This window comes from Phyllostomus discolor, chromosome 5 (assembly GCF_004126475.2).
Source record: "Phyllostomus discolor isolate MPI-MPIP mPhyDis1 chromosome 5, mPhyDis1.pri.v3, whole genome shotgun sequence".
In the NCBI taxonomy this organism is placed as follows: Eukaryota; Metazoa; Chordata; class Mammalia; order Chiroptera; family Phyllostomidae; genus Phyllostomus; species Phyllostomus discolor.
Genome location: NC_040907.2, coordinates 175,071,903 through 175,141,281, shown reverse-complemented (window position 1 = coordinate 175,141,281; position 69,379 = coordinate 175,071,903). Strand labels below are relative to the sequence as shown.

Below are 69,379 nucleotides of genomic sequence, written 5' to 3'. Positions count from 1 at the left end.
ACACAACAGAGCTCTATATGGAAAAGTACATAAAATAATAATCATAACAGGTGATTTAACAAACCTCCATCATTCAGGTTCTGTTTCAGAACCAATAAAGCCCACAAAAAATAGTAAAAATATTTAAATAATAACATGAGAAGCAAATTGCATTCATGTGCATAAGTACTTCCCTACACCCCAAACTGCAAATTACAGATGCTTCCCAAGCACCCTGGAAACTTTTTTAAATGCTGACCACATAGTGATATAAAGCTAGTTCCAACAAATTGCCAAGGACTAAAATGTGTGTGTGTGTGTGTGTGCGTGTGCGTGTGTGTGTTTCTTGCTCTCACTGCCATTAATCCAGAAATCGGTAACAACACATAGCTAGAAAATACTTATATTTACACATTATGAAATATACTTTTAAATAACCACCCCAAAATAAATCACAATTAGAGTTAGAAAATAATTTGCATGGAATGATAGTAAAAATACTGCATATCAAGCACAGATCACTTAGGTTCCAAAGATGATCACAGCTTCCAGATCAATGGCTTCCACCCTGGTTGGTGTACCTCAGTGGATTGAGCGCAGGCTGGGGAACGAAAGGGTTGCCAGTTGATTTCCAGTCAGGGCACATGCCTGGGTTGCAGGCCATGTCCCCAGTGGAGTCCACGTGAGAGGCAACCACACATTGATGCTTCTTTCCCTCTCACCCTCCCTCCCTTCCTCTGTCTCTAAAAATAAATAAATAAAATTTTCAAAACCAGATCAGTGGTTTTCAACCTAAGGTTGACTTTCCCCCAAGACAACATTTGGCACACTGTATGGAGGCCTTTCAGGTTGGTGTTGGGGGGGGGGGGGTTAAGGTGGAAGTTACTGTCATGCACAGAAGAGATAACAATTACTAATAAGCACCTACAATGTGGAGAAAAATCTCCCAATCTCATAGCAATGAGAAACCCTACTGTATATGGAGCAGGATGAAGAGTCAATTAGAATACAAACAGTATGTGCCTTTGCACCCTAGATCTGAAATCACACCTCTCTCTGGACAGGCAGCCTGGAGACTGAGAGCTAAAGAACAACAACAAAAAATAAATAAAAATGCCAGCCATCTTACAAAGACTGGGGAGGAATGGCCTTGGCTAAGAAGACACCCATAAAAGCTCAGAAGCCAAGGAAGATGTGACACCTTAAGAGACTGAACAACACTGTGATAAACCACAGCGCTGAGGGTCACTGTCTCCGTGCATTGCCCGTAAATCACCCTTCAATAATTGTTTCTTAAAATTACTTAGAATCTATAATCTTACTTTTTTACAATCCAGAATTGACCATCTAACATTCTCCGCTTTGAAAATATGGACCTTTGCCATATTGTCACTTCCTCAGGCACCCTACAAGGGGCACAATTTTACTTACAAAATACTTCTGATTTGTAAACCACCATTGCTACAGGTCCTGAACATATCTGCAATGCTAAGAATCATGTGACTATTTTATTTAATTATGAATCAACTTATAACTAACACATTTTAACTCTTCTTGTCTTCATGTTTTATTCCAAGCTTTATTTTTTCATGCTTTATACAGCTAAACTAATGTAATTTTATTATTGCATGATATCTTATTTACCTTGACAACTCATGAATATCAACTTAAAATTATCATAAATAACACAACTTAGTAAATTGTGTGGTAAATGACATGCTGAAATAAATATCTTGAATACACAAAGAGTAATTTAAAGATATAATCAAAGAAAAGAACCCATGGTACACTCCTAAATCCAGTGTCTGCTCTAGATGATGTGCTCATAAAAAGTGATCCCAAGGAACTGATCACTGACATTTGAACCTGAGACTTGTACCTTAAGAAAAAAATCAGCAGTCAAGTCAACCACTTTTCCTGCTGACCCGTCCTAAAATGTCAGTCCCCAAAATCCCCACGAGATGGCAGCAGAGATGCACACTTGGGACACATTAGTGGCTTGGCCAAAGAGTTCATTCAATTTTTACTTTTAAAATGATAGTGGCTTTATTTTTTTAACCTCTTGGGTTAAAATTTATTTCAAATAGGTTTTACTTTCTTCATTGTTTAAGGAAGCAGCAACAAACAAAGCAAATTACAAATGATTGTCAAGCACACTTGGAACTTCTAAAAACCTGACTCTATTACATTGTAAAGCAAGTTCCAACAAATGGCACGTACAATGTTTACTGCTTCCTTTGCCCTAATCTGGAAACTAGTCACAGGGTAATTAGACAGTCCATACCTTGAGACATTTTAAAATACGATTCTAAATACCATTGCCATCAACAGCCATTGAGATTCCACCGGAATACACAACTTTTCTTGTTGACCAGCACTAAGGTATTATTCCCAAAATGAACAAGGGATGGCAGCACAGAATCACACTTGGAGCTTTTTTTGTTTTTTTTTTTTACATTGACCATATTGTACATGGAGCAAGTTTCAAAAAAATATATCAAAGGCTTGAAATTACATAAAGTATGTTCCTTGCTCTCATTGCAGCTAATCTAGCAATCAGTAATAAAAGATAACTAGAAAGTGCTGATATTTAAAAATTATAAAATACTCTTCTAAATAACCCACAAATTAAATTACAATTGCAGTTAAAAAATAATTTGAAATGAATGGTAATAAAAATAGTACATAAAAAACACTCTGGGAAAAATGTATTGATAAATCCACACATTAGGGACAGAGCCTGAAAATTCACAAATTTTGCATCATCTTACAGACCTGGAATAATAAATTAAATCCAGAGAAAGTGGAAGAATGGAAATATGCAAGTAGTGATGTCTGGAAGGGTATACACTTTGTTTCATGAAATGATTTTTGATTGTTATTCTATTACACTTTCCCAACTCTTCCCTTTTGCCCTCCTCCACCCATCCCAGCCCACACACCCCAACCTTCTTTAGAAGCATATATACTTAATATAACAGCAGCTATTACCTGTTTGGGTAGGATTTTCAATTATTTTTATTTTTATATATAATTTAAGTAAGCAGCAACAACAAAAAGGCGGTCTCAGTTTGGGCTTAAAAAGCACTACAGGAAAACAAAAGCATAATTTAAAAATAATAATAATCTAGTCTGTTGTGGGGACAACACCAGAGGCCTTTTCTTTGCTCGCCCAGCCTGATCTCCTTGTTCAGAGGGGCTCCTCTTCCAGTTTTCACTTCTTCATGTGCAAATGCAGCCGGTGGAGCAAAGAGGGAATGAAGGTCTAGACCAGCAGTCCTGCAGATGAGCAGAGAAGCCCTAAACTGCACAGCAGGGGAAGGAGTTTCCCCCAGGGCTGCCTCACCTCAGGGCCTCCTCACAGCCCCGATGCTAAGAAACAGCACTACTGAGCTGATACACAGTGTTGTTGATGGGAGAGTCCTGGTTCTTCTTGCTGACGCATGTAAAGAATTATATATCAGCAAATCTAGTAGTATGTAATCAGTTTATTATTGACCTGTTCCCATGGGAGAGAACAGGACTGGATAGAGTAGGGGGTGAAAGGCAAAGTTCAGGGCAAAGCAAGAGAACAAAAGCAAGAGCAGCTGAAGACCAGGGTGGCAAGCCCCTGGGCAGCCTGATGCCAGGTGGCCAGAAGCCTTGTGGCCTGAGAGCCAAGAGCACCCGGAGCCCCGGGGTGGGGGGGCGGTGGATATCGCTTTGTTCAGAGGACTTATATAGTTGGTGGGATGGGAGGAAAAAAAGTTACAAATTGATTAACGGGTAAATGCGGTGCCAGCTTTCCCGGGGGAATGTGACTACCCACACGTAGGTATGTGTGGGGGTCTGTTAGCCCCAATCCTTATCTTGCTCCAGACCCCATTTTTTCACCTTGTTGTAAAACAAATATGTGACAGGAGGCAGTTAATTAAAATTGGGGCACTTTCCAAGGTTATTTATGGCCTCTTTCTGTAAGCATCAGGGACTCCCTCATAAAACAGATAGTGACCAGAGGTAGGCAATTAACCAAAGTTGTTTTATGGGCTCTCTCTGTGGGCACCAGGGACCCTCTCCCACATTCAGGCCTTGGGATGAAAGCACAGTTTCAAGGCTTTCTTTCCCAGACACTGGAAATGTTACATAGAATTTCAAGGACTTTCTTTCTTGCTAAAATAGTGTTTCTTGTGATATTGAAATGTTGGGAACAAGAAAATTAGGAACTAAATGTGACCTTAGTAAACAGGAACCACATTGTAGCTAAAAGGAAATAATAAGGGAGACAGAGTGCAGGATGTAGTTAAGCAAACATCCTATGTCGGGCAGATGCTCTCCCCTGGGTAGGCTAGATAAGCAATGCTTTGTTTAGTTTTAAAATATGAATTTTACCCTGTTCCCACGCGTGGTTTCTGGAAGCAAATAGCTAACTGCCACATCAGCTTCTGTGATAACGCTTGCTTGCTTGCTCGTGCCAAAAACCCTATATAAGTGTTGGGAATAAGGAAATTAAGAACTAAATTTCCTCTAATAGACAAGAACCACATTGTAGCTAAAAGGAAATGATAAGGGAGACACAGTGCAGTTAAGCAAACATCCCATGTCTAGCAGACGCTCTCCCCTGGGTAGGCTAGATAAGCAGTGCTTTGTAGTTTTTAATGAGAAACTAGAAAACTAGCTAGCTAGAGCCAGGAGATTACTAGGTTAATGAACAAACAGCCTGCCTTCCCGCCTTATGCAAGAATGCTTGGTTTGAAATTCCCACGCGCAGTCTCTGTAAGCAAATTGCTAACTGCCATGTCTGCTTCTGTATAACGCTTGCTTGCCCACCCCTATATAAGAACGTAGTTGTAAGCGCTCGGGGCGTCTCTCGTTTGCAGCTCCTTGTGGGCACTGTGCCTCTGGACACTCTGAGAGTTCGCCCCTGCGCAGGTTAAAACTTGGCCAATGAAGTAACATCTTTGATACCCTGAAAGTCTCCGAAATTGTTCTGGCGTTCGCTGGATGCTACAGAAACACCTGGCAATATTATCAGAACAGGCTCAGGACTGCTGAATTAGCATGTGAGACTTGTCTCCTTCCTCCTCCCTGCCTCGGTTTACTATTTATTCTACCTAATTGGTAAAAGGTGTTTCCTGGCAACCAGGCTAATAAATGCTGGCCAGTGACAGTACTGCAGTCTCAGAGTTCTTCCCATGCTGTCTCCTGCTTCAACAGAGTGAGCAAACCATAAGTTAACAATTTCTCTTCTACTGAAAACTTTATATCTGTTATTATATGTGTTGGATAAAATACATTGAACATACTTCATTTCATGCACAGGGAAGCAAAACTAGGGGGAAATTTTTAATGCTTTTCTTTTCATTTCATTTATTAACTTGAAAGACAGAGAGAGACTTAGTTGGTCCTCTTATGTATTCATTCATTGGTTGCTTGTTGCATGTGCCCTGACTGGAGAATGAACTGACCACCTTGGTATATAGGCAGGACACTGTAACCAACTGAGCTACCAAGCCAGGGCTAGTAGGAGAAAATTTTGAAAAGTGGAATTTCTGGGTCAGAGGGTATGAGGATGTTATTTCTGGATGGCTATTCTCAAAATGATCACCGAGGAGTCTGCACCAAAGGACCCTTCCCAGAGTCTTTCAGAGCAAGGACACTGCACCTGCTTGCTCATCAGCCTCAGAGATGTCAGGAGTCCTCTGGATCCCCATACAGGCAACCAAATTATGTGGACCTTAAAAATATAGCAGTCAGTTATTTTACCAGCAGATAAGGGGTTTACTCAGAAACAGTAAAAAAAAAATGCAATTTAGGACAAGCAAGCTGTAGCAAAAATCACAGGCCAGCTCCACAAGTAAAGGAGCGGAACGTATTTTACAGACAGAAAGGAGGAAGTTGGGAGGGGTGACTTCAAATGAGAGTGCACTGCAGGAAAGTGTCAGTTCAGGGTGACGATGGTTTCTCTCTGGCTGAGGTGCTAGGGAGTCGGTTTCTCCTGGGAGCACACAGTACATCTTCATGTTGGGGCCTGTGACAGACAATTTTTCCTGTCATTGACCCTGGGTAATGCTATACGACAGCACCCCCACTGACCCCCATCTCCACTTTAGTGTGGTTTCCCTTTATGCACTTTCACAGTAATAATTACAGTTAATTGGCTCATTTCAGGTCCATGGAAATCAAGTTATATTTACGTGCTCAAAACGAGGTAAGGACCAGAAACACTCTTCCCACTTTATCCCGTGAAAGCCAGTAGCAGAGAAACTGACCTTGCTCTGTGGACCTCTGTACTCACATTTTATGTTATTTTTATGCAAAATACTTGTAGGTTTTTCCAGCATTTCTACATTCATTTAGTTTTGTTTGGTTTTATCTCATCTTCCTGATAGGGGCTTAAGACTTGGGAAAATTTAGCTTAAGGTAAATAGTCATAAATCTAGCAAGTCATGTGTATGTTAAGTTTTTGTTTCAGTAACTGCAGATAAGGCCCATCCTGGCGCCTGAGATTAAGCAGGTGACCTCCTGGGGCGTTGGCTGGAGATCACCCAGTCTGGAGACATCTGTACCAGGAAGAAGCAAGTGACTACCCTTCCCCCTTGGAGGCAACTGTTGATTTTGAAAGGCTTTTGCTGACACCTTGTTTGCCCTCCCCCAACCCCCTTATAAAAGATCTGGCTGGGAAAGAAAGAGGAAGATGGTCTGTTAGGGTATAAACCTGCCATCTTCTCAGATCGCAGGCCACCTGAATAAAATGCCTATAAAAGATTCAATCTTGTTGGATTTGGTAGTGACAGGCAGCCCGAACGCCGGTGTCTTTTCCGGTTACATTCCTGTTTCTGAAATGTTTTTACACCTGAGTTACTTAAATACACCTATCAATTGTAACACCACTTCCTTGAGACATGACATTCTCCCAGTGTGTTTTCCAGTACACTTATTATTCTATTTGTTGTGTTTATATATTTGAGCCCTCTTGGACTTGTTTTGTGTCTATGAATTGCGTGCTCAAAATTCACTGACTTAAGTTTCCACGGAATGCAATGCAGTCTTGACCGCGTCCTCACTGCTTCGGCAGCTCTGGCTGAAAGTGGGTTTGAAAAGATCGGGGTGGGGGGGCACGGACGGGCCTAGATGTAAGTTGGGGATCCCGACCACAGTCTGAAGGAACAAAGACACTTTGTCAGGCGGCAGGAGGGCCACGTCCACCCTAAGGTCCAACCCGGCTCGGGACTCTCAGCTCCTGCGGGGCGGACCCCTCACCAGCTGCGGGAAAACAAGCCACGGAGCTGCAGGCTGCGTGACTGGTGCTCGGGAGACCCAGGATAGCCAATCCCCGCGGGGCGGGGCGGGTCTGCTGCTGGCCAGTGCCGAACCCAGGGGGCTCTGCCCCTCTGCCCCGCCCTTTCAGCTTCTTCTGACCGCCCATTGGCGGGCAGGGCCCTGGGATCGCAGCTCTGATTGGCGGATTGTGCCCACGCGGCTATCCAGGGTGGAACCTCCTCCCCAGGGCCGGAAGCCCGGGAACTCCGAGAGGGCGCTTGGCCGAGGTGGGCGGCGCTGCAGGGGCTCCGGGAGACGGACCAGTAAGCGGGGAGCCCGGCCCTGGGGAACCCTCAGCCCGAGACCTTCCAAGTCCAGCCAGAGAGACCCCAGATGCGCTCATCCCGAGGGGCCGCGCCCGCTAACCCGGAGGACCCCACGTCTCCTGACCCCCAACGATCAGACCCCCAAACAGCCTGGGACCCCAGTTCCCCTCGGCTCGGGGCGCCCTTCCTGCAGCTTCCCCGCCCAGAAAGACCAAATCTCCCCAAACGCAGAGACCCCGAATGCCGTCGTCCTGGAAACCGACTCAGTGGAGGGGACCCCGAAGCCCCTCGTGAGACGCCCCAACCCCCCTCAGCCGCGGCGGTCTGACCCTCTCCCCCCGGGACGCGGAGTGTCCTCCGCCCGGAAGACGCAGGTCGAGTCCTGAGGGACCCCGGGCCTCTCAGCCCGAGAGACGGCGGTCTGCCTGCCGGACACTGCGCCTGCGCCTCGCGCGGGCTTCTCCGGACCCCGGGGGCGCCTGCGGGCCCTTCCCCGGGAGAAGCGCGTTTCCTGCGCCGCCCGGGCCCACCCGGCTGACCGGACCCCTCAGACGCACGGGCTGCGGCCCCGGGGCCCGCCCTGAGGAGGCTCGCGGGGGGGAGGGGCGGGAACAAGGGCGCCCCCCCAGGCGGCCCCTCCAGCCCCTCGGTCCCCCTTCTCTGGACGCCCTGCCCACGGGGAGAAAGGCCGGTACCGGGACGTGAAGAGGAACTCGGAAGCGCTCAGCAGCCCAGGTAGCGCAGGCGCTGGGCCCAGGGGCCTGGAGACCCGGCAGGCGCTGGGCTGGCCCCGGCTCCGGCGGCTCCATCCGCCCGCAGCTTCCTCCCGCCCGGACAGGGGTCGCAGGGAGTTTGCTCCTTCGCGTCAGAGCGGGGCTGGCGCTGACAACGGTGCAGCGCTCACTGCAACTCACTGCAGACTCTCCCGTCCCACCGGAGCCAGTCGCACGGGCTTCCTGGCGCCTGTCCCTCCCCCACGCTCTCTGCTCCAGGACAGAGGTCTTGTCTCTTTCCGGGTCTCAGGGCCCACGACCAGCTTTCCTGTGTCACCGCTGCAGACCCGCCACCGAGCTCCAGGAGAGGGACCGTGAGGACTCGGATGAAGAACGGGCTCCGAGGCAGCAAGGTGAGCGGCGGGAGGAGCCAGCGCTGCCCTCCCGACTCGGACCTGGTTTGGGTCAGGCGGCATCTCAGGACGTAACCAGGGAACAGGTTTGCTGGTGCAGCGAACAAGCAAGATGCACAACAGTGTATCGTGCAGTGAGGGGCTGTTCCCGTCAGCTTTCACGTGGGCAACGTAATCATGTATATTTATAGACACATTAGTCAGCAGTAAATGTGTAAGAACATAAAGTGAGCGAGAAATAACTAATTCAGAAGAGTCGTCATCGCAAGAGAGGGAGGCGGGTCTGGCCGGTAAGGAGGGTCCCCACACCTGGCTGCATGATGGCCCGCATGGAGACAGACAGGAAACAGTATTGGTATGGTGGTGATGGGAGCTGGGGGAGGGCCAGGGTCGGGCCAGGGTCCGGAGGGATTGATCACGTCTGTTTTCCTGATGTCGGCCCCATGTTCTGTCCAGTATCATGAGTGTTTGGAGTGTGGGGTCCATCCACTTTCATGGATCTGGGGTTGACACACAGCTGAAGTCAAGATGTGATCTTCAACTTGACCAGAATTCTGTTTCTGGGGTCAGCACACTGTGGGTGCTGACCAGAGTCTAATGACTAAGGAAGGGCGTGGGTGGCCGGTATACCAGAGAAATACCCCAACCAGAGAGGATACCAGAGAAAGGAGGCCGGGTGGTCGAGGTGCCCTCAGCCCGTACAAGGCCAGTGTGAATGAAGAAAACAGGACGGAGAAAGGGTTATGTTGAAGACGTGGAGTTTCTGTGCAGTTACTTCCATTACATTTTTGTCAGGAGAGGCAATTTATTCTTTAATAAATGCAACAGATGCTTTATGAACATAAGGTGAAGCGTAGATGACACTTTGTCTGTTTTTTTATCATTCTAATGAAATTAGTGGATGGCCCAAATAGAAGCCTAGGCCTTAATGAACATCAGAAAACATTTTCCAATCATCCTGGGATTGTTGTTGGACTACTCTCATTCAGAATTGTGTCCCTAATAAGAATCTCCAGGTTTTGGAAACATTTACCAACCAAAACACTGATTTCTCATCATCTTTCAGTCACACCTTCTTGGGTGGCCTTCAGAAGGAAGCAGAGTAAACACCAGAAGGTGAGTATTTTCCAAATTCTGTTGACAACAAAATTTTCCTCATGCATAGGAACGCAGGTAAGAACAGGGAAATGCAGAAAGTATCCTAGGAACTGCCTCCTTCCTTTCCTGGTCTCTTCTACACACTGTCCAACATTATCATCTTTTTTTAAGATTTTATCTATCGATTTTTTCGAGACAGAGGAATAGAGGGAGAAAGAAAGGGAGAGAAACATGAATAGGTTGCCCCTCACACAACCCAGGCATGTGTCCTGACCGTGAATGGAACTGGTGACCTTTCCGTCTGCAGGCCAGCGCTCAATCCACTGAGCCACAGCAGCCAGGGCTCATCATCATCTTAATGGTTAACAACTACAGCAACAATAGTAACTACCATTTGTTTCATTCTCACAATGTTTCAGACTTTAAGAATTCTATGTGAATTAACTCACTCATACATACAACCACCTGATGAGGAAGGTACTGTAACTGTCACCATTTACAATGAGGAAAGTGAGCTTTCAGAGATATAGAAATGTTTGACTATATGTCTAAGATCACAGTATCAGTGGTTGTGCAGTCTAATCCATAATTTCTTCTCTAAACCACTTACAAACTCATTAAAACTTTCAGTTTTTCCCTGGCCAGTGTGAATTGGTTGGGTGTCATCCTGCAAAGCAGAAGATCACCCGTTTGGTTCCTGGTCAGAGCGCATGCCTCGGTTGTGGGCCAGGTTCCCAGTGCGGGTATTTGTGAGAAGTGACTGATCACTGAAACATTTCTCACATCGATGTTTCTCTCCCTCTTTCTCCCTGCCTTCCCCTCTCTCAAAAAAATAAAATCTTTAAATTAAAAAATAAAACTTTCATAGTTTTCTAAAGTTTACATTGTCTTACACATGTCATTATATCATTCATCTGACTGACGGTTTCAACCGAAGTTCTCTGCTGTGCTGAAGTGAGAGATGCACTAGACCCTCTGACTAAGGAAAGCGTACAGTGTGCAGGCAGTTGGTACAGCGGATGGCCCCAGGTGAAGAAGAATGTAAAATGTCCAGGATCAGAGCCTCCCACTCTAATCAAAGAGCATCTCCCACCCATGAGGAGCCTCAGGTTTGATGATTGAGAAACAACAAATAATAAATGACTTAAGGGCTTCATATAGATTACACACTCCTCAACAGAAGCTCATCTGTCTGGAACTCATTCCAAATGCCCTTTCTTATAGGGTGAAGTAACAGCTTCTTTGTCTGAGCTCTAATGAGGCCACTCTCATCCTGTTTAGAATCACTTGTTCAGCCTGCCTCCCTCTGTGTTGTGAGCTCTTTGAGAGCCTGGTCCATACCTGAGTCTTCTCAGAGGTCACAGGCCCAGATCAGAGCCCATGAGGGGCCCTGAATATTTGCTGAATGAATGATTTCATAGTTACAAGTTAAACTAGAAGATGATCGACAAATGCTGAAGGCAATTTCTGTGAGACTGAAATATGGAGAGAGCTGAGGGGTACATTGATAGCAGAACATTCATGCTGTATTACATAATTCACAGGACACTTTGTTGAACATTATTTAATTGCATGTTCACTATAACATTAAAAATTGACATGTTATATATCGGGACACTAAAGACAACTACCTACTGGTACAGCCTTATTCAAACAATTGGTGGGAACCAGCTAATCTAAGTACAAAAATTCTTTCCAAGGTATTGCAAACTTTATCACCATTTTATTTGTCTAGATATGTTTCTACCATCTATTTCTTTATTCTCTTCCCCATATCCCTCACTCTCAATATTATAGAGACAGTTGAAAGAAAAGGGCCATAGGCATGATTTCTAATCTTGGATTCATTACCCACATTGGCCCTATCCCCTCTAATATTCATACTTCCTAGGTATTTGCAAGGATTGAAGTATTAAAGACATGCATGTAAGATAATATAATAAGCCTTAAAAAATTAAATACATGTTATCTTGTAATATGTGACTCTTACATTGAAGGCAACATCCAAGGTGCCATTAAGCAATGAATATAGTTTGAAGGAATTGTCAGGAACAGCACATTTGATGACTGCAAGTGACTCAGAGCATGCCCAGAAACCAGTGTCCCCTTCTGGAGAAACATTTGCCTTTGAAAAGCACACTAGACAAAAATTGGGTAAGAGAAAATAATTTGGAAACTTTAGTTCCTCTAAGTCCTATAGAAGGGCTGATAAGTATGACCTAGGTATGTTGGGCAGACTTTGGATGGGTCTGGACTTAAGCTGAGCTAAGCTGAGGCTGAAGTTAGCATTGGACCTTTGGGCAAATCCTATAAATTCTCTGAGCTCCTGAATGCTAATATGTAAAGAGAAGATAGGGAAACATTGCTCATATATTGTTTGAAAACATTACATTAAATTTAAAACAATTGACACATGCAAGTTGTCCAATAAATCCATCTGTGATATTAGCAACCACACTATTGGTGTTGTGTGCCCAGGCCTTTATCAATGCCTAACATACAAAGTGCACTCAATAAATATGTTATGAATGATTAAAGGGTGGCAAGTAAACCTGGTAATAGGAAGATCTAGAAACTAAAATTGAATCAGTCATCTCTAGTTAGTGTGGAGTCTTACTCTTCTGAACCAATAGTTAATGGAGTAAAATACCAGACTATGCAAAAGAACATGTAATAATTTGATAGGAGGAGATTGTGTGCTATATGACAAAATGGGAACTAACACTCCAGACCCCACCAACCTTGCTCACCTGTCTTTCTTCAACTCAGAACTCAGGAGAAAGGAGATGGATGTCAAGATGTGCAGCCTACGAGAAAGAAAGGACTGTGTGTACCAAGAGGTCAACAAGCCCCAGGATGATGACTACCTTTGTAAGTGACCCTCACTAAGGAACATGTTATGATGCAATAATTTCATCTAGTCCTTTGGTCCCCAAATCATTCCCTTCCTCTAGCGACCTGGAGTACAGGATTGAGTCTCAATGATGTCAGTGCTGGACTCCCTCTGAAGCTCTTTGTGTCCAGGAACATGCATTATACCTGCCCTAACTCCTATTGCTCTTGCCTCCAGATTGTGAGAACTGTCAGAACTTCTTCATCAACAGCTGTACCGTGCATGGGCCCCCTCCATTTGTAAAGGACACTGCAGTGGACAAGGGGCATCCCCACCGCTCAGCCCTCACTCTGCCCCCTGGGTTGAGAATTGGGCCATCGGGCATCCCTGAGGCTGGGCTTGGAGTGTGGAATGAGGCAGCTGACTTGCCAATGGGTCTGCACTTTGGCCCTTATGAAGGACACATCACAGAAGATGAAGTCGCAGCCAAGAGCAGATACTCCTGGCTGGTGAGAACTATTTACCTCTTCCACTGTTCTCTGGCTTCCCACATTCCTTCTGAGGCCTACAGGGACCTCACCTCTTATGTGCTAGACATGGAGGGGACAATATGGTTAGTTCTGTGTACTGACTGGACTTTATATGAACACAGAGTTCCTGTTTAAGGTGATCCAGAACAGTAGGCAGGAGCTTAAACGGTAAGCAGGAGTAAAGTGGTGCAGACACAAAAGAGTGGCTCCTCCCTTGTGAGGCTCCTGCTCTGATTGAACAGGTAGACTCGGATGTGTAGATGATGAGTAAGAAAAATATCATGTGGTCACAACTGGCAGTTGAATCCCCATGCACGCTGGAAGAGCTTTAATGACAGTAGAGTAAAATTATTCTTCTCACTATTACCTCCCCACCAAAAAAATAAAAGGTCTTTAACTTCTTTTCTGAAATGCAGATCGCCAAAGGGAGAAACTGCTATGAGTATGTGGATGGGAAGGACAGATCCTGGGCCAACTGGATGAGGTGAGGTCAACAGGTCTCTGAGTGCCAGAGGGACACTCATCCCCCCAAGCCCATATATCTTTCCCTCTCATCATGCCTCCCTCAGTGCTCTCCCTTAATCCTTTGTTCCTCTTTTTCTCCATACACTATTCTTTCATTTCAGGGGACATTTAGAAAAAAGTATAGCATATGTCCTCAAAATAAAAACCTCTCTGCTAGACACACTTGGGCGCTGGAAAGGACTTGAAGAGCCTAGATTCACCAGCGATGCTGGATTACAGTTTAATTTATCAAATGAACATTAATTAAGCACTTATTATATCCCAATTTAAATGAAGGAATACATTACTTAAACAGATCACACAACCATGTCCTTATGGAAGACTTCTCACAGACAGACATAAAACAATTGCTTTTACAAACATTTAACTATAATTTCCAAGAAGTGCACAGTGTCAAGATAGCACAAACCAACGATGGCCTAAACCTGTGAGGGCAGCAAACCATCCTGGCCTAACTTCTAACTAGAGCTGGGCTCTGAGGCCTGCAGAGGAATGGTCATGGGCCCCTTTCCTGAGAGGGGCTCTCTTTTATCAGGGATAACAGAATGTGAATCAACTACTATTGTTCTGCTTTGTTTTAACAAGGTCAAAAAGACCTCCAATTTTCTATGGTCACCTTGGGCAGACAAGTGAACGGTACCGTAAATAAAGTGGAGGGGGGTTGGAGAAATGCCTGTCAAGAGAAGATAGATGTGGGCTGAGAACTGGATAATTAGTGAGCTGATTTAGAAGCAGAGCCCTAGATCAAGCACCAGGTTCTGTGGTGTGAGACAACTTGATTTAGAGTTTGGAAAAGCCACAGATCACTGGATATTATGGCCAATCAGGGTGGGGGTTAAGTCTAAACCCCCCAGGGTGGGTTTTAGAAAATGGTGTTAGGCAAGATTAGCACTGCAAACAGGTCTTGGAGACAGGAGTTCACATGACATTCTGACAGATGCTCAGACAGTGAATAAAGATTCCCCAGGAGCCTACTGGCAGTGGCCAACACCAGAGCCTGAGGCCTTAAGAATCAGTGAGGAGCTGGACATGGATGTAACAGGTACTGGGAACTCATCACTGAGGTTTTCTTTCCCTTCCTCTGCCTCAATCCCAGGTATGTGAACTGTGCCCGGGATGATGAAGAGCAGAACCTGGTGGCCTTTCAATACCACGGGCAGATTTTCTACCGAACCTGCCGGGTCATTAGGTCGGGCTGTGAGCTGCTGGTCTGGTTCGGGGATGAGTATGGCCAGGAGCTGAGCAGCAAGTGGGGCAGCAAGTGGAAGAGAGAGCTCGTGGCCGGGAGAGGTGGGCACCACTGTTCTTCAAAACAGAAAGAAAGAGGTAATTCTCCATAGAAATGTTCATGATCCAGTTCTTAAGTAGAGTAAAATCCTCTCTAAAGTCAGTGAAGTTTTTAATCAGATGCTTCAGAAGTTCACAATCCATTCATATGCCTTTGGCTCTTAGGCAAAACTTTTATATTTTTTTATTTTAAAAATATTTCATACACAAAATATACAACCACATATAGTGTTGAAAGGCTAAGAGGCAAAAAAGAAAAGTTTTCAAGCACTAATCAGCTCTCTCATGAAGGCATTTTTTCTTACACTTTAATAGCTGTTTCTTCTTCATTTTCCTCCATACTTCTAGATAAAACATTTCTTATAAGCATTCATTATTTTTTAAAGATTTTTCCCTGGCTGGTGTGGCTCAGTGGATTGAGTGCCAGCCTGCAAACCAAAGGGTCACCAGTTTTATTCCCAGTTGCAGCACATGCCTGGGTTTTGGACCAGATCTCCAGTAGGGGGCAGGTGACAGGCAACCACACATTGATGTTTCTCTCCCTCACCCTCCCTCCCCCCTTTTCTGAAAAGAAAAGAGTATAAAGGAGGGAGAAAAAAAATCAGTTTACAAGGGAAACATTAATCATTTGTCTATGGCACACCCCCAACTGGCCCACAACCCTGGCATGTGCCCTGACTGGGAATCAAACTTGTAACCTTTCAGTTCTGGGACAACACCCAACCTACTGAGCCGCACCATTCAGGCAGGGCACATTCGTTCATCACTTCAGTGAATTGTCATGTGAGATCCTACTCTGTGGGCACAGGGTCCTCAGACCTAGAAATACAGATTACCACGAGGATCAGAATCACTGCTCTTGAACTGATGGATGCAGGAGGGAAACCCAGGCCCAGGAGAAGTGCCTAGGGATCAGTGTGAGGGGGAGGTTCAGTGTGGCAGGTGGAAAGGGTGCCTCAGGAGATAACATTTACAAAAATACCTGCAGGCAAAGGATCCCAGGCAGAGGGAGCAGCTAGTGCAGGGAAGAGAAGAGGTGGGGCAATGAACTGGCTGAGGGTCACTCGGGTCTCGTCTCAGCATTGAGCATAAGAATGGAGATCAGATAGATGCTCAGCAGCCTGGAAATGCAGTGCTGATGACCCGAGTTGAGACACTGGGGACTTTCATGAGTGAAAGTGTGTTCTCTGTTCTGATTATGCTTTGCTAGTTTTTAGAAAATAAACTCCACTGGGGAATCCCCTCAGAAATTACTTCATCTGCAAATGAGAGAGCATGGTGGATTGACCAGAGAGGAACAGGAGTCAGGTGTATGAGAAGTGTGGTTGGAGAAGTATTTTGAAACAGGATTTCTCAGTGTATTTGAAATGGGCTAACACTGAATGAAATGAAGCATAAATATTTGGTGTGAGGCTTGAGGAAGGACATTTTTTAAAAGGTTTTATTTATTTTTAGAAGGGAAGAGGGAGAAAGAGAGGGAGACATCCATGTGTGGTTGCCTCTCACATGCTCCCTACTGGGGACCAGCCATGTGTCCTTACTGCGAATTGAACCTGCAACTCCTTGCCTTGCAGGCCGGCACTCAATCCACTGAGCCACACGAGCAAGGGCAGGAAGGACATTTTATTTTACTGTTTTGGAAAACAGAGAGGCAGTTCCTAGTTGGGGCCTATGGTTTTCCTCTTTAACATGACTTAGAAAATACCTATGAAAGGGAAAGGTCACTGCAGTTCCATCCACACAGGGAGTAAGATGGCCTCTGATGCTTCTTGAAAGTCCATAGTATGGACAATATTAGAAAAGACCCTTGATGTGGGCTTTCTGGATTTCTGAAGAAGATGCACTGCATAAAAATAAGAAGGAAAACAGATGGTGAGTGGACACTTTGTGAGAGAGGGAGCTTGCACTGTCACCACAGTAAGAATGAATCATGGGGCCCAGGCATTCTTGTCAACATCTGCCCTGACCAAACCTTTCTCTTTCAGCAGAACCAAAGCCAGAGGTGCACCCATGTCCCTCCTGCTCTCTGGCCTTCTCCAGTCAGAAATTCCTCAGCCAACACGTGAAACTCAATCATCCCTCTCAGATTCTCCCAGGAACATCTGCAAGAAAACACCTCCAAGCAGAGGAGCCCTGTCCAGAGGATCAGAATCAGCAGCAGCAACGTACTCGTACACACAGCTGGAATGATAAAGCTGAAGGTCAAGAGGTCAAAGAAAGATCCAAACCTTTGCTTAAAAGGATCAATCAGAGGAGAATCTCAAGACCCTTTTTCCAACCTTCCAAAGAACAAATGAGCTCTAGTGAGCATGAGAGAATGATGGAGGAAGAGCCCCGCAGAGGCCAGAAAGAGAGTCCAGAGGACACAGGCAAGTTATTTGTGAAAGCAGGAATGTCAAGAATTGTAACAAGAGAGCACGGAGGGTGTTGGCAAGGCTTCAATGATGGGTCACAGCTCATCACACACCAGACATACTCAGGGGAGAAGACCTATGTTTGTAGGGAGTGTGGGCGAGGCTTTACATGGAAGTCAAGTCTCCTCAGACACCAGAGGACACACTCAGGGGAGAAGCCCTATGTTTGCAGGGAGTGTGGGCGAGGCTTTACACGGAAGTCAGATCTCGTCAAACACCAGAGGACACACTCTGGGGAGAAGCCCTATGTTTGCAGGGTGTGTGGGCGAGGCTTTACATGGAAGTCAAGTCTCCTCAGACACCAGAGGACACACTCAGGGGAGAAGCCCTATGTTTGCAGGGAGTGTGGGCGAGGCTTTACACAGAAGTCACACCTCATCACACACCACAGGATACACTCAGGGGAGAAGCCCTATGTTTGCAGGGAGTGCAGGCGAGGCTTTACAGACAAGTCACATCTCATCACACACGAAAGAATACACTCAGGGGGGAAGCCCTATGTTTGCAGGGTGTGTGGGCAAGGCTTTACAGACAAGTCAAGTCTCATCACACACAAGAGGATACACTCAGGGGAGAAGCCCTGTGTTTGCAAGGACTGTGGGCGAGGCTTTACCCGGAAGTCAGGTCTCGTCAAACACCAGAGGACACACTCGGGAGAGAAGCCCTATGTTTGCAGGGAGTGTGGGCGATGCTTTACACAGAAGTCACACCTCATCACACACCACAGTATACACTCAGGGGAGAAGCCCTATGTTTGCAGGGAGTGTGAACAAGGCTTTACACGGAAGTCAAGTCTCCTCAGACACCAGAGGACACACTCTGGGGAGAAGCCCTATGTTTGCCGAGAGTGTGGGCGAGGCTTTACACAGCAGTCAACTCTCATTGTACACCAGAGGACACACTCAGGGGAGAAGCCCTATGTTTGCAAGGAGTGTGGAAAAGGCTTTACATGCAGGTCAGATCTCGTCAAACACCAGAGGACACACTCTGGGGAGAAGCCCTATGTTTGCAGGGAGTGCGGGAGAGGCTTTACAGACAAGTCACGTCTCATCACACACCAGAGGATACACTCGGGAGAGATGCCCTATGTTTGCAGAGAGTGTGGGCGAGGCTTTACACAGAAGTCACATCTCATCATACACCAGACGACACACTCTGGGGAGAAGCCCTATGTTTGCAGGGAATGTGGGCAAGGCTTTACATGGAAGTCAGGTCTCATCACACATGAGAGGATACACACTGGGGAGAAGCCCTATGTTTGCAGGGAGTGTGGGCAAAGCTTTACACAGAAGTCAACTCTCATCGCACACCAGAGGACACACTCCGGGGAGAAGCCCTATGTTTGCAGGGAGTGTGGGCAAGGCTTTACACAGAAGTCAACTCGCCTCAGACACCAGAGGATACACTCTGGGGAGAAGCCCTATGTTTGCAGGTAGAGTAGTGAGTCATTAGCATTAAGTTGCATATCAACAGCCATAGGAAGTCTACAGGGGCTTACACTCCCCAAGAGTATAATTAGTACAGAAATAACTGGTTAAACAAACCCTCCAGTTTCATGACAAGAGATGAGATAGACAACAGTGATATGGGAATGGGAGCACCAATCTCATTCTCCCCATCACTGAAAGCAGAGGTTTCCTGAAGAGCCACAAAAACTCATACTCTCAGCCACAGGAATTGAACTCCTGCAAATGTAAATCTGGAGTCAGTCTGCTTTGTTTACTGCCAGAGAGAGGGATTTGAGACAGACTCACCAGGGAAGGGAATTCCCCAGACTCCTGGGAAAGGGGCCTTTTTATCCTAATCAGCTCCCTACCCTCCTCCCTTGGCTTCTCTTGGCTCTTCTAGTTTCCTACAACCTCTAGAACCTCAGAGGTGAACTGCAGGGAGGGGTGTATGCTTGAGCACAGACATGAGCTTGGCACATGTCTGTGCACCTAGTCTTCCTCATTCCTTGCTGCCCCTTCAGGGTCAGCATTTCCTGGTGCACAGCATACAGATTCCACATCAGTCCATAGTGGGTGTGAGTCTGAACTCGGTCTTCTCCAGCTGTGTGACCTAAGGCAAGATTCTCAACTTCTCTCTGCCTGCTTCCTAGTCTGTACACTGGAAATGGGAACTCCAGCCTTTCTCTCTGACATTCAAAGTTCAGTCAACACAGACAGAATCTGGCAAGAGGATCGCTGAGATCACAAGTCCTGCTGAACAGCCTTCAGTGCCCATGTCTTCCAGGCATTTATTTCTGGGCAACGGAAGATAAGGACAGGGTATGGAGCTGTAGCCAAATTCAGAGTTTGAACAGACCCCACTGCTTTCCCCACATAGACTCAGCTGCCCTGAGAAGGAGGCCTGAGGTGGGGCATGTACTTCCCTCCAGGTCACCACCCTCCCACTGATCTGCACACCCTGAGAGCCTCCTCAACACAGGCGGGTGATACTGAGAATAACCTGTGAAACAAGGCCCTCGCGCACCCCTTGCTGAGAACAGCACCTGCCTGCACTGCTGTGTTAGGTAGGATAGATGGTGAGCCAAGGCAGGGAGGACGAGGAAGACATGGCTCACCCACTAACTCAGCAGTCCTGAGCCTGGCTCCATCCTATTGCCAGATGTTCCCAGGTCCCAAGAAGCCCCATGCTAACATGTACAAATTCTAGGTATCATTTCCAGTATCTGGCAAAGAAAGGCTTTCAAACTGTATTTGTCCCAAGGCCTAGAAGATGGGAGGGGATCCACAGCACTCAAGGAAAGGACCCATAAAACAAATTTGGCTAATAGCTTTCCTCTGGCCACTGTCTGTTTTATGAGATGGTCCCTAGTGCTTACAGAAAGAGCCCATAGATAACTCTGGGTAACTGCCTAAACATGAAATCTGTCATGGATCTATTTTCCAAGATGGCCAAATGGGGTCTGAAGTGAGATAAGGATTCAGGCTAACAACTCCCACACATACCTGCGTTTGGGTAGTCACATTCCCCGTGGAAGCTGACACCACTTTTACCCACCAATCAATATGTAACTTCCCCACCCCAGCAACTACCGGTATGTAAGTCCTCAGGGCAAAGGACCTGGTGCTCTTGCCTTTTGCTCCCATCTCAGCAAGACCCATCCTCTTCCATGAGAATGTATCACTAATAAACCCTGCTTGCACGCTAACACACTTGCTGATCTGTAATCCTTTTCCGAGCTGGCAAGAAGAACCGAGTTTCTCCTGTGACAGGTGCACCCAATCTGCATATGGCATTCATGAAGCCCACAACACAGCTGTTTCTGTAATGCACTTTCCTTGTTCCTGGGTCCCACAGGGCTTAATACACCACTGATACCATCTCAAAATTATTACTTACTGTATCCTTAAACTTTTGTTTGTGAAGTCTAATGGGATAATGGAGATGCACGATGTTGGTCATTCCTGGCCACCCCTTCCCAGATATTGTCCACAATGGCCCAGGAGCACAGAATTCCCATGATCCCAATGGTGGGAGTCCAGCGAGACTCAAGGTAAGAACAGGGTAAACACCTGCATCTGCATAAGCATAAGGAAGGGTGCTAACAGCTCCCAGAGGTCACACTTTTCTTAGAACCACAGCTGAGTTCAATACACAGAGATGGTGAACAATTAGTGAGGACTCCATCATACCCTCTCCTGCATGAGGGAGACCTAAGCATGACCCACCCTCTTCCTGCTGGGGTGGGTTCACCAAAGGGGGACACCCACCCCCATGACCTGGAATGATGACCTTTCTGTCCTCCTAGTGCCAGACTTGTGAAGAAGAGTGTCTGCATAAGCTATGTGGATTTCAATAATAAATATCCACTATTATGTTCTTTTATGCTTTTTAAAAGAAAGGTGTGTGTCTTTCTTGGGTTTCATTTCCCTTCCCTGTTTCTCCCCCCACCAGCACAGCCCAGAGAGAACACCATAAACTCAGTGTTATGGGACTTTCCAGCATGGGCCATGGGAGAGGGGCAGAGTCCTGGTGTAATGCTGGAAGAGGGGCTGGCACTGAAATACAGTGGGGAGGGGAACCCACAGACTACCAGGTAATGGTCACAATCACCCCACCAGGACAGACACTGGAGCTCTCCCAGGTGGTTTCACGATCCAAGATGAATAAAGAGAGGTCTGTGCCCTCTCCCTCCCCTCCAGCAGCAAACCACATTCCTAGTGTAGCTGCCAGCCTCCAAGGTGTCCCCCAAGTCCACATGCTATCACCCCTGCCCTTGTACACTTCCTCCTTCACACAACCAAGCTGATCTGTGTTGCAAAAATGGTGTGTGGCCCTCAAAGCTAAGTCATAAACAGGCCCTTCTGTTTCAGCCTTGCTCACATAGTTCACATGGTCTCAGACCACCTTATGCAGGGAGCTGGGTGATTACTTATATTACTTTAAAGCTATTGTGCATGTGGTCTCCCATGATCTTCCTTGACTGACCACCAGGGAAGGTGTTCCCACAATGCTGATTTATTATAATGCTATTATAATGAAGATGATGAGGGGTCATGTAGCATCTTCTGCACAGTTGCATTCAAGATTCACCATGATTCAGCACTTTTCCAGAAAGCTGGAACAACAGGTCTTAGAACAGGGTTTCTGTGCTGTATCAATGCCCTTTATCTCAGCTCTGGAGCACCTCTGGAGTTTTCTCCTGACTATCTCTGTCTCAAACCCAGGCATGTGCTGTGACTGGGAATGGAATTGGAGACCTTTTGCTTGGCAGGCAGACACCCAACCCACTGAGCCACACCAGTCAAGACTCAAGCAACTGTGGCTCATTGGGCTGGGTGTCTGCCTGCCAAGCAAAAGGTCTCCAATTCCATGTGCCTTGACCACGGATCAAACCTGCAAACTCATTTCAAAAACAAAACAAAACAAAACAAAAAAACCAAAACCCTGTAGAGATATAAAAGACTTCACATGAGCCTTCGCTGGTGTGGATCAGTGCAGTGAGCACCAGCTTGTGAACCGAATGGTCACGGCTGGATTCGCGGTCAGGGCACACGGCTGGGTTGTGGGCCAGATTCTCAGTTTGGGGCGTGTGACAGGCAACGGAGTGATATATCTCTTACACACATCAACACATTGATGTTTCTCTTCCTCTCTTTCTCCTTCCCCTCCCATCCCTTCTCTCTGAAAATAAATAAATAGAATCCTAAAAATAAATAAATAAATAAATAAACTTAACATGAGCAGCAAAGTTGGATTCAACATTTAGGGATGATTGACCGTACCCAACGTTTCCTTCTGGTCTGCACCAAAGTGTTTTCCCAATGTGAACACCAGATGGCAGAAGAGAGGAGCACTGGGAACATTTTTTCAGTGATCACATTGTACTATAAAGCAAGTTTCAACAAACTTCAAAAAATTGAAATTATGTAAAGCATATTGTTGGCACTTACTGCACTTAATATAGAAATCAGTAACAAAAGGTTTCTAAAAAGTCCTTAGTTTTAAAAGTGATGAAACGCACATCTAAATAACATCGGATTCCACATTCCTAGGTGATCCCACTTTGCTCACAACTTTTCCTGCGGACCTGCACTGCGTTATTCCCAAATTGAACACCAGATGGTAGCAGAGAAGCACACTGGTACTATGATGCAAGTTAGAACAAACTTCAAAGGACTGAAATTATATAAAGTAACGTTTCTTCCTCTCATTGCAGTTAATCTAGAATTCAGTAACAGAAGGTAACTGGAAAGTCCTTACATTTGAAAGTTATGAAATGCACTTTTTTGTGTGAGAACCCGCAGCAATAATGTATTTTTTAATGTATTTTATTGACTATGCTATTACAGTTGTCCCATTTCCCCCCTTCTCTCCCCTCCACCCTGTACCCCCTCTCCCACCCACATTCCCCCCCTTTAGTCATGTCCATGTGTCATACTTATGAGTTCTTTAGCTTCTACATTTCCCGTACTATTCTTGCCCTCCCCCTATGTATTTTCAACCTACATTCTATGCTACTTATTCTCTATACCTTTTCCCCCTCTCTCCTCCTCCCACCCTCCTGCTGCTAGCCCTCCACGTGCCCTCCATTTCTGTGGTTCTGTTCCTGTTCTAGTTGTTTACTTAGTTTCTTTTGGTTTTGCTTTACGCGTGGTTGTTAATAATTGTGAGTTTGCTGTCCTTTTACTATATATGTCTTTTCTTTATCTTCTTTTCTTAGATAAGTCCCTTTAGCATTTCATAAAATAAGGGCTTGGTGATGATGAACTCCTTTAACTTGACCTTATGTGAAAAGCACTTTATCTGCCTTTCCATTCTAAATGAGAGCTTTGCTGGATAGAGCAATCTGGGATGTAGGTCCTTGTCTTTCATGACTTGGAATATTTCTTTCCAGCTCCTTCTTGCCTGTAAGGTCTCTTTTGAGAAATCAGCTGACAGTCTGATGGGAACTCCTTTGTAGGTGATTGTCCCCTTATCTCTTGCTGCTTCTAGGATTCTCTCCTTCGTTTTTACCTTGGCTAATGTAATGATGATGTGCCTTGGTGTGTTTCTTCTTGGGTCCAACTTCTTTGGAGCTCTCTGAGCTTCTTGGATTTCTTGGAAGACTGTTCCCTTTGCCAGAATGGGGAAGTTCTCCTTTATTATTTGTTCAAATACGTGCTCAATCTGTTGCATTTCTCCTTCCCATTCTGGTACCCCTATAATTCGGATGTTGGAACGTTTAAAGGTGTCCTGGATGCTCTTAAGTTTTTCCTCGATTTTTTGAATTCTTATTTCATCATGCTTTCCTGCTTGGTTGATTCTATCTTCCTTCTGGTTCACTGTATTGTTTTGAGACCCAGTTTCCTTCCCTTCACTATTGGCTCTCCTCCGCGTGTCTTCCTGCATCTCTTTTATGGTAACCTGCATCCTTTCATCTAAATTGTGCCCAAAATCAATCAATTCCATGAGCTTTTTGATCACCAGTGTTTTGAACTGTGCATCTGATAGATTGGCTATTTCTTGGTCGCTCAAAAGGATGAGTCCTGGGGGACTGATCTGTTCTGTTGGAAACATGTCTTATATCTTTCCCTATCTCTCCTCCTTTTTTTTTTTTTTCGGTGTGGTCGCTCTTGTTACGATGGAGCGCGGAGCCTTAGGTGTTCACCGGGGCTGGGCACTCTGGTCGCTAGATTGTGATGTTGTATGTGGGGGTGGGGGTGGGGGTGGGGGGGAACAATGGCCGTAGTTCCGTTATCCTGGGCTCAGACCCTTCTCTGGGATTCTGGGCTGTGAGCTCTGCCGTGGTCCACAATCGCACTGGGTCCCCAGTTGCAGCTTGCATACTCAGGGATCACCACTGCATTCTTGTGCCCCGGATGGCTGTCGCGCTGATTTCACGCCAAATTTTCCCTGACCTCCGCGCACCGCCGACCCGCACCAGCCCCGCGACCGCCCAGCTGGTCGTCTCCTACCAGTCTGGATGTATGGGTCCACTTCGACTTCTTGGCTGTCCGACTTCCAGTCAGATAAATCCTCTGTCAGTTCTGAGTGATATTCTGTCTGCAAATCTTTGTTGTTCTAATCTTGGTTGTGCGAGGAGGCACGGTGCGTCCACCTATTCCTCCATCTTGCCAGAAGTCTCCGAAATGCACTTCTAATTAACCCCCAAATAAGCCTCTATTGCAGTCGGAAAGTAATTTGAACTGAAAGGCACCACGTACCACAAGCTACAGGGAAACGTGCCGTCTTCAGTGCACACAGCAGGAAACGACAAAGGCTGTTGCTCCGCCGACTCTGAACCCACACAAAGACCCCCACGTAGTGAGTCAAATCCAGAGAAGGCAGCAGAAAGGAAATGTGCACGTACACGTGTCTGGGAGGGATACATTTAGAGTGGTAGCAGTTAATGTTCCTTGGGGTACAATTTTCAATTAACTTCATTTTTCTGGATAGTTTCAATAAGCCGCAACAAACAAGACCATTTTCATTTTAGGAAAAAAGTACCACAGAAAAACGTGGAAGAGTTTGATAGAATTATAAATAATTCTATATAGAATATTTGTAACAATTGAATTATAAGAATCTAGACTGTTGTGGGGACACCAGAAGCCTTTTCTTTGCTTGTCTAGCTGGGTTTCTTGACAGTCCACAGGGAAAAAATTCTGTTTAACCCAAAATGGCTCCTTTTGTTATTTGCACTTCTTCGTGTGCATTGCAGCAGTCTGACAGAGGAAACTCTTAACCATTTGGTCTCTAAAAGTGATGTGAGCCTGGGTCTGCCATTTACAAACTGTATTCTTTGGGACACGGAAGAAGCCTCCCAGGGTCTTGGCTGTGTCACTGGTAACGTTTCTTGTTTTTATAGCTTACAACACTTACCCCCGAAGTGCCTAGACTTCAGATTCAGCTGTACCTCCTGAGAGCCTGTGAGGCTGGCCCTGGCAATACTCAATGAACTGGGACCAGAAGTCAGGTGCTCCCAAAGCTGGTACGTGGTCTATGAGATGTGCTCACAAGAAGTGGTCCCACAGGAATGGCTCACTTACATGGAGACCTCACACTTGCACCCCACAAAGAGTCTGAGCACCCTTTTCAGCTCCTCACAGACTAGCTGAAGCTGCTCCCTGCCCCCACTCACTTCAAACACCCCCTCCCACAACCCGGCATCCACCCACCCCTCACCTAATTTTCCATGGGCTGGTCTTACCCTGGACATTTCATTTCCACCTGACAGTTGGTTTCACACTAAAGGCAGAGTGAGTGTGGGCCTACAGACAGGATCCCTAACCCTAAACCTAACCCTGACCCCGACCTTAACCCTAACCTACCATTTACACACTTTCTTTGGATGAAGATCACCCTTTGAGTGGCAGATGATGGTTCCATTCTTTCGCCCCACGATCTCTCCAGCTCCACGTTATTGTAAAGTATCAACTGTTCACCCACCCTCACAATTTGTCTTGGAGACAGAAACAGAATTTCCTTGTTTCTGAAGAAAATCCCACATGGAAATGCTGTCAAGAATGGTGGTTGCTTTTTTTCCAGCTTCACAAGTGTGGAACCCCAACACCAAAACAATTACCGTAACCATGCTGGTGAAAATGATTTTCCACGACTGATTTGGGTACTTTGAGTATGTGTCCTGTCTCCCGTGTGGCCTCACGTGGCCTGTCCTCAGTGAACATCTGGACTTGATGGCTCTGCACTGCACCTGGTCTGTTCACCCCTGGGGCATCTTCATGTGAGAAACCTCCTGCACAAAATGCTGCAAACCACTCCTGACATGTTTGATCTGTCACAACACCTTCTTGTACACGCCACAAATCTTTTCTTCTGTTGACTGGAATTTTCACCCTTCTTGAAATACCAAAAATATTACTTGTGTTCACCTAACTTCAATATGAAAATGGCCACACAAACACTCAACAATTTTGATGACTTTTTAACTCACACTGATGCATTTGTCATGGTACAGTATAACAAAATGGTTTCAAATGAGGTTAAAGACAAGTATGTGAACCCAGAGCCACGTGATGGGGGTGGGGAGATGGGGGATGAAGTCAGGGGTGGTGGGGGCCAAACCAACTTTTTGGCCAACTGGGGATAAAGCAGGCTTCACCCAGCATCGCAACACTGAGATCATGTACAGTGTGTGTTTTGCTCTCATAGCACTTAAGCTGGAATTCATTGAAAGTGGGTGACTGTAAAATTCTGTTGTTTGGTGCTTATGAAATTGACTCATAAATAACCACCAAAATGAACCACTATTTGAGTTACAAAATAATGAGCTGAACAATACTAAAAACACTACATACCAAAACTTCAGGAAGAAATCTCCAGCCTTAAATGCACATGTTAGAAACAGAAGTAGAAATGTACAAGTTTTGCTCCTGTACAGGGAACCTCCATCAGTAAATGAATGAAGTCCAGGCGCAGTGGAGGAAACAAGCCCGCAGACGTGTCCAGAGGGGCATGTATATAAAATGATAGATAGTACTTTTTTTTACCTCTGGGTGGAAAATTTTGAATAAATTTTACTTTTCTCATTGTTTAAGGAAGGTGTAACAGACAAAGCCAATTACAAACAATTTTCAAGCACACTTGGAACTTTTGTAAACCTGACTTTATTATGCTACAAAGCCAGTTCCAAAAAATTTCACGTTAGACTCACTTTTTCCTCCCTTCGCCTTTAATCTGGAAACCAGTCACCAGGTACTGGCCTGACCAGAACAGTCCTTACATTTAGATGTTTTCAAATGCACCTGGAAATACCACTGCCATCAAAACTCACTGATATTCCACTGGAATCAGCCACTTTTCTTGCTGGCCTGCACTAAGGTGTCATTCCCCAAAATGACCACGAGATGGCAGCCAAGATGCACACTCAGAACACACTGTTCTACCGCCTGGCCACCAGGTTCCTTCGTTTTTTACTGTGAGACGCACTGGCAGGCCCATTTTCCATTTTCCCCAACAACGTGACTAGACAGCATATTCACCGCTTTGTTCCACTGCCCTCTGCCATCTTTCAGGCTGCTTCACCCTTCCATCTTCCCACATCTTTACATATTGGAGCAGAGACATCTCTCAGGTGCCATTCCACAGAATGGAAATTTTTCTCCATCAGGAGAACTTTGGAAAGGCTGAAACCAATGGCAATCCAAAGGGGTGGGAGGGTGAGTGCTGCGGATGAATCGGAACAGCCAGGCTGCAACCGTTTTCTCCTGGTCACCACAGAGAAACGTGTGCTCTCGCCTTATCCTCTCTGAAGATCACTGTCTTCTGCTGACAAATTCAGGACTCCTTCCCTCAGGTGGTGCTTTCCATTGGTCTGATGGGGAGCAGTCTTGTTGGAAGTAACCGCCTGGTTTCTGGTGAGGAGCTGCTACTACAGGACTCCCTAAGGACCCCACCACATACACAGCATCGCCTCCTTCGGGTACAGACCGCCCTTTGGAGTGGGTGGTGGGGGTTCCCTCCCTGTGCCCACAGTCTCTCCTGTTCCACCTTAGTGTCAAATATCAACAGTTCATCCCTCCCCCAATCTGTCTTGGGATTGGAAGGTTTTCCTTACTTTTCAGTAGAGAATTCATTTGGAAATGCGGCTAAGAAGGTTCCCCCCTCCTCCCTGCTTAACTTCTGTGGAACCCAAACATCAAAGCAATTAACATAACTGTGCCAGTGCAGATGATTTTCGATGCTATTGATGAGGATACTTGGAGTATGTCCCCTGCTCCCACGTGCCATAAGGTGGTCTGTCCTCAGCTAACGTCTGGACTGGAGGGCTCTGCACTGCAGCTGGTCCCTATGACCCAGGGGGCAACCGCACACGAGAAGTCTGCAGCATGAAACTGCACAATCCGCCTCTGACACGTTCGGTCAGTCACAGCCCCTTCTCCACACACGCCACAGACCTTTGTTTGTGTTTCCCTTGAGTTTCACCTTTCTTGAAGTGACGAAGCCTAATGTGCAATAATGTCGCTATGTTCATCCATCTTCAGTACAACAATGGCCACACAAATATTCATGAGTTCTGGTCAGATTTTTAATGCATGCAAAGATGACAGCTGTCACAGTAAAGTCCAAAGAAAGGTATCAAATGAAGTTAAAGACAAGTCATGGCATCAACCGCAATCGCAACCCCCTAACCCTAACCCTGAACCATGTCACACACCAGACACTGGACTGGGTGTCCAAAGCCTGTCCCCAACTCCAGATGCCTGGCTCTGGACATCATACCACAGAGAACAGTCTGTCCTCCTATTTAAACCTGTAAACCCTTGGAATGTAAACATCTAATGTCTGAAAATATAAAGCAGGTTTCTGTAAAAAAAAGTTATATTAAATCAAGCAAACTAAATGATGCAATAATGATGCATATTAGACATGAGATGCAGGAGGCTGCTGCTGGCATATCATGGCATACTCTTCCAAAGCAAAATCAATTAAAGTAAATGAGTAAATGTGGTATCCTCCTGATTAAAAAATTCTGGGTAACAGGAGAAGCTATTCGCAGAGTAAGAAAACCACCCACAGAATTGAAGAAAATGGTTGTACATTATACTCTTGATAAGACCCTTGTTACCACAACAAAGAACTGTATAACTCATCAATGGAGAGATATCTATATTTTTAAAGAACTTGAATAGAACCTTGTAGACAGAATATGTACATACGAGTGGTAAAAAGAAATTAGAACGTTCAATGTTTATATCACTGCACAATACACTTCCCAGTCACTACAAAGGCTATAGTTCAGAAAGCAAAACTGAGAAATGTTCATAAGCACAAACAAAAATTAGGATTCACCATTACTTGGCTGAATGTAAAATATGGCAGACCTTATATAAAATGGTTTGGCATTGCCTCAAAAAATTTACCCTACTGTGTTCAATAACTCCACTTCGAAACACATACCTGAGAAATTGAAGACAGATGTTATAACAAACTTATACATGATTATTCACAACAACACTGTTAACAACAACCAAAAGGTGGAAAGCATTCAAATGTCTACCTACAGTTAAATGAATACACAAAATTGAGTTATTCTGTCACCAAAAAGGTACCGGACCCAAGGCAGTTTTGCTCTGGCAAGGTCTCATACATGTAGACTCTTGACTTTGTGCAGTAAAAATTTTACAACGCAAAACTAGGGAATTTTGAGAGTTTGTATATTAAATCCATGGACAGTGAAACAAAGAAAGGGCTTCAGATAGAAGAGGTGAAATCACAGCAACAAGAGTGAGCATAGGCGGAGCTGCTTCTGGGGAAACAGAAAAGTTAGACACAAAGAAGGACCTTAGAGACAGGATCTGGGGGTGAGCCAGGGATGAGCTACCTACCGCTCCCCTGGCTGCAAGTCTCCTGGGGACCTTTGCAGATAGGGAGAAACAAAAAAAAGATACACGATTAAGAAAAGAAGAGAAGGGAAGGCACACGTGTGCTCAACAAACAGTGCATGCTGGGTCCTTTTTTTAGGGTTTTACCTGTTTCTAATGTGGAGGACTTTAGAGGAGGTCTTAGAAGAGTCATCTCCACAGAATACTCAGCTTTCCAGGGGTGCCCTTCGATGTGCTGATGCAACAAAGCGAGCACACAGAGTGGTCAGGGTCCTTCTCTGGTGAACTTCTCCTTCAGAAGAGTCACCAGAGAAGGGCTGGGACTGAGTTGGCTCTTCCCCTGCCTGGTCTGGCATGTCTGAACCACTTGGTCTCTCTCAAATGTCCATGGTCAGGGAACATAAGGTCCTCAGATTTGTTACCTGGCTATAAATTGCTAGGCCTTAGTTAGCCATCAAGCTCAGTTTTCCTGTTCCACTTCCAAAGAATTTTCCTACCTTTTTTATTAACCTACCTCAACTCCATACACTTGAGGACTCATATTGACATTGAATTTAACACATTGATCATTTGTTGACAGACACCAGACACCAGAGCCAAACTTGGGACCTCAGACACAGACTTGGACTCCAAAACCTGCACCCTGGAGCAAACCAAAACCAAAACCAGGACTCTAGGCCCAAAGCCCCAAACCCAAAGCCATGTGCCCACACCCGAGCCAGACCATGCAGTCTGAGGGCCAAACACCAGATGCCAGGGACTGACACCAGACCTTTAATACCAGATTCCATGCACCAGAACCAAAAGCTTAATCTGCACGTGGACCTTGCAGGCAAACCCAGGACACAAAGCCACATCCTAAGAGGTGCAAGACTACAGACACACAACTGAATTCATTTTGACTCTGAAGCACAGGCCCTGGACACAGGATGCAGATCTGTAACCAGGATACAACAGCCAGAATTTGAAGCTGGAGCCAGACGCTGGGGCCCCACTGCCAGAGGCCAGAGGCAGAAATTGAATCGGATCCTCCCATTGTAACAAACCTGTGATTCAATAAGATAAAACTCTAGTCTCCCTAATTGCAAACTTCCACATTTTACCAAACCCAGCAACAATGGGCCAAAGACAGAATGAACAAAAAGAATGTTGACTTTGGAGGGCAGATGTCCATGATCTCTCAGCTGCAACAGGCTCAGGAGTTAGCGCTGTCTCACCATTCATTCCACACCGCCATCTTTTCAAAACTGAAAACTGTGGGGGACTAAAAAGGGATTATTTTCCACAAACCTTGTTGGCTCTAACACCTGGGATAATAATTACAATAACAGCATTGGACAAATACGAGACATTCAGCATTTAGTATGTGCACAAGCATGAACAAATACCAGGCAGGACAGAACATTGACACAGAAAGGACAACGGCACAGCTGACGTACTGACTCGGCTGAGGCATCGACGCAGACGGTACAGGAGTGCGGCTGGGACACCAGGGGAACCTGGACTTCAGCAAAGATAGGAGAGGGGCACAGCTGAGACATCCGATCAGCCAGGACATCAGGCAGAGGGGACCTGGACACAATCATGATTTCGGCGAGGCTGGGACATCAGCGTGTTGGGGACAAGGGAGGGACACCGATGCAGCCAGGATGCCGACACACACTGGACACTGGACCACAGAGACACGGACACAGCTGAGGCAGGAACACAGGTCTGGCCCAGGAGAGGCGCCTGGGTGCCTGATGTAAAGACACCACTGTTGTACGTGGGGGAGAAGGACAAATGAACTACGGAGTCCATTTATATGAAAGTAATAACATCCACGACTAAGCGCCACTCCATTCCACATTCGTAGATCATTCACCGCAGCTGACAGCCTTTCCTGCTGGCCTGCACTAAGGTGTCCTTCCCAAGACGCACCTGAGACGAGAAGAGAGCCACACTTAGAACATTTTCCTAAGTGACCATAATGAGCCACGAAGTAAGATTTTAAAAATTACAAAGAACTAAAATTATATAGAATATAATTCTCTCTCATTTATGTGAGTTAATAAATCAGGAACAAATGGTAATTAATAGGTCCTTACATTGAAAAGTTATGAAACACGCTTCTAATAACACTGCAATCCACAGTCGCTGATACTCAACTAGAATAACCACTTTTCCTGTGGACCTCCACTAAGGTGTCATTCCCTCCAATCCCCACGAGATGGCAGCAGAGGTACACACTTGGAACATTTTCAAACCTGACCGTATTTAGTTATAAAGCACGTTTCGTTACACTTGAACAGCTTGAAAGTGCATAAAGTATGTTTCTTGCTCTCATTACAGTTAATCTAGAAACTAGTAGCAAAAGGTAACTAGAAAGTTCTCATATGCAGAAGTCATGAATGCACTTCTAAATAATCCTCCAAATAAATCACATTTAGAAAATACTTCAAACTGAGTGATAATAAAAATGCTACATTCCAAAACCAACAGCAAACTGCATAATCTTAAGTAGTGCACGCACTGGGAAAAGAGAACACCTGAGGATTCACGAGGCTTGCACCCATGTGAAGGGCCTGCTGCAGTAGAATCCAGAGAGAGCACCACAGAATAAAGGCAATGTTCACTTACCGATGCCTGAAGAGGTAGATACTTACGACTAGAACAGTTCTTACTGTTTGGAGTAGGATTTCACATCAATTTCATTTTCCTGTGTTGTCCCACCCAGGCCGTTCGAGGTCGCTGGCAGCAGGGACCTGCCCTGACCGCGGTGGAACTCAAGGATCTGCCCTGGTCCGCCCTGACCCAGCGCCTCTCTGATGAGAGCTGTGGAACTTCCTAGTGCCTTCTAGAAGGCAGTGCCTGGCTACCTCTGCTATGAGCACATCTGGACTGCAGGGTTGATGTCAACAAGTTGGCCTCTGACTTTTCAACTAGGAGAAAAGGCCCAGAAAAGCTTTCCCGTTGGGGCACCTCGTGCCAGGTGGCGTCCCAGTGCCAGCTGAGGGGCCTTGAGCACGGGCACCTGGTACCTGCAGGACGCTGGCCATGACGCGGTGTATGTGTCGTAAATAAAAACGAGGTCACCCCTGCCCTGGGGTCTCCTTGAAGTCCGCTCGGGAAACAGGCGAGGGCCCAGCCAGGAAGGTCATGGTGAGCCCCCAGCTGGAGGGGAGGACGGTGTAGCTGCCCCCACCTGCTAAACCCACTCCCTAGGGAACAAGAAAGTGGGTTCTCTGCCCTTCACTAGGAAGTTCACCTAAAATCAGGAATCTGTTTGTGTTCAGTCCCCCCAACTTTGGCTGGAGTAACAGCAGCTGCATCTAAAACGTGTCTGTCTTCAGTCCTCTCTGAGGCCTTTCAGATATCCAGTATTGCTGTTGCCACTCTGGTTTCTGAAAGTAGTTATTACCAGGTTGCGTTTAATTAGGTCCAGCCTGGCGATTCAGGCTACACAGGGGTTCAGCTGTGGGCTCAGGTGTGGACTCTGGTGCAGGCTGTGCAGCGAGTCCCAGGAGTGCCCTCCACGCTGTATGTCAGCAACATCACTGAGCTTACAAACAATGTTGGCACACTCCCCAGGGAAGGCAGCACAGGAGGAGGGCAGGGGCCAGGTCTGGCCAGGGGCCTCTGAGCCTTGTCCCCATCCTGTGCAGAGTTACCCTAACCCTAACCCTCCTTTTCTCTGACCCGGATCCCCAGCCCCTCCAGCCTGGAGGACCAAACTCCTCTGCAGGAGAAATAAGAAAGGACTCAAGGAGCAAGTGCCACCAGGTGGCAGCCCCAGTGGCCACACAGGACACTTGCCTTGGTGTCCCTCAGAGACCCTCGGGGGGGACAGGTGCAGGTGGAATGTCTGCAGACAGGAACCCGGGGTCATGTGCACTGGGCTGTCCAAGGTCGCAGTGACAGCGCCATGTCACAGCCCAGGGGGCCAGGCTCAGGGAGGCCACGCACCTCATCTGTGGTCCCAGCTCTTCAGAGAAGGGAGGAGGGCCCCATGGCCAGGGTCTATGGTCGACCAGATGTCTCATCTAGAAAGTCAGTCCTTCTACAGGGACATGAGCTCTCAGAGACCACCAGACCCCTAAGCAAACCTGGGGCAGCAGGGTGGAGGGCGGGAGCACTGAGCTTATCGCCCTGGAGTCGGGGAGCCCAGGCGAGGGTGGTGTCGGCATTCGCCAGCCCCCATGGAGCTCCGAGCAGAAGCCACGTGTGCTGACCCAATGAAAGAAACTCGGTGGCACGCCCCTGCATCGAAACCTGGGGGGCGGGGTCTGCCAGCAGACGCACTCTGACCTGTGGCTACCAGGCAACGAAGCTGCAGCTGGGGGCCAGGCTGGATGGGCAGCTGACGAGCCACCTGCTGGCGGCAGGGCCGGGGCAGCCCTGAGCTGAACGGCGATGCGCCCCGCCCGGCCCCACCGCAGGTGTCCCGCCGCAGTTTAAGGATCCCAGGAGGCACCCCCTTCCAGGCCGGGGTCTCCCAACACTGTGGGCTGGCTCTGGAAGGAAGGTCATTCCCTGCTGCTCCCACTGCTGCTTTTCTGTCACCAAAGCCAGCGGTGACTCCTGGGGGGACTGTGTGCAGGGACGGCTGCTGTCCTGGGGGGGGGGGTGCGGGGCGTCCCAGGGAGGTCAGGGGTGCGAGGAAGGTGCCCTGCTCCGAGCACAGCTCCCGCCTCCCCGCACGCCAGCCGGGAGCCTGCAGTCCGAGACGAGTCCGCAGGGAGGAAGCGGGCGGCTCCGCCAGCCGTGGTGCAGCTGCATCTGTGTCTGAAGAGCCTGCCCGCGCCCCCCGGCCTTCGGGAGAGACCCCCTGGCACCCAGGGCCGGCGTCTTAGTGCCTGCACCGCCTGCGCCGTCCCCAGGAGCCAGTGAGTGACCCTGAGACACCCCACCGCCCACCACCGCAGCCCGTCATGGCAGCCTCCAGGTGACGTCTTTGCCGGCTTCCAGGTGCGGACAGCTGGGCACAGCCGGTGGGGAAGGGCAGCGACTCCCCAAAGCCGAGGGCTCCTCTCCCAGGTTCGAGGGGGCAGGCCTGCCCTGGGCTGCGGGCAGACAACCTCCTCCGGACATCTCGTGTGCGCGGCGGGTGCTGGAGAAACGCTGCGCTCAGTTCTGTGTCTGGTCTGTAGGTCTGGTGTGGCGCTGCGTTTCCCTGTGTCTCCATCTCCCCAGGAACAACCCCCTCCCCGGCCCCGGCCACCCCCAGCCCCTGGTCAGACCGCACCGCCCTCTCCCCAATAACCGTAACCGTCTGGGCACTGTCTCCGCAGAACTCGAGGACCACGTCCCGGGGGTGGGGGGCAGGAAGACCCTGAGGTAGGGCCCCTAGGAGGCGGCCACACGGGCAGACCGAGCACAGGACGGCGGTTCGCATGGGGCCCGGCGGTCGGAGCGCTGGCAGCAGGAGCGGAGAGGCCAGTCTGCAGCTCTCCGCAGACACTCGACCCTGACTGCCTTGTTCAGTTTGGGCGTCACAGGTTAATTTCTTAGGTGCCAGAGGGTGGTCCTGGCCCGTGGGCGGGGCTTGAGAAGCTCGGGAGACAGAATTAAAGAGTCGACGGAGGGGCCAAACGTGTTCTCCGGAATTCCCCCTTCAGCGCTGGTTTTCAGATTACACGAAGAACAGACGCTCAACATGAAAACTCTGAGACAGGCTGAACAACGAGCAAAGGGCTCCTGCCCACCTTGCTGTCTCCCGGGAGCAGAACTGACGCACTGTTTGCAGACCGTGGCTGCAGAAAACCCTCACAAACCCGTTCAAGTCAAGGTGGGTGGGTGCCCGCTGCGTTTTCACAAAACCCCAGACTGGGGGGGGGGGGGGTTGGGGATTAGCCACTGAGAGAAGGCCTTGCTGGCCCTGTCGTCGTCGGTACCGCAGTCTCACAGGGAGGGAGCAGGGCACGGGAGACCCTCTGGGCTGCCCTCTCCACCTCTGGACGCGGAGCGGAGGGACGTGCGCCCGCAGGAGACGTTCCCTCGGGGCCGGACCGTCCTCAGGCCGCGCCGGTGGAGGGAGGGCGGGTCTTCGTTCCGAGCCCCGAGCGGACGCCTAGCGCAGGGCACCAGACCCATACAGGAGGCAGCGGCAGGGGTTACTTGGGCGGGCGCCCCGAGTTGCGTGGCAGGACGCCACCCCCAGAGGGTCCCCAATTTGGCTGAGAAGCGACTGAAAAGTAAGCTCGGCCCGAGGGGAACGTGACTTTGCTGATAACTCTTCCCACGCAGACTTGTCAAGATAAGGCCCGGGTGAGGAGCAGCCGGCGGTCGCACATCCACTGCGCACCTGCCTCCAGGTCTCACTGGGCCTCCGCTGGCTCCCCGGCCCCCCTTACCTGCTACTTCTCTCCGCAGAGGATTGGGGCTGCGCGGGGGCCTCGCCAGGAGCCGCTGATCTTGCTTTGCTTCCACTCGGTTTCAGTGAACCCGCTTCCATCGGGAGGGTGCCTCCGGGGCCCTGGCCAGCGACGGAGCCACGTCTGTCCGTGGCGTCAGCTCCACTCTCAGCCTGGTTCCTTGAACTCGCCGGCAGCGCCAACTCGGCCCAGACGCGGACTTGCACGGACCTCGGGGCCTCTGGGGAAACGGCGCATCTGGAAGGGTCTGGCAGGAAGGCAGAGGGGCACACGTCAGGCCTCTGTGGCCCACGAGCAACGTTCCTCCATGGCCCTCTGAGGACCCTCCTCCTCACCGTCTTCCCGGCCCCCAGGGCGGCGCACCTGCTTCCGCAGCCGCACCAACTGGGCGTCCCGCGGCGCGTGGGGAACAGGCTCCCAGTCCAGGTTCCGTGCTCCCGGAGCCAGTTCCGGAACCTTCCTGTGCATCCGGGCCAAGATTTCTCCCTGCCTGGCAGCCGCCAGCATTCCCTTCCCGTCGGGGACCAGCAGGGACCGCGCCCCGCACTTGTGCCCGCGCCCCGAAAGGCAGAGTTCCCGCACGGCACGGGGCTCAGGCCCCGGCAGGCAGTGGGCACCGCCTTGGTTCGGAGAACCCGGGGCCTCAGGCTCCGGGCAGTGGCCCCGGGTCCTCCAGTTGCCTCTTCCGAGAGCACAGAGCGTGTCCGCGCAGGCCTGGGGCCCGGCGGGCGGGCGCACCGCGGGGCCTGGAGAGGCGCGGACAGCTGCCCCAGGGCGCCCGACCCGGCGTCACAGGGACAAGTTCTCCACAAAGGGGCGGTGGCCGCGGCCCCGTCCTGGCAGCCCGCTTTGGCCCCAGGTCCGTGCCCTGAGACCGCGGCGTCACGACCCCAGAGCCCTTTCAGTGCCAGAGAGCCGACTGGACGTGAACTTCCGTCCGCCTCTCTTCCCCACATTCTACCAAACGGGCCGCTGAGGGCCCCGGCCAGGCCAGGCCAGGCCAGGCCAGCGCACATTTGCGCCCCAGCTCCACAGCCCACGTTCTCCCTGGCAGGCGCCCAGCTGCGGCCACTGCGCCTGCCCTGGCAATGCGCAGCATGTGGTTTGGGGCTGGAGTTCGGCTGTGGCTCCTCCGGGGTCTCCCCTCGTCTCCAGGTTTAGCTGCTCATTGGTTCGGGGTCTGCTTTGCTGAGTTGGCAAAGGCGGGGTCGGGGGTGTGGGTGGGGGAGGCACACGGCTTTGCCCAGGGCAGGGCCTCTCCAGAGGGCTCCCCGGAGACCAGGCTCTGACTGCAGCAGCCGGGGACTGCTGTGCCCGACACTTCCGCAGGCAGCGTTTCCGGAGCTGACCGCAGGGCCGGGGCCCGGAAAGCCCAGGAGAACGAGGGGAGAGACCACCGCACGGGCCTCTCGCAGCACAGCTCCTCGGGCACCACCAACTCCCGTCACTGTGCGTCGTGACCCAGGAGATTCCGCTGACAAGCACCCAGGGGAGCCTGGAGAATTGCAGCCCCAAAGCAGCTTGAGAATAGCAGTCGCTCACTTCTGCTCGCAAAGCCCCAGGCTGCTGCTGGAGGTCACTTTGCCCGAGGACACACTTGGAATGCGCTGCTGTCAGCACCACAAACGGAGGCATCAGACCGGCCCGTTGGCTGGAAGGGCACAGTCCTGCCTTTGGGGGACCATGCAGAACCCCCACAACTGCCACACCCTCCTGCTGTCTGTCACGATCCCAGAGACACAAGCACCCTCCACTGACCGCCGTAGCCAGCATCGCAGGAACACAGGCGTCCACCAGCCTCGTCCTCACTCTGTGTCACTGATCCACCGGCATCTGTCCTCCGGCAGAGTGGGGCCAGGCTCCAAGGCTGGGAGGCGCTCGGTGAGGAGGGGCAGGGAGAAGGCGGCCACGGAGGCCGGTGGGTGGGGAGAGCTGGGCGGGACCCAGCCCCCTGGCTCCTCGTGGGGCTCGGCCTTACTGGGGTCCTTTGTAACCCCCAGGAGAACAAGTGTGTGTCGGGGGAGGGGGTCCCTGAAACCCCAGCTCCAGGGGCGGAGCTGTGGCAGAGCACCTCTTCTCTCTCCGAAGGAGGAGGAAACAGGCCCAGGGGCCTGAGGGTGGGCTCAGCCACGCAGCCTGGAGCAAAGGGGATGTTCGTTTTCTCCCGTAGCAGCGGCTGTCTCGGGGGTCTGGAGTCACTGAGGGGAGGCCAGCGGGGACGGAGGACCCGGGGTCGCCTGGGCACAGCCTGGACCCGGAGGCAGCCCCGGTGGGGGGGGTGGGGGGTGAGCCCGAGCAAACAGACTCCCCGTTCGGGAAGACGTGGCTGCGGCGGCCTGCCGTGGACAGTGGTGGCGGAGCAACACCCTCCCGCAGCGTCCAGGTCTCGAGGCCGGGAACCTGTGCGTGCCTGGCTTCCGTGGCAAGGGCGGGGAGGGGGTTCTCCCGGGCTGTCCAGGTGACGTGACAGGTCCTCACGAGAGACACATGCGCCGCCCCCTCAGAAACGCGCCTGCACCCCCGTCCGCACCACAGCGTCATCCACAGCAGCCCAGGCGCAGACGCAAGCCCGAGTCTGTGGCGGAGGAGTGGACACAGTGTGCGCTGTGGGCGTGGATGTGAGGGGGCACGGCTCGGCCCAGAGCCGGGGGCGGGGAGGAGGTGGGGGGGGGGGGACCCGGCAGCCGTCTGCAGCAGCACGGACGGCCCTCGAGGGCGGTGCGCTCGGTGCGACGAGCCGGGGGAGACGCGCACTGCTGGACACAGCTCCCAGTGCTGCCTGCCGGCCCCGTCTCGGTGGAGCTGGGACCGGGGAGCGGAAGGGCCAGGGTCAGGGAGGGGTGAGTGGGGAGCAGGGTCCAGGACCACACCAGCCCGGGAGACCCTGTCCACCTTCCTTCCCAGAGCCTTGGGCACTCAATTTCGGCGGTTTGTGTCCCCTGGTCGGTGGTGAACTATGACAGCAGCCACAGACACGGGTACCCACACCACTGGCACACTCACCTGGGCCCCACAGGCCGAGAGAGTGGCCTCAGCTGAGGGGCGTGCTTTGTTCGGTGCCCAGCAGCGCCGCAGGACAGAGGGGCAGGGCGGGGGAAGGGCGGCAGCGCTGCGCACACTTGTGGCTGAGGGCTGCCGGGGACAGACGTGCACAGGTGCCACGTCCAGAAGACGCAGAAGGCCAGGAACACCCAAGTCCACACTCCTTTGTTGGGGTCAGAACACTGCCACCACCAGCCATTCCCGCCCCCCCAGTGAGAAATCCTCCTCCCTGCTGGACCGAGGCCTCCATGGCTGCAGCCTGTCGGGGACCAAAGGGAAGGTCTGGGGCCACAGAGATCAGGGAGGAAGTCGGGCCCTGGGTGGCATTGTCCAAGGAGGAGGGGAAGCCGGTGGAGAGCTTACCCCTCTCTGTGAAGCCTCAGGTGCAGGACCCAGGCAGGGCAGCCTCTGTGGTGGGTCTGCCCCTGCCACTAGGTCACACCCGGGTGCTGTCCTGGTGGGAAAGGAAGCCGCAGCACTTGAAGACGAAGCCTCTGACCTGGAAGGACTTGATGCTGCTGAGCAGGTGGCCTTTGCCATGGAGGGTGGGGCCCTGATGCTGACCAAGGCTCCCAGGCTGCTGGGTAAGGCCCTGAGACTGGAGTCCCTGTGCATGATCAGCAGCCCCCAGGGGTGGCTTCTCTGGGAGAACTTGCTCCAGGGCTGACACAGACCTGTCCCTGCCCACACACCCCAAGGCGAAGGGGATGGTGACGAAGCTCACGTCCTTGCTAAAGCAGTGGCTGCTCTCAGAGAGGGGTTCCAGCACAGAGCGGGGGATGGAGCTCCAGATGCAATCGACCATGGGGCCGCTGCTCTGGGCTGGCCTGGCCTGTGTGATGCTGCAGCTCCGGAAAGAAGCAGACACCCTGAAGCAGACCTGGGCCACTGGTCAGAGCAGATGCTCTGCTGGCAGCACTTCTGCAGGACAAACAGGGCCAGCTTGCTGAGGAAGAGCTGCGGGGTCAGCAGCCTCACCTGGCAGTGTCTGGGTGTCTGGCAGGCCCAGCTGGCACCACAGGGCCCAGATGCACATCTTCACCAGCCCCAGGCAGCTGTCCTCAACCCACCACCTGTGGAACGCAGTGTGCATGTGGGCGGAGGACCGGCCCCACCGGCAGCCCAAGAGGAAGGGCAGTGAGTGGAAGGGAGGGTGACCTGCCCCCATGCTTCACAATCCTTGGCCTGGCGGGTGCACAGGGCACCCAGCACCAGCTCTATGACTCACCCCCGTCTGTACAGGGACCAGACGCAGGTGCACGGCCCTTCCCTGCAGCCCACAGACTGAAGGGCAAACACCTCTTCATCAGATGGGCACCACAACTGGGCTGGGGGCTGGCCTGGCCTGACACATGCAGGGTCACCCTAGCACCAGGCAGAGGGCGGCAAAGGTGGGGAAACTGGGACAACTGCAACAGCATAATCAATAAACATTTTTTTAAAAGATTGCCAGAACTTAAACTAAGTGTGAACTGGAATCTATTTCAAGTGCAGGAAGGGGTGTGAGCCTGTGAAGAAATGCACTGAGCAAATGCAGGGTCTCAGCCCTGGACGGGGGTCCTGGGGCTGTGCCACGAAGGGCTGGTGGCCACCACTGTGGATGGAGCCGAACGAGCCCACAGGTGTGTGCACAGGGGTTGGAACAAGCCCTGTTGGTCACTGCTCCAGACAGGGTCTGGGGTCAGACCAAACGCATGGTCTTCCATGACTGCAGGTGGCTGAAGCCAGGTGTGTGGAACACAAGAGCCAGGTGTGTTATCTCCTGCACATGTACTGCTATAAGTGGAAGTTCTTGGTATACTATATAAATTCACTGAGTCAAGATGTATTGATCCCCTGAACGTAATCACTTCCTTCTGATCTTTGTTCAAATGCCCTTGCATTCAAGAAGCCTTCCTTGTTGTCCTAAGGTCGAGTCCCCAGTCCCCCTCAAACTCACCACTCCATCACTGCTAGTCAGCCTGCCACAGGGGTGCTGTTTGCTCTCTCAGGCACTCCTCCCTGGGAAGGAGCTGGGGTTTTCGGTCGGCTCCATTTTCAGCACCCAGGACAGCAGCCGGCACAGTGTGTGTGCTCGGAAGTATTTCTGCTTGGAAAGCGATGCCCTGATGCTCGAGAAAACTAGAGCCTCTAAAAGAGTAACAGCATCATAAAACACGAGCTGGGTGCTCTTCACTTCAGGGAGACGTTCTGGAACCCTCTATGAAACGGCAGGAGAGAATGGGAGCACCACACCCTGATTCAGAAGACCATTCGTGAGCACCGGCACACACTGGAAATCCTCGGAGCCTCCCGTCTGAGCTCTGTCTGTCTGGACCCACGCTTCCCCTGGTGCACAGGAGGGCCTGCCCCGGATGCCCAGAATATTCAACGGATTTACAGCTGTGTTCTTTGGCATGCTGGTGCATCAGAATGAGCGTATAGACAGTTTGGGATCATTCTCTGGTCAGCTTCCCTTTTATCTTGCATTTTTGCCTGGCTCTCAATGGTTTTTGTTATTTATGCCCCTGAATTCATCCATGTGGGGGGTTGGCTGATGTTAATGGCACCTTTGGGTCTCTGTCATCTCTCTCCTTGACCAGGGTGATTTAAGCTACTCACTCTCTGGTTGGGGAGAAGAGGTGTCAACCATCTGCTCCTAAGTGTCCTCAGTTAGGGAAAACAAGATCTCTTGATTTCTTAGCTGGCTGTTACTTGCTCAGTTGTCTCAGGTTCCCCATTCCATTTGCCAAGGAATTTCCTACCTTCTTACTAACCTGCCTCACCCTGACCCTAACAATGAGAAGTGATTCTAAATCTGGCCTCTGACATTGACCACTGACCCTTTCCGTGACCTTGGTCCAGACTCAGACCCTTACCTTGACGTTCAGTCCTAACACTGGCCCTGTGATTTTTTCACAGCCTTATCATGGGAGGGATGGACTTGTAAAAGGCATATTAGCCTTGAAGTGACAACTCAAGTTTTGACCCTTTGGAAGGGTGCTCTTGGTAGAGGTGACAGCCTTTCTTTGTAAAGGGTCGAGGTGGGTCTAAGCCTCTTAGTTTTGAGGAAGAAGCCTGGTGGCTGGAGCAGAGTGGGTGAGGGGAGCCGGTTCAGGCTGCGTAAAAGCTTCAGTGAAGTAACCCTGTGCGTGGTGAGGATAGCAACTTTCACACAGGCATGTCCATTCAGTGTTCCCTCTTGCTATGGTTACTATTCCCGTCTACGGAGGAGCGGCACTGAGAGCTGGCGCTCAGGGCAGGGCTCTGCACACGCGGTGCTGGAACCTGCTCCTATGGCGTCTCAGACAGACTGTACACACGGGACAGGCTGGGAAGCACCCAGGCCTGCCGGCCTCACCTCTCCCGAAAAACGGGAATTCCTCAAGGCAGCAAGCGGCCAGGCTGGGTGGGCGCCGGCCCATCCGAGGCCTCGCCTCCACCTGCACAACCCCAGGTGACCACCTGCAGGCCAGGACCCCCTCGTGCCCGACCGGCCGCCGTCCCTGCACCCACTGCCCTCCCTGCAGACACCGACACGGCTCACCCCTCGGGCCCCCTCCGGCCCTGCCCATCCACAGGGAGGCGCGGCCAGCCTCGGGACCCAGCTGGGCCCAACGAGGGTCTGGCCCCAGCTTCATGCTCACCTCTGCACCCACCCGAAAGGAGCAGCCGAAACTGCTGCTTGGGGCCGGCCGTGCCTCGCTCCAGAGCGCCCCCGCAGAGCCGTTGCTGTTGCTGCCACCGCAAAGCCGTGGTCTGTGCGGTGAGAGGCTCCGCGCCCTGCGAGCCTCCCAGGAGCACGTGCTGCAGCGCCAGCGACGCCCGGCGGCACAGGCCCTGGGGAGCCTCCACACATGCGCAGACCACAGGCTCCTGCCATTCGCCAGTCGCCCGCCGGAAGTCTGCACACAGCCCTCCCCTCTTCCAGCCGCTCCAGGACCCTCACCCGCGCGGGTCAGAAACCCGAACGTCTGGCGGGAAGGGGAACGGAGCACACTGCGCAGGCGTGCTTCAGACGCCCCGCCCCCGCCCGGCTTTCCCGCGTCCCCGCGAAGGCACCTACCGCCTGGGGCCCTCGAGCTGAGAGGAGATGGCGGCGCGGCCCGGGCCTTCCAGGGCGGAGCCCCCGGGAACCGCGGGCCGGGCTGGGCAGGCCGCAGGTACAGCCGGGCGGCGCGGGCCTCTGTGAGGAGCGCAGGCGGCCTCTCCCTCCGAATCCCGCGGTCGGGCGGGCGGTTTGCGGGGCGGGCTGCGCTCAGCGCGGCGCGGCGGCACCGGAGGAGGACCCGCAAGGAGGGGGCTCGGGTCCTGCGGGGAGCGCAGAAGTGAGCGGCTTGTCTGATCTCGCGCGGCGTCCTGCGGGGCCTGCGTGGTCGCGCTGGCGCGGGGAGCGCCCCTCGCGCGGGGTCAGAGGCCGCCGTCCGGCCCTAACTGACGGCGGGCCGTCCGCGGCGCGCGCGTGCTCGGCCGCCGGCGTCCCTGCAGGCCTGGCGGGGCCGGAGCGAGATCAGACAAGGTGGGGCACCTGGTGTAGGGCGTGCAGGCGCTGCCGGCGCTGCTTTTGCAACTTTGAGGTAAAACAGGTCGCAAGTAGGGGGCTCCGCCCGCTCCGACTGGGTCGCGAGGCGGCAGCCGGCCCCCTCCCCAGGGCTTCGCCGCTTCCCCGCGCTTCCCTCCGGCGACACGCACCGGGGAACGGAGACCTTCCAGCCGGGCTGTGGGCCGCAAACGCGGCCCGGGGAACGCGGGCTCTCGGAACTGGGACCGCGCGGGACGTGCACGCGGCGAGGCGTGAACCCTGCGCTGTGGTCCTCGCCGCGTCCTGCCGCGGCGCGCGGCCGGGAACGCGTAACCGAGGGTGGCGGCGTCCTCGGACCGTGGCCGCGGCCGCCGGGCCGGGCACGGGCGTGTTCGCGGCGGGCACAGTGAGCGGCTGTCTCCACTGTCGCGATGACGGAGGCCGTGCGTCTTTTCGACCATCCCCGGCCGTCCGTGTGGTTTTCGGTGAACTTCCCCACTCTCCTGCTGCAAGGGTGGTTTAGCTTTTCTGTATTGAGTAGTTGGTTGGTGGGCTGATTTTTTTTAACTTTTAAAAAATATTTATTTCTAGAAAGGGGAAGGGAGGGAGAAAGGGGGGAACATCACTGCGTGGTTGTCTCTCGCGCGCCCCCTGCTGGGGGCCTGGCCCGAAACCCAGGCATGGTCCCTGGCTGGGAATCGAACCAGCGACCCCTCAAGCCACTGAGCCTCACCAGCCAGGGCTATGACTTTGTACCATGAAAAATTTAAACATATACAAAGTTTCGAGACAAGTGTAATTACTCCACGAACCCGTCTTTCATCTTCCGTGATGATCGGGTTTGCTCTTTGTCCTCACCCACTCCACTCGTTCACTCAAAGCATTGCAGGCATCAAAGCACAGAATCCGCGGGCACTTCCATGTACACCTCTACGAGTTGTCTGCAGGGTTAGTACTCTCCAGAAAACCAAACGCAGGGCCATTAGCTACATAACTGCCTTGTTTCACTGGGTATCCAGTCCATTTTCAAGTTTCCCTGATTGTGTCCTCAATCGTTTCAAACGTGCATTTGTTTGCATCAAGATCGATGTGTGGTCCATTTCCTGAGACTGGTTAACATGTCCTTTTAATGAATAATCTCTTCAAGTCTGCAAGGGTCTCCCTGCTCCCCAGAATTTATTTGTTAGAGAAGCGGGGCTGCTTCTCCTGCGGAGCCTCCCAGTCTGAATGCTGCTCCGTTCGCACCCATGAGCAGTGCAACGTGTCCTTCTGTGCCTGCGTTTCCTCTGAGTTAGTGTTTAGATCGAGAGGCTTAGTAAGTGTGTGTCGTTCCTGGTCAAGAGCCTGTAGGAGCACATCCAGTGTCTCGTAAAGTCTGGCTACCTTCCTTGTGATGATAGTGCCAGTGGTAATAGATCTACTTCATTAGGGAGTGAAAGAGTAAGTGCCCATATTGATTATGAGCAAGTCAGTATGAACCATTTTACTGGGAAGCTTCAGGGTAATGACTGATTGTACATAGAGAAGCTATTTGTATTTGTATGTCCTTAAGTGAGACATCTTACCAAGCTGTCTTACTATTCCTCGTAGGTTTTTTTAAAATAAGATTCTCTAGCACTTTCCAGTTGATTGTGCTGTCTGCCAGTTACGGTGAGTTCTGATTCCTTGCTTCCAGCTTTTCACATCCCTCCTTTCTTTTCTCTTGTTGTTCCATCAGGAGTTCGACCAAACTTTGAACAATATCAGCGGCAAGGTGCATCCTGTCGTGTACCCTGAGTCTTACCAAGGGGATATCTCTGTGTCGTTCCTCCCTTTAGGAACAGCTGACCGTGAAAAGACTCAGTTTACCTCTCGTGCAGTGTCCACCTCAGTCCCAGCCCAAGGCTGGCAGACCCTTCCTCGAGCCCCTCTCTCTCACAGGATTCTGAGATGTCCCGTTTTATCTCCACAGGGACGGCCCAGTCCACACAGAGAGTTGAAGACTTGATGGAGATGGTGAAGAAGTTGCAGAAAGGTCATATGTCTCCCTTGTAACTCAGGCTCAGACAGAAATGGATTCAATTCCAGACCCTACAGTTCATGGCCTTGGGAAATGAACTCATTACTCTTAATTTTAAAACTTAATTCCTTTAAATTAAAATATGGACCCATGATCCAAAATCAAAATATAAGCAGGTAGCAAGCAAAACTTTTTCTCAAAACGCAGTTGCAGCCCCCTTGCTGCACCCATTTGATTCCCACTGCATTCAGTTAAACCCGGGTTTCAACCTCCACCTCCCTGCCCTCGACCTCACCCCTGCTGCTCTCCGCTCCACACCCCCACTCCCCCACCGCCACGCGGACCTCTGCACTGACTGCCTCCCACTCCCACCCACGGAGTGCAGAGCCTGTCCCCTCCCTTGATTCAGGACCCTCCAGCCTTTCCTGTATCTGAAGAATTATGTCCTGCTCCTTCCATCTTCAGTCCCTTCCCCTCTATTTCTCCTGACTACGGTTACTATAGCCTGAGTCAGTGTCTCGGTGTATCTGTTCCTTGTCTCCCCTACCTGCAGTGAGAGCCCCCGCGGCGGTCCCACCCACCCCGCCTGCCCTGCAATCTTCACTCAGCCTTCTTTCCTTCTGCAGCGGGAAGCCTAGAGCCCCGGGTTGAGGTCCTGATTAACCGGATTAATGAGGTTCAACAAGGTGAGCTCAGGAACCTTGGTTTGTAAGCCAGGCGCAGCCATGTGAGTTGCAGGACCCCTGGTCCAGAAATTACTGTTTCACAACAGCACCAGCAGGGCATTAAACCAAGCTTGATCCCAAAGCAGTTGTCACAGTCATGTGCCCATTGACCTGGGCCTGCTGCCAGCAGAGCCCCACAGGAAGGCCTCTGGAAACCTTGTTTTCCTGCTTTGTAACATCAGGGCCCCTCTAGTTTTGCTTGAAGACAGCTGTAAAATGTTACTCTTTGCAAGGAATGGTGCAGCTGGAGGCCGCACTTTCACAATGTCCTTCTTCCTTTTGGGGACAGCAAAAAAGAAAGCCAGCGAAGAGCTGGGAGAGGCCCGGACTGTCTGGGAGGCCCTGCAGAAGGAGCTAGACTCACGTAAGCGCTCTGGGGCTCACTCCAAGGTCCTCAGTGTCATGCCTTCCTGGACCCAGTTTTCCAGACACTCAGCTTCTTTGCTGCGGCCAAGGGCCCCTGGCCCCTCTCCAACCTCGGGTCCTACCATACTTCCACCTCAGGGCCTTTGCTGGGCTCTTCCCTCCAGATAATATAGGTTCCTGTTGCTTTACATCATCATTCAGTTCCCAGCTCAAATGTTCCGTGGTCAGGGAGAACCCATCCCAGTCGTCCCATCTAAAGACAACACCCTGTACCACCTGATCACATGCCCCCACCGCTGGCGTGTTTCTTCACAGCCCTTGCTCATGTGATGTGTTTACTTTGGCTCTCCGCTCTCTGTAAACATCTCTATTCTGCAGGGTCCTCACAGCCACCCATTACCAACATCAGGGCCCTTTGGTGCTCACAGGGAGTGTGGAGGGAGTTTGCCTGGAGGGGTCCACATTGGTGTTTTGGGGTAGGGCTGTACCAAACCACCCATGTGACTGTAGGCAAGCCCAGTCCCTGAGGGTGCATTGGGTGGTCCCTGAGGACTGAACGTGTGGCTGTGTTTTCCAGTGAGTGGAGAGAAGGTGCGCCTGAAAGAGACCTTGAGCAAAAAGCAAGGTAATTGCGGCTACACCATCCCCAGGCTTCTGCCTTTGCTGCCCTTGGGAGCTCACTGCCTGCAGACCCACCGAAGCCTTTTGAAACTGGAATCAGCTTGCATGCCTCTTGTGGCTCCCACCAGACTTGCAGTCAGTGACAAAGTCCCACCAGGTGTCCACGAAGACGCCACATGATGGGACCCTGTTACCTCTCCACAAACCTGATGCCGTGAGGGGCTCTCTCGGAGCCCCCGGTTCCTCTCCCTGCAGAGACCCTCCGGACCCTCCGGCTGCACTGCCAGGAGAAGGAGAGTGAGGCGCAGAGGTGAGAGCTCCTCAGGGCCGCCTCCCCCTGCTCTGCCCCGCCCTGCCCCACCCTGCCCCGCCCTCTGGTAAAGAAAGGAAGGGACGCCACGCAGCCCACAGCTCTAGTGTTCTCCTTCTGTCGGAGGGACAGGCCACAGGCGCGTCTTCTCGTCTCGCTCCTGCAGTCCTGTCACAGGTGGTCTCGCCGGGATCATCGTTCTTTCACCACAGCACCAGTTCAGCTCCTTCAGCGGGTTTTCATTCTGTGCCTTCTGCTCTTCCCACGGGCTCCTTGACTGCCTGCTCTCTCACCTTCCCATCTGTCCCTTCATGGAGGGGTTGGGCCAACCCTCTGTCCTCTCAGCCTCTCACCAGTCACCCACTGCCTTCCCACCCACCCAGCTATTTGTGCGTCCACCTCCCCACCTCCTGAGCACTTACGCAGCCCAGCTTGCAGCCAGAGGCACTGAGCCCTGGCATGCTAAGACTGGACCTGTTTGGGGAAGTCAGAGGAGATTAACGTGTGTGTGCTTCTGCACTTGACCACACCCACGTCAGTCTCCCTGATCCTCACAAAGGTATTTCCAAGGGCCATGCGCTCATGTTCCCCCCACGAAGTTAGAAGAACCCCCATCTGGAAGGCTAGAGCAGACCTTGACAGGGGAGGCGGCAGCCCCACCCCAGCCACTTCCTGGGGACGCATTCGGAGAAGGTGTCTTGAGGGCTCCTCGCCTCTTCACAGGAAGCAGACCCTGCTGCAGGACTGCAAGGAGCGGATTTCTGCACTGAACTTGGAGATTGAGGAAGAGAAGCGCAAACAGAGGCAGCTGAGGTAAAGCCCAGTGCCTGGGGGCGGGGAGGGCGGCGAGGCCGGGTGGAGGGAGAGATGGAAGGGACTGTGGGTGCGGCTGTTGCCAGGGGTGAGGTCAGAAGAACTGGCTGAGCTGCGGGTCAGGGCAGTGAAGGTGCTTCAAGCAGAGCCAGGAACATGGGCAGTGCTCCAGGGCTGTGAATGAAGATCCCTGGCCCGGGCCAGGTTGGGAGGGGTCTCGCCCCGTGACCCCTCATCCTGTGTGGTTGGCCCCCAGATTGGATTTCGAGGAACAGTTGGAAGATCTGATGGGCCAGCACAAGGACCTCTGGGAATTCCATGTGAGTCACTCAAAGAAGCCACCTTCCCCACCTTCCCCAGCAGAACCAGTTCCAAAATTCAGGGTCGTCCTCCAGGCTTCCTTTCTATCACCCGCCACACCCACTGCCCGAGCAAGCCCTGGTGGCTATACGTGAGAATCGCCTCCAGTCAGAGCCTCAGCACCTCCCTCGCTGCCTCCCACTTTCCTCCTTGTTACTCGTCCTGCCTGCCCATCCCCACTGCCTTCTGAGGGCCCTTCAGTGGTCAGGAGGGATCTTGATGACCCAAGGAGGGGTCGTACACCAGGGAGATCCATGGACATGTTTGGGGACATCACAGCACAGCAGTGAAGAGGGGGAAGTGTTTACCACCAAGGACCCCAGCCTTCAACCCAGAAAATGGGCAGAGAGTGAATGTCAGATGGAAGGGCTCAGTGAGGGGCCACGCAGAGGGAAGAGGAGGAGACACTGTGCTGGGCCAGTAACTGACTCTCTGGAGGAGACCTCTGATTGGTAGTGTTGGCAGCATCCACTATAGGAAATAATTGCCCCAGGGCTGCTTTCAAAGCTTAGAAAATGCCTGAACATTAACCCCTTTCGGAGCCTCTCCAGCTTGGCCCCATAGGTGTCTGGGGAGAAACAGTTCTGAGCAGAGGCAGTGGCCAGTGCAGAGGCCCTGAGGCCGGACACTGCCTGGCATGCTTGGAGGGCCAGAGTAGTGGGAAGTATGGCGTGCCGAGTGAAGACTAGGTCCAGGCAGGCCTTTCTGAGATGAATGGGGGAGACAGGAGTGTGCATGGGCCTCCTTTCTACCCCCTCAGAGGCCAGAGCAGCTGGCGCAAGAGATTGGCACCCTGGACAGCAGCAAGGAGCAGTTGCTCAAGGAAGGTGAGAATGGGGAGGTTCTGGTTGGCCCCAGCCCGCCCCGCCCCGCCCCACTGTCCCTTCTGCTGCAGAGAAATTGGTGGAGGCAAAGCTGGAGGACGTGAAGCATCGTCTGTGCTCCCAGTTTGGGGCCAAGGGCTGCTCTGCCATCACCGAGGGGCTCTTCCTCCGCAGCCAGGAGGCAGCAGCTGCAGTGTAAGACAGCGACAGGGTGGGGAGATGGGGCGGAGGGAGGACGCTACCAGCACTGATGCCCCCGCCCGCGCCCCAGGCATCTGTTCGAGGAAGAGAACAGAAGGGCCCAGGAGCTCCTGGATAGCACTGCCCAGCGCCATGAGCAGCTGCAGGAGAAGTGCAAGCAGCTGCAGCAGAAGAAGCAGAGGTGGGCACGGAGCCCCTCCCCCAGCCCATGAGGGAGGTTGGGAGAGAGGGTCTCTGTCTCCAGCCCCTGCCTCCTGGTCTCTGCCTGCCTTCTTGCCCCTCCTCTTGCCCTCCCCCTCTCCACTCTCCTGCCCACCCCTTTCTATCTAGGCTGAAGGAGGAGCTGGAAAACTTCGGAGTCCAGGTCATTGCTCAAGCCCAAGACAAGCAAGAGGACATGGCCAGCCCAGGAGAAGCTGTGAGCCCTGGAGTCAAGTGGCAGGAAGCAGAGACAGCTCATGAAAGGAACTGGGGGGCGGGAAGGCAAGGAGGGGGCCCAGGGAGTCCTCAGAGGATGGTCTTCAGGGAAAAGCATTCCCACAGGGTACAGCCCCAGCAAATGTGTAGAAGCTGGCAGTGGTGGGGTGGGAAGGCACAGGCCCTGGGAGGGTGTGGCCACAGGGATGCTTCCATTTCAGACCCTGACCTCCCATAGACCAATCCAAATCCCCTCAGAGTCAGCGAGGAGAAACGCTGCCCACTGAGCTACCCAGAGCTGCCCACCAAGCAGGACCTGATACCGTCCTAGGCAAGGAGGCACCACCCTGCCCTGGAGCCTGCGCCATGGGCTTCAGGAAATAAAGGCACTATTTCTGCACAGCTGCCTCAGCCGGGTCTATGCCAAGGGCTTGGAATTGGGCGGTTCTAGACCCCTGACCCCAGAGAGTGGGGCATCCTTGGCCACACTCTGGCTCTTGGCCTCAGCGGGCACTCAGACACTTCCCTAACCTCATAGTCTCTGGTCCGCTCATCCCTAGGACCTACTGGTCTGGGTCCCCAGGCAGAGGATGCAGACCTGAGACCCTCTCACGATAGGTGCAAGGGCTCTGAGAAGCCTCCCTGTGAGGGTCTCTTGCTCCGGTTTGGACTCCACAGAATCCCAGAAACCCCAGCACTGAGGACCCAGGTGCTGCAGACAGCCTGTCGGTTGCATGCCCACAGTCACCCCCGACTGCTGTAAAAAGAATGCATTTGGGAGCCAAGTGTGCATTGTGTTTTCGTGGGCCCAAAACACGAGACACTTGTTACAAGAATGTAATGTTAGAAAACCTCCGTGTGCTCGGAGCTGGTCCCATGGGGCTGTGTGCCTCTGAGGCCTGTTTCAGGTCCGCCCCGTGTGCTGGCCCAGTTGAGGGCAATGTCGGGAGTCAGGTCTGTGCTCCTGGGTCAGGGTACAGTGAACTAAGTCCAAGGAGGTTCCCTGTCTTGAATGGTTCCCACACTCAGGACAGTGGGTGGTGGGGCTGGCAAGGGGCTCTCACAGGCCCCCAACCGAAGCACTCTGGCTCCACGGAAGACGAAGAGCCCATCCAGGGGACCTTGTCCAGTTGGTTGGAGAGCTCAGGTGTCCAGCCTCAGATGCAGACTCAGTTGTCTAGCTCTGAGATGGGGATGGTCATACTGGTGGCGTGCGTGAACCGGCTGTGTCCTGTCAAACATGAGTCTCGTGAAATTAATATGTTCACCCGAATGAGGTGGGAACATCACTTTGAGAAAACTGCAATCAGCCAAGTCCCTGAGTAGAACTAATTCTGAAGACTTCACAACAAAAAGTAACTCAGCTCAACTGATGATTAAAAGGCCTTTGACAACATGCAACACCTATTTATGTAAAAAAAAAAAAAAAAACTAAAGCTAGAGATAGGAAGTAACTTCGTTTACACTTACTGGTGATGTGTAAGGCACGCCGGGTGTGTTCAAACACTGGCCGCCCACTGGGAGTTCCAGGCAGTGAAGCGGGAACCCAAGAGCAGAAGAACTTCTGCTAATGTGCCTCAGAGGTGAGTCTACAGATACGTTACAGAATGGCTGGGTACAAAAGTTTGCTAAATAGAGGTCAGTATTTTAAAAAATCTAATTGATGTGCCTGTATCAGGGTGCAAGACCTAAAGTAACCATGCTGAGGTGTCTACAGCTTATTGCAAGAAAACGGCCAAGTATCACAGTAGCTTTCAAGTAAGGGCATGCCTCTCGGCCAGACGCTGCTCATAGCAACTGCTCGGGACGCTGGGCACAGGTGCAGCTTTCCTCTGCGTGGCTCACAGCCGCACTTCCTCGTGTCGGGAACCACCTGTGCACCCGTGCACAGGACACCTCAGACCTGGGGAGCCATGTTCTTGCTGCGGAACAGCCTGCCTGTGCCCTCACCAGGACGAGCTGAGGGCCGGGGCAGTCCTGCATTTCTTCTCTCGGTGAACAGCAGTAAGACGGTGTGAGCGACGCCCGAGCTCAGCGCACACTAGTGTTGCACTTTTCGAGTCTGGGTCAGAGGTCTGTACGGGGCAGCTGCACTTCCTGCTCCAGCAAAACAACGCAGCCACTTGCAGGCATGCCGGGCTTAGGCAGCAAGTGGCAAAAGGAAGTTTTAAAAATAGTATTTACAGTAGCATAGAACACCATGCATCTAGGAATTAATGTAATGACAGGTGTACATGAGCCCCCAAAACTGTGCAGTTCCCAGGAACTCGGGCAGCCCCACACAAGTGGAGGTAGGATGTGTTTGTGAGCTGGGAGCTGATGGTAACGGTGCCATTTCTGCCCATAGTAACACGTGAGTCCTTTGCAAGTTCAATAAACATGTTTTAGGTCTGTGTAAGTACAGATGAATGTAAAATGGGTGTGTAAGTGCAAGAAATGCAAAAAACCCAACATTCAAAGGACACCAGCAACACAGCCCCCAGCCGCATGTTGGCTGCGTGAGGGCGAGCTGTGCCCTGAGTCTCGCCCCACTTCATGTGAGGGGTGTTGAAACGGGGCTTGGGGCTTCGGGCTTCGGGGTGGATGTGCAGCAGGTTCAGACTCGAGCTGTTGGGATCAGGTCAATGTGTTTTGCATGTGAGCACATGGATCCTGGGGGCTGGGGGCATGTTGAAACCCTAATCCCAACATGACTGCAGTAAGAGGTGGGGCCACTGGGAGGTCCTTAGTCCTGAGGGTGGAGCCCCCCTTAATGGGATTGCTGCCCTTGTACGAAGAGGCCAGAGAGCTAGCCAGCCCTGTGAACATACAGGAGTCGGCCGTCTGCCAACAGAGGCGGGCTGGCACCACAGCCCAGCAGGAGTCCGCCTGGACCCTTCAGGCAAATGCCCCTGCCTGGGCTGGTTGCACATTTATGCTCAAAGGGCCCCCACTCCCTCCCAACTGTTCCCACCCCTTGGAGCAGCACTTCAGAATTTCCCTAAGGCATTCTCTCACATTAAAATCGCCAAAGCAAGTGAAACGGCATTTTCTGGTCTCTGTCTGCGGCAGGAAGAGTTTATTCTGCGTGGTGTGATGAGACTGGCAGGCTCCTTCCAGAGCAGGAGTGGCAGGGGCAGGGCTTCTGCAGTTGACTAGTTCGCCAGTTTGTCCAACTCAGGTTTGGGTCACACCCCGTGGTGGATAAAATGCGGAACAGTGGGCCCAATGGCATCCTTATTCTAATCCAGGAACTTTCGAATGCGGTACCTTACTCGGCAAGGGGGCCTCAGAATGTGTGATGAAGATCCTGAGATGGGGGGGCTGCCCTGGGTGGCCTGGGAGGACCCCCATGAGAGGGAGGCAGGATGGCCGGCCGGAGAAAGGCCGGGAGATGCTGCAGCTGCTGGCTTTGGACGTGCCCCGCTCTGTTGAGGCTGGGGTATGTGCCGCACGGGGAGGCCTGGCCTCCCTCCCCACCCTGCCCACCCAGCGGTCAGCAGAGAGCGGCTTCCCTCATGCCTGTGCACCGTCTCCAGAGCACCTGTGCCTCACACTTGCGAGCGGGGAAGGACACAGAGCGTGTAATGGGGCGGGACGCTGACAAACCCATTGACGATGGGGCTGAGGTCAATGTCCTCGGGCGCAACAAGAGACTTCAAGCTGAAGTGCTGCAAAATGGCGGTGAAGAAGAGAAACAACTCCATGCGAGCCAGGCCTTCTCCGACACACACCCGCTTTCCTGCAGTGGTGATGCACACAAGAGACACTAAGGCGAGAGCCAGGTCGGGGGGCTGGGGAGAGCTGCCACCCTCAGCAGGGGGGACCCCTTCTGCCCATGGGAAGGGAGCACAGCCTGGATTCAGGGTGAGAGCATCAGTGACCCATATTCAGGGACCAGCCTCACACCTCAGCCACCAGGACACAGCTGCATGACCCCTGGTAGGTTGGAGAGTAGTCTCCACCCGCCCCGTGGTCACCCCTGTGCCCTACGGGAAAGAAGCCAGCACTGTGGCGTGGGTGCTGAAGCACCAAGTTGGTCCTGGACCTTCCGTCACAGTGACGTGTAAGGAGGGGCCCTGGGAACGGGACCGAGGCTCCTGGGCTGACAGCCCAGGAAAGACCGGATGGGCCCGTGACGAGTCCAGGGAACCACCTGTTGTATTCTGTTTGGTGGCCCTGCAGAGAGGGAGGTACTACAGCTCTGAGAGATTTTTTTTACCAAGTCCTAGCAAGTAAAGAGTTACAGCTCTGAATGAAGTGAAATATCTATGTATGGAAAGATAATTCATCCCAACGCCTCACTCCCAGGACTTCTGGTGAAAAGATGTCACTGCCTGCTCTGAACAGAGAGGAGCACAGGGGGGTCACACTGCAGGTACAAGTAGGGGGCACGGTGCAGGCCTGGGGTGGCGGCAGATTACACGTGGAGTGGAGGGCAGGAATCCCAGACAACTCCCTGGGTAGGGTGCTGCATCTGAACCCTTCTTACCTGTGGAAAAGGCCTTGAAATAGTCACTGTACTTGAACTTCCCATTTTCATCCAAAAAGTGCTCTGGCTTAAACTTCTCTGGATCAGGGAATTCTTGGCTGTCAAACAAGAGGGAGTCCAGTGTTGGAACGACAACTGTACCCTGGAAGAATAAAGGCCGTCTCAGTCACGTTCGCAAAACAAGGGCTCTGATCTGCAGGCCCTCAGTGAAGAAGGGCGTTTTGAGTTTTACCTTACACAAAAGAGTGTGTTTCAGTTGAGGAAGTTGTTTGCTTACGGGCCAGACAGAAAGCAGCCAGGGGTCAGGTCTAAAGGGTTAGTGGGAGCTCTAAGCTTTTTAGAGGAGTGAAGGGCCGAGTGTTACTTGTATTGCCTGCTTTCTGGTGTTAGAGTACACCGCCAACCCCGGGGGCTACTGGAGGGACCCCTTTCCCACACTTCCCCGTTCCTGTGGTCACGAGGTCCGTGTGGGGACTTCTGGGGGAACAGCGCTCTGGGGCGTGGGGGTGTGGCCCAGCCACATCTGCCAGAGGGAGGCGTCCTTGGGCCTCCGTCCTGCCCCTGGGCAGGACAGCAGCTGAGCTGCTGGGACAGCACTTGGGCTGTGGAGCCCAGCTCACACCTGACCTTGGGGATGACGTATCCTCTGAACACTGTGTCCCGGGTTGCCTCATGGAACAGGCTGGAGGGCAGGAGGTTGATGAAGCGCTGGATCTCATGCACCACAGCATCCATGTAGGGCATCTCCAGCCTGTCCTTGACGGCGGGGACTCGGCTTGGCCCAATCACCCTGTCGATTTCCTTATGAAGTTTCTCTGCAACATAGGGATGGGCAGGTGTGAAGGACCGGCTCTGGGCTGGCCGCGCTCCCAGACAGCCCGCCGTCCACTCAGTAGGTGCTGACGGCGCACTCCCAGCAGCCTCGTGCTGTCGGGTGCCTAAGTCTCCCCCACGCCAGTCAGTCAGAGCTGAGCTCGCCAGGGGATAGTCTGCAGCACCTTTCGGCATCCATCCGTTTTTAATTGTTCACTGAGGTGACATTGGTTTATATGCTTCAGGTGTGCAGCCTTAGAATTCCGCACCTGCACGTGTGACATCATGGGCACCACCGAGTCTGCCACCACCCACCGCTCTCCAGTCCCCCCCCCAACCGCTGCTCCCTCCGTCCCCCCTCTGGTAACCACCGATCTGTTGTCTGTGTCTCTGAGATCCCTCTGGTTTGGTTTGGTTTTTTAAATTTCACATATGGGTGAAATCATAGGGTATTTGTCCTTTTCTGTTGGACTTATTTCTCTCAGTATGGTAACCTCAAGGTCCACCCATGCTGTCACACATGGCAAGGTCGCATTTTTATTGATACATATATATATATATTTGCTACGAATAACATCTTCATCCATCTGTCGACACACACTTGGGTTGTTTCAATATCTTGGCTGTTGTAAATAATGCTGCTGTGAATGTGGAGGTGCACATATTTTTAAAATTACCATATTTTTGGACTATAAGATGCACCCCTCCCCAATTTAGGAGGAATAATAGTTGTTAATGCTGCTATTGAGTTCTGTTTACATTTAAATTGGTGAAATACTATGTTATTTATGTTATTAAATATTTTACCACATTTTTTGCTTCAAAATTTTTTTTCCTATTTTCCTCCTCTAAAACCTAGGTGCATCTTATGGTCAGAAAAGTACAGTAGCGGCTTTACAGTGTTTGGATAAATATTCAAAAGTTAAATAGCTAGATCGTGCAGTTATTCTACTTTTACTTTTTTACGGAACCTCCACACTGCTTTCCACAGTGGCTGCGACAACCTGCACTCCCGACAACAGTGAGAGAGAGTCCCCTTTTCTCCACGTCCGCCCCAGCACTTCCATATGTCTCGTCTTTTTGATAATGCCACCCTAACAGGTGTGAGGGGGTGCCTCACTGTGTTGCTGACCTGAATTTCCCTGACGATCAGCGATGTGGAACGTCATTTCATGTGCCGGTCACCACTTGTAAGTTTCTTTGGAAAAATGTCTATTCAGGTCCTCTGTCCATTTTTAGGTCGGGATGTTCAGTTGTTGTTGAGTCGTAATGAGTTCTTTATATATTTTGGATATTCGCTCCTTATCACATACATGATTCGAAAATGCCTTTCCCGCTCCGTGAGTTGCCTTTCATTGTGTTGGTAGTTTCCTGTGCACGAGCTTCTTAGTGTGACGTGGTCCTGTTTGTTTATTTTTTGTTTTCTTTCCCTCGTTATTGGAGTCAAATCCATCAAAACTTCACTGAGAGTGATGCCAAGGAGCTTAGCACATAGTTTCTATATTTTGTGGCTTCAGGTCTTACATCCCTGTCTTCAATCCACTCAGTTAATTTCCGTGTATGGCACAGCACTGTGGCCTAGTTTCATTGTTCCGCATGTGGCTGTCCAGTTTTCCTAACACTGTCATATGTATACATGTCTTGCCCTTTCCCTCCTCTCCTTCGACAGTTTGTTGCCACAAACTATCCCTTTTTATGTTGTGAGCTTCTTACCCAATTAAAACAGTTATAGTTATTTTTAATGCTTTTCCCTTTAACTTTTATGCTGTATTCTGAAACAGCTTTGCAATTTTCTGATTCTGTCCATCTACCCATCTCCTTACTCACCGTTTTGTGTGGTTTTGCCTTTTCATTTCAGGTAGAAGAGCTCCTTCCAACCTTTTCTGCAGAGCAGGTCCAGCGGCGGAACCCTCCCTCCGCCATCTGTCTGGGGAGCTCCTGGTCTCTCCTTCGCGTCGGAAGAATGACTTTGCGGAGGGATAGAATCTTCCTGGCTGGCAGTTTGTATGTTGCAAGACTTTTTAATCTGTCACCACTCTCTCTCCTGCTTTGCAGAGTTCTGCTGAGAGATCTGCCAGCAGCCTAACAGGGTCAGCCTTTGTGGGCTGCTGTCTTTCCCCCCACCTGCCCTTGAAGTCTTTCTGTATCACCGACTTCCGACGGCTTTAAAGCAACATGTTGGAGAAGGCTTTCCCGCACTGAGGTGATTGACTGCTCGCTGTGCCAGCCCTCCCCCAGCTTTGGGGAGTTCTCGGGCGTTATTTCTCTAAATAAGTCTTCTGTCCCCTTTCACTCTGCCCTCATTCTGGGATGCCCACCCTTCTGTGTTGCCTCTTATTTTAAAGGAGTCAAATAGTTCTCCCAGAGCTTCTTCATTTTTAAAAGCCTCAGGTCTCTCTCCTCTCCCACGTGACTCATTGCTGGATTCTGTCTCCCTCCCACGAGCTCTGCCCCGTTTCGGGTGCTCTCGGCTGCACCCAAGTCTCATGCACGGAGTTCCTCAGCCCCAGATTTCCTGTCTGGTTCTTTCTCAGAGTTTCAGCCTCTTTGGTAAAATGTTGCTTCTGTTCATTAACTTCACTCCTGAGTGCGCTGAGCAGTCTTTCTGAGTTTCCTCATTGAGCTATTTTGCATTTGCTCTCCACTAGCTCGCACCCTTCTGGGGCTTTCGGTTTGCGTTCTGGCGAACCGTCCACCCCGCTGGCATGATTCTTCGTGGTGTTCGATGAGTTCTTCCTCTGCCGCCGTGTTCTCAGTAGCAAACACTGTTCGTGGTTAGGAACGGCCCCTACTTTCGGAGAGTTCGGAAGGTTGGTAACTGGAGGTCATTCTCTTGTCTTCCAGTAGAGGGCAGGACAGCCCACATTTTTGGCTTCTCTTACCTGAGAGCCTGGGTTCTAGTTCGGAGCCAGCCCTCTGCACCCTCCACTGCCTCAGCCGGAGGTGCAGCCCGGGCCCTTGCTGACCCCTAATGCCTCTGAGGTTGCCGGTGCCTTGCTGCTGCCAGGGTCACAGGCACCTCTGTGGCACCCAGGGTGGTCGGGTTTGACGGCGCCCCCGCAGCCACAGAAGAGGGGGCTGAAGTCATGGGCACCATCGCGGCAGGGGGACCGGGCTGCAGACCCTATTACCACGGCCACCCGGCTCCCTGTGGCCTCCAGTGTCTCCGCTGCCCGGGACCAACCCAGGCCTTGACCTCATGGCAGAAGCAGAAGACGTCAGCAGGGTCTCACGAATTTCCATGAGGAGAGAAACCTCCAGGTGCACGATGACCTTGGGCTGCTCTGCTGCGTGCCTGTAAGGAGCGTGCGGGCGAACGGCAGGGTGGAAACAGACACGCGTGTCCACTGCTGGAAGAGCCTCTGGGAACAGGGGTCTGGAGGTCCCCATCTTGCTGGCAGGGGCGATGGCAACCTTTGGCAAGTTGCTTGTCCTCTCTGGGTTCCTGGTTTCCCTGGGCCTTTACAATATGTTGAGTGAACTGCAAAGTTACGTACAGTTTGGTAGCTGGGTAAAAACTGAAGTCACATACAACAGGACGGATTGAAGGCTGACCCTTGAGAGAGTGAGATGGACCGGAGGCAGGAAGAGGGGCTGCACTGGCTCCGGACTCACTTTCTGTTCAAGAGCCCTGAAGCGGACTGCAGAGTGTGCGCACGTGTGAGATGTGGCAGTGGGTGTATGGGTGTCTCTCACTTACTTTCTTTTTCTTTATATTAGAAATTTCTCATAATTAACAACGTAAAACACTTTAGAGCCTATGGTCCCCGAGGCAGCGAGGTCAGAAGTCCCCGAGGGCCACCACAGGCCTGGGCAGGGCCCCGCCCCACGGCCCTCACCCCCCCCCTTCCCACTGGAAAGGAAGAGCACCGCCGTGGTGCCGCGGTGCCGGGGTGCCGGCGGAGCAGCCCTGGCCCGGGACGGCCATGCATCCGCGCACCTGGGGAAGCTAATTCTCACCCTGTAACAGCTGCCCTCAGGCGGTGTCAGACAGTGTCTTAAAGGGCTTGGGCCCATGCCTGGCAAACGGCAGGAGTCCCACTACTACCAGCAGTGGCGAGTGCGGCTGCGGGTGGTGGGCAGCTCCTTGGAACGAAGCCACCCCGGCGGCCTGGAAGGCAGCCGGCCACTCAGGGGCGGCGCGGAGATCATCGTCAGCACCACAAACGGGCGCCGCCCCAGCGCAGAACGCGGGCCGCACCTCGGTGCTCTGCGGTGCTCCACGCTGGTGCGGTGCTCCACGCTGGTGCGGGGCTTCCCTCCGCTGAGTTCGGGGGTGTCAGTGAGGTGTGGGGGGGCTGCTGGCCAGGGGTGCCGGGCAGCTGTCGGGTACAAAGACACTCCCCCCACCCCCCGAGAATTTGTCCAGTGACCCCACGTCAGTCCTGCAAGGGCTGACAAGCAGTGCCACTTACAGGAGAAAGCCGACACCTAAATGCTGTAGGCTGGCCGTCCAGCTGAGACGGCCACATAGCCCCGGGCCCCTTGCCCGTGACTGGACGTACCTTCGACCTCCGGGTGCTTCAGGAGAATCAGGAGCCCGTATCTCAGGGTCATGCTGGTGGTCTCCGTCCCCGCGAAGAACAGGTCGGCCACAGCCGCAGCGATGTTGTCCAAGCTGTGCCCGGGCTCTTCACTGTACTGTCGCTGTGGGTGTCACAGACAGATGGGGACTCAGTGAGGTGACGTCTTCGGGCAAACGAGAAGGAGACCCTGGCGTCCGTCCCTCCGCCACAGAGCAGCCCTGGCCCCGCCAGCCCCACAGGGAGGACGGGCAGGTGTGCACGAGGCTGTCCTGTGGTGGCACAGCTGCCTCCTCCGAACGGCCAGGGAGCTGAGCCTCCCGGAAAGGTGAGGGCCTGTGCCTGTGCCAGGTGCGGGGCTTGGGCTGCCTCTAGAGGGCGGAGCCTGCTCCAGGAAGGCGTGGCTCAGCCAGTCCTGCATCGCGACCTCCAGCAGCCTGGGGCTGAGCTGTGGGCCTCTGCACACCACCCAGGGGAGTCACAGGGCAGCTGAGCCTCCGGAAGGGCAGTGAGGGGTCCAGCTGCTGGGGCCGTCACCCTGGGAAGTCACCTGCTGTTCCAATGCCACACGTGACATCAAAGAAAAGAGGTGATGCGTGACCAGCCTGAGCTGGGGGTCCCGAGGGGCTGTCAGGTCGACAGCCCAGCCGACCGTCTCAGAACTGCCGAGCACTCGAGGAACCCCCTTGGCGCCGTGCACAACCCGGGGTCCGCAAGCAGAGGGGGAACGCCGAGGGGCTCTCCCCAGATGAGGCACAGACAGGGGCAGGGCGCACGGCAGGGAGGGAGCTGGTGTGAGGGGCCCAGCGCGTGTTCCACAGCCTCTGTCCGTGTCCCCAGGGCACAGCTGTGCGGCGTTGAAGGGGCCAGGGAAGCCGGCCGTGTGCGAGCGGCGTGCGGTGGCCACACTGAAGCTGGTGTGTTTGTGTGAAACCGGAAGCGTCGGAACGGACCCATGTGGGCAGTCTGGGCACCGTCACAGCAGTGCCGGTGACAATATAAACCAGAGAAACACCCTCCTCCCCACAGCCAACGCAGAGCAGCCGAGCACTCGGCTGCTGGGGCCCGGGGCCGGGCACCTTCTCCATCTCCATGAGCAGGCAGTCGATGAAGTCCCGGGGGCAGCTGGGGTCCAGGGATTCCCGGTGCTCCTGCACTCTGTCCCAGGCGTAGGCTTTCAGCTCAGACACGTTCCTCAGTACTTTTCTGTGGCTCCCGGGCAGGTAGCACAGATAGCTTTCAAAGAAGTTATAAACCTGGAGAGAGGGAGAGCGAGAGAGAGCGTCTTACTACATATGTTTATTTCTCTGGATGCAACATAATTGTGTGTGCTGGACTGACGTGTCTCGGAAGCTAAATCTAGGGCTGCCACTACTGTGTCCTGCTTGATGCTTCGGCCCCCGGGACCGTCTGGGCAGCCCTCTGTCAGGCGGCCTGTCTGTGCGGAACTCGAACCCACGGCCCACGTGTCGCTCGCACGGTCGGGACCGATTTGCCGGAGTGAAACATTAAGTGTCCCGGGCGCAGCAGAGGGCCGCACCGGGCTGGCGTCCCCGGGAGGAGTGTGCAGGCCTGTCTGTCCACACCCTGGGAGCGTCCCTGCCCTGGTCCTAGTGAGCTCAGCAGCTGAAGACGCGAGCGGACTCGGGACAGAGGCGGGGAGGGGCGTCACCTGCGCCCAGGGCGTGCTGACCAGGTACGCGTTCTCGTTGAACATGCGCTGCAGCCTCAGGCTGGTGCCGTCCTCGTAGTCGAAGCGCCGGCCGAAGAGGATGTCAGCGATGACGTTGCAGGGGGCGCGGCCCAGGAGAAAGGTGGGGTCGAAGGGCTGGCCTGGAAAACGGGAGCGGGTGAGCCTCAAGCACTGCTTGGCCCCTCGGCTGCTGTGAAGAGACGCCCTAGAAAACCTGGCAGTTCACGAAAAAGGTAGGGGTGCTGGCACCTACTGGGTCTCTTTACCTCTCAGTGATCTGGATGCAACAGTGACACACGTGTCGCCACTCTTGCTCCCCCTCCCCCGCGTGGGAGGGAGCACCCCGAGTTGGGAAGCCGGCCTCCCTGCGAGCACTTGAGGTCCCGGGCCCAGGCCAGGGTGCCACACGCACCTTGCGTCTTCCTGAGCGCCTCCATCAGGAAGGGGATCTCCCTCTGGATCCGGGCCTCGTTGCCCTGCTTCCCCATCCCATAGTCTCGGAGAATGCTCAGGGAGAACTGCCGGGTGTCCTTCCAGCTCGGGCCGTTGTTGAAAGTAACCCCTAGGGAGCAGGGGCCGCGGAGGAGTTACTGACAATGCCCAGACCTCGACCGCGCGTCAGGGCAGCCGGGGACCCACCGCAGACCCGCGGTTGGAGCGCGGCGCGGGCACAGCTCGTGGGGTCCCTGCCCACCTCGCCCGTGGCTCCCGGCCCCACTGCACTTAAAACTGGTTCCAGGACAGAGAACCATGCCTGTCACCCCTTTCCAGTCTAGGACGGAATCCCCCCAAACCCCCCCGTTTTTGAGTTGTTGCCTTCACATCGCTGACACCTCAACTTGCAAGCCTGCGCCCCACAAAGTGTCCTTCTGAGTGTGGAGGCCACAGGCGCCCTGGCGCACAGACCGGCAGCTTGGGGAGGACCTGCAGCAGCTGCCCTCCCCGTGAGCCCAGGACGAAGGGGCGCAGCCAGCAGGGGCAGAGCCAGGCGCCAAATTGAGCACAAGAAGGAGCCGGGTTGGGGGTCCCAGGGCGGGTCTGCGGGTCTGAGCTTGAGGTTCCCATGGGGCTTTGCGCAGCGAGGAGAGGGTTGGCGGTGTCCGTGCCCAGGAAGCGTGCCAAACTCAGGTTTCCATCGGAGTCGCCAGCCTGGTGACCCAGCAGTTGGGGGGATGAGCAAAGGACGAGAGGGACCAGAGTGTCCCCCAGGAGGTGGGGACCAGAGCTGTGCACCCGAGCCCAGAGATCAGAGACACTGCCAGGGAGGGCTTGGTGGGCCACAGCCGGGGGCAGGCAAGTCATTCAAAATGTCACAGGGACTTCCGGCCAAGAGGGAGGCGTAGGTAGACACGCTGTGCCTCCTCGCACAACCAAAAGAAGGACAACAACAAATTTAAAAACAAAAAGTAACCATAACTGCCAGAAGACCAAACTGTATGGAAGTCTGATAACCAAGGAGTTAAACAACACACATCCATCCAGACCAGCAGGAGGGGCGGGGACGGGCAGCAAGCTGGCGGAGCAGGCAGTCCCACACTGGGCACGCAGATGAGCCGGGGGGAGCACCTGGGGAGCGAGACAGACTGCACAACCCAGGGCCCCAGCTCGGGGAAATGAAGCCTCAAACCTCTGACTGAAAACACCTGTGGGGGTTGAGGCGGCAGCAGGAGAAACTCCCAGCCTCATGGGAAAGCTTGACGGAGAGACCCACAGGGTGCTAGAATATACACAAGCCCACCCACACGAGAATCAGCACCAGAAGGGTCCACTTTGCTTGTGGGCAGCAGGGGAAGTGACTGAAATCCAGCAGAAAGCAGAGCAAGCCACACTGTTCCCTCTCGGGCCCCTCCCCCACAGACCCGGATTGCCCTGCCCTGGTGAACACCTAAGGCTCCGCCCCTCACTGGGCAACAGGTGTGCCAAAAAAAAAAAAAATTACCCACATGAAAGAACAGTTCAAAGCTCCAGATAAAATACAACTAGGTGATGAAGAGAGAGCCAACCTATCAGATGCAGAGTTCAAAACACCGGTAATCAGGATGCTCACAGAATTGGTTGAATATGGTCACAAATTAGATGAAAAAAATGAAGGCTATGCTAAGTGAAATAAAGGAAAATGTACAGGGAACCAATAGTGATGGGAAGAAAACTGGGACTCAAATCAATGGAGTGGACCAGAAGGAAGAAAAGAAACATCCAACCAGAACAGAATGAAGAAACAAGAATTTTAAAAAATGAGGAGAGGCTTAGGAACCTCCAGGACATCTTTAAACATTACAACATCCAAATCATGGGGGTGCCAGAAGAAGGGGAAGAGCAAGAAACTAAAAACTTATTTGAAAAAATAATGAAGGAGAATTTCCCCAATCTGGCAAAGGAAATAGACTTCCAGGAAGTCCAGGAAGCTGAGTCCCAAAGAAGCTGGACCCAAGGAAGCACACACCAAGGCACATCATCATTACATTACCCAAGATTAGAATTACAGAGAGAATCCTAGAAGCAGCAAGAGAAAAGGAGACAGTTACCTACAAAGGAGTTCCCATAAGACTATCAGCTGATTTCTCAAAAGAAACCCTACAGGCAAGAAGGGGCTGGAAAGAAGTATTCCAAGTTATGAAAGGCAAGGACCTACATCCAAGATTGCTCTATCCAGCAAAGCTCTCATTTAGAATGGAAGGGCAGATAAAGTGCTTCTCAGATAAGGTCAAGTTAAAGGAGTTCATCATCACCGAGCCCTTATTGTATAAAATGTTAAAGGGACTCAGCTAAGAAATAGAAGATCAAAAATATGAACAGTAAAACGACAACAAACTCACAGCTATTAACAACATAAAAAAAACTAAGCAAACAACTAGAACAGGAACAGAACCACAGAAATGGAGATCACATGGAGGGTTATCAGTGGGGAAGGGGTGGGAAGAGAAGGGGAAAAGGTACAGGGAATAAGTAGCATAGATGGTGGGTAGAAGACAGACAGGGGGAGGGTAAGACTAGTTCAGGAAATGCAGAAGCCAAAGAACTAGTATGTACGACCCGTGGACACGAACTGAAGGGGGGATGCAGGTGGGAGAGGGTGTGCAGGGCAGAGGGGAATAAAGGGGGGAAATGGGACAACTGTAATAGCATAATCAATAAAATATATTCTTTAAAAATGAACACATCAAGAAATAATAAAGACTTGGCTTAAAATGAATGTGGGTATAGTAATGACTGTTGCTAACGGCATTCTTCACAATAAAACCCACACATCTTCTGGTTTAAAAGCAGTCACAGGAAGAGAGGTGTAGCAAGGGACAGGCAGGCAGGGGACGCAGAGGCGGGGACAGACGCCGAGGCAGAGAAGGAAGAGGGAGGCGCGGGAGGCGGAGGCGGGGAGGCGGACCGAGGGGCCGGCCAGCGCAGAGCCGGGAGCAGCCAGCCCCGGGTGGGGTCCAGTCGGCTGAAACGAGGATGGAAGTGGCTCCCCCGTGAGAGCTTTCCGAAGTCTGCCTGGATGAGGGCGCGGGCCCTTCGCGCGCGCGCGCACACGCAGCCCGTGCTCCCACCACTGTGCGCCGACGAGCGTCCGCGTCGCGGGCACGTCCGCGGCCCGGCTGAAGGCAGGGCTTTGCAGCGCCCCCCTCCGCCCGTCAGGAGGCAGCGAAGCCCCCTTGGGTGCAGCCTGCCTGCACTCCGGGCCGGCGCCGGGGACCAGGGGCGGCGGCAGAGGACTCTGGGACCGCAGGACGCCCTCTGCTGTTCACGACAGTGGCTGAGGTGGCCGGTCGTGCTCCTGCAAACCCAGAGAAGTGCAACAAACCCGCCACGTGCCGCAGAACCCGGGAAGTGGGGAGTGGACGGATCGGGTGAGGGCAGCGGGCCCAGCCGCACACGTGTCCATTTGAAGACTCCACGTGAAATAGATGAACGTTTTCTAGAAACTTGTTACCAAAGTTGATTCAGGAAGAGCAAAGGCTGCCCCGTGTCGTGCGGCAGACGGGACACTGTCCATTTCTGATCTGCTTCGGATCTCACGAGGCCTCACCCGCAGGGAGTGCGTGGGGCACGAGCAGGAAGGTGGAGGTCGGGGCAGCGAGCATTGGGGCGGCAGCTGAGGAAGGGGGCCCCCAGCCGGCAGTGTCCCCCACGGCTCCAGGGCACCCCAGCAGACGGAGAAGGCAGGGTCTGGAAAACACTCAGCTACAGGCCACTCACAGCCCAGGCCCAGCCCTCCTCCGGCTGCAGGCAGTGACCAGCGTGTTTTCTGGAAAAGGGGAACTCGGGGCTGGGGAGACGTGAGGCACACAGGACAGGGAGGTGAGGCTCAGGGGGCCGCCCCGTGGGAGACTCATCCTGAGCCGGGCTGCACTCAGCACCCCCGTCCTGCTCCGGGCACAGCCTCAGGTGGGGCACCCGAGGCCCCCCCCAATGGAGGCCCCGGACCGCAGCTGAGCAAAGCCCCATGGACCCTCAGAGCGTCTGGCAGGTTTCAGGGCTGGTCATGCTGAGCGGACCCCAGAGGCTGGAGCCGCCACGCCCAGGAGCAGCTGAAGCTGTGAGTGGGGACAGCGTGGAGGAGACTGGGGGCCCCGGAGGCCCGAGGTCTGCTGGCCCGTCTGGACCCCCCTTCCATCACCCCGCTCTGTAACAGTCGCTGCCCTGCTGACAGGCTGTGGGTGCGGCGGGCCCTGGTCCTTCGGGGTGAGAGTGTCGCGGAGGCTTTCGTGAAAGTGCGGGCCAGGCGAATGAACACATCAGCCGTGCCCCGCACCGTCTGAGCACCCGCTCCCCTGTCCACCCTCTCCGGGACTCCTGTCGCCGCGGGGCAGCCCCTGTCAGGCCCTGAGAGCCCACCGCCGGCAGCGTGCAGGCTGGGAGGTACCTCTGTGCTTGTGCTCCCGGAACAGGACGTACTCTCCTCGGCCGGCAAAGTCGTTCTTGTGTTGCAGCAGGGCCTCCCTGACCGCCTGGTAGCCATGCAGGACCACGACGGGGCGGGAGCCCAGGTGCACAGTGAACACCGGCCCGAAGCGCTCGGCCAGCTGCGAGACCGGCAAGCGGGGAGCAAGGTCACGGGGGGCTGGGGAACGGGAGGGCCATGCTTCACACTGACCCCCCGAGTCCTTGCTGTTGACCGAGAGGACCCAGAGGGACCCAGGGACTGTCTAAGCGCAGCCTCGCTGGGGGAGACCCTGCAGGGACTTGGTTCCAGTGCACCTGTGCCCCCAGCCATACCCACCTGGCTGTGGCTAATCCCCCCACCCCGTGGGTCTGCTTCTCGTGTCTCTCCCCCGAAGCCACTTCGTCCACCTCTGCCCTGGCACCTGCAGTGTTTGCTGTTTCCAGTCGAGGTCATGGGCCCCGGGCACTGCAGGGAGACCCCCGGGAGCCCACCTCCCATGGCACATGGAGCCCTGTCAGTGCCCCCCCGCCCCGAGCGAAAACCCTCTCCACACCTCCCCTGTGTTCTGTGCAGTTCTCTTATCGACTCCCTGAGTAGATTTATCAACTCAGTTGTTTCTTCTTCTATTGTTTATCCTCACCTGAGGACATTTTTTTTCATTGCTTTTTAAAAAGGAACAGGGGACAGAGAGAGAAGAATTGACTGACTGGCTGGGGCTCAAAGCTGCAACCTGGCATGTGCCCTGACCGGTAATCAAACCCGAGTCACTTTGGCCCACGACACGACGCTCCAACCACATGCACCGCACCGGCCGGGACTCAGCTCGTTTAGCGTTCAGGTTTGTCCGCTCACTCACTGTTCCCGGCAACCGTAGGGGAAGGTACGGGCCCACTGGCCACGCACCTCACTTTTCCCTGTTCTTCGGCATCTACGGAGAACTCCAGGTGGACGCCACGCACCGAGTTGGCCTCACCCAGCCAGCCGCCAGTGAGACAGTGAGCACGCGGCTCAGGCAGGGGCCTCAGTGAGCATGCGCCTCAGGCAGGGACCCCCCTCGGGCCGTCTGCAGCCTACGCCCGTTCCAGGGCCCCAAGGCCAGGCCGCCCCGTTAGCTGGGTGTTTTGAGTATCACTCCTGGACACTGCTGTCCGTTCAGACCATACAGAACAGTTGGTCTGCAGTGTGTTGAAAGCACAAATACTACGTCTAACTCCCCAATTCTCCTTCCCCAAATCAACCGCACTTCCCTCACCTTGGTGAAGGACTTCGGTATATCGCTGAGTTCCAACTGAAAAATATTCCCGAAGAAGGGCAGCGGGAAAGGGCCAGGGGGGCAGCTTCCAGCGGCGGTGCGCCTGCCTGCAGAGGGAGAGGAGCAGCAGGGTGGCCACCCACACCAGCAGGGCAGCCGTGACGCCCAGGACAGCCATGCCGCCTGTGCGTGTGGCGGGGGTGTCTCTGCCCACCCCGGGGAAGGCCAAGCTTTATAGTGCGCCCTGGAGGAGGAGGAGGACCAGCATCCACTGCCGCCGCCCTTCTCCTCTGGCCCCGGACGCTGGTTTATGATTAGCTGCTGTTTGCCGTCCTCCCAGGGCTGCGCCTCTGGCGGCATCTGGGCCTGTCAACACTGCTGACGTCTGCGTGACGTCAGTGCTGACTCGAGGGTCCCCGGACCCATGGAGAAGTTTTATGTAAACTCATCTGAGCCGAACAGAGGCTACACCTGGGAGCAAGATCTCAACAGACTGAGGAAAATACTTGCAAGGATGACAGTGTGCAGCTTCTTTTCAGCATTTGGGTTCAGGTGGAACAGAGGGGGGTTGGGTGAAGGTGGGATGGGGCAAGGCAGGCCTAGGGTCACAGGAGAGTCAGCGAGATGGTGCTCCTCGGAGATGTCTGGGGAGACGATCGCTCGGGCATTTCCAAGGTGTGGTGACAGAATGCACACGAACGGTGGACGGGGCTGCTTAGCAAACATGACCTTTCACCAGAGAAGCTGTAGGCCTGAGGGGTGACTCCCCACACGGCCTGCCCAGCGAGGGGTTGGTGACCGGGCCGCCCTGGCAGCTTCCTTGCGTTAGATTTTCCGGAAGCCCCTTTTCCATGCACATCAGTAAACCCAGCGTCCAGAGTCACCCGGACCTGGGGCTGTTACAGGCAACCCGGGTTCCCAGGATCTCCCAGAACAGACACCTGAAGAGGTTAGGCACGGACAGACAGCCGGGGGCATGGGCCAAGAATCCGACCCGGGTCTCCACGGCGGGTGGGAATCCCATCGTGGAACGACACTGGGGTCTTGGGGGCTCCAGAGACAGAAACCAAGAGAGTCTGATAG

The 69,379-nt window shown here is 52.8% G+C and overlaps 5 protein-coding genes across 5 annotated transcripts; 3 read left to right on the top strand and 2 right to left on the bottom strand.

Moving 5' to 3' along the window:
* Positions 1-8,249: 8,249 nt before the first annotated feature.
* Positions 8,250-17,240, top strand: LOC114497005 (probable histone-lysine N-methyltransferase PRDM7; the record flags this gene model as incomplete). The annotated part of the gene is given in 9 exon segments (XM_036027542.1): positions 8,250-8,670; positions 9,737-9,786; positions 11,766-11,922; positions 12,538-12,639; positions 12,839-13,110; positions 13,548-13,615; positions 14,753-14,896; positions 14,898-14,946; positions 16,932-17,240. Coding segments are annotated over 9 exon segments (1,572 nt in total), but the record flags the coding sequence as incomplete, so codon positions are not given.
* A 20-nt stretch (positions 17,241-17,260) lies between these two features.
* LOC114497006 (histone-lysine N-methyltransferase PRDM9-like) lies at positions 17,261-19,419 on the top strand. Its single transcript, XM_036027541.1, has 3 exons — positions 17,261-17,337; positions 17,530-18,661; positions 19,327-19,419. The coding sequence occupies exons 1-3, from the start codon at positions 17,261-17,263 to the stop codon at positions 19,417-19,419; spliced, it is 1,302 nt and encodes a 433-aa protein (XP_035883434.1).
* A 20,537-nt stretch (positions 19,420-39,956) lies between these two features.
* On the bottom strand, positions 39,957-40,693 carry RTP5 (receptor transporter protein 5 (putative)). The gene is given in 6 exon segments (XM_036027540.1): positions 39,957-40,071; positions 40,074-40,157; positions 40,160-40,195; positions 40,198-40,407; positions 40,410-40,513; positions 40,515-40,693. Coding segments are annotated over 6 exon segments (723 nt in total). The 3' UTR covers positions 39,957-39,961.
* Positions 40,694-43,478: 2,785 nt separating this feature from the next.
* On the top strand, positions 43,479-51,062 carry SYCE1 (synaptonemal complex central element protein 1). The gene is made up of 13 exons (XM_036027481.1): positions 43,479-43,667; positions 45,978-46,040; positions 46,652-46,711; positions 47,040-47,114; positions 47,694-47,741; positions 47,993-48,047; positions 48,771-48,860; positions 49,117-49,180; positions 49,981-50,047; positions 50,116-50,239; positions 50,316-50,426; positions 50,576-50,663; positions 50,901-51,062. Exons 1-13 carry the CDS (start codon positions 43,598-43,600, stop codon positions 50,991-50,993), a joined length of 1,008 nt encoding a protein of 335 aa, XP_035883374.1. The 5' UTR covers positions 43,479-43,597; the 3' UTR covers positions 50,994-51,062.
* A 3,049-nt stretch (positions 51,063-54,111) lies between these two features.
* LOC114497239 (cytochrome P450 2E1) lies at positions 54,112-68,514 on the bottom strand. The gene is given in 10 exon segments (XM_028512888.2): positions 54,112-54,383; positions 55,134-55,275; positions 55,761-55,948; positions 60,452-60,593; positions 61,549-61,725; positions 62,142-62,302; positions 62,575-62,724; positions 67,024-67,183; positions 68,297-68,377; positions 68,379-68,514. Coding segments are annotated over 10 exon segments (1,488 nt in total). The 5' UTR covers positions 68,475-68,514; the 3' UTR covers positions 54,112-54,192.
* Between the last annotated feature and the right edge of the window lie 865 nt (positions 68,515-69,379).

What these genes read in the sequence shown, in the direction of transcription:
- LOC114497006 (XM_036027541.1), top strand. Translation starts at nt 17,261, where the DNA reads ATGATGGAGGAAGAGCCCCGCAGAGGCCAGAAAGAGAGTCCAGAGGAC. An exon ending in TTATTTGTGAAAGCAGGAAT is followed by an intron (nt 17,338 to 17,529) that starts GTCAAGAATTGT and finishes CTATGTTTGCAG; the next exon opens with GGAGTGTGGGCGAGGCTTTA. An exon ending in CACAGAAGTCAACTCTCATC is followed by an intron (nt 18,662 to 19,326) that starts GCACACCAGAGG and finishes CTGCCCCTTCAG; the next exon opens with GGTCAGCATTTCCTGGTGCA.
- SYCE1 (XM_036027481.1), top strand. Translation starts at nt 43,598, where the DNA reads ATGGCGGCGCGGCCCGGGCCTTCCAGGGCGGAGCCCCCGGGAACCGCG. An exon ending in AAGGAGAGTGAGGCGCAGAG is followed by an intron (nt 48,048 to 48,770) that starts GTGAGAGCTCCT and finishes GCCTCTTCACAG; the next exon opens with GAAGCAGACCCTGCTGCAGG. An exon ending in AGGACCTCTGGGAATTCCAT is followed by an intron (nt 49,181 to 49,980) that starts GTGAGTCACTCA and finishes CTACCCCCTCAG; the next exon opens with AGGCCAGAGCAGCTGGCGCA.